Source organism: Eulemur rufifrons, chromosome 21 (assembly GCF_041146395.1).
Source record: "Eulemur rufifrons isolate Redbay chromosome 21, OSU_ERuf_1, whole genome shotgun sequence".
Classification (NCBI taxonomy): domain Eukaryota; kingdom Metazoa; phylum Chordata; class Mammalia; order Primates; family Lemuridae; genus Eulemur; species Eulemur rufifrons.
In genome coordinates, this window is record NC_091003.1 from 4,830,390 (window position 1) to 4,900,511 (window position 70,122).

Here is a 70,122-nt window from a genome sequence, read left to right on the forward strand (position 1 = left end):
GGTGGGCCTCCGTAATCTGTGTTTTAACCAGCCTTCTAGCTGCAGTGAGCTATGATCACCACTGCACTCCAGCTTGGGCCACAGATGGAAACCGTTTCTCAAAAACAAAACAAAACGAAACAACACAACACAACACGACAAGCCCTCTAGGTAATTCTGATGCATGCTCAAGTTTGAAAACAAGTAATCTCTCTTCAAGAGAGTGGATTCTAGAGCCAGACCACAAGTGTTCAAATCTTGGCTCTGCCACTTGCAAGCTGTGTGATATTAGGCAAGCAAATTATCCCCACTCCAGGGCTCAGTTTTCCCAACTGTAAAATGGGGATAAAGATAGAATGCACTTCTGAGGATTGTTGTAAAGTGTTTAAAACGGCATCTGGCACATAGTGAGTACTCAGTAAATGTTGGCTATTGTTATTATAAACTCTTTTTTTTTTTTCCCCCTTGAGACAGAGTCTCACTCTGTTGCCCTGGCTCAAACTCCTGGGCTCAAGCTATCCTCCTGCCTCAGCCTCCCCAGTGACTGGGACTACAAGAACGTCCCACTATGCCCAGCTAGTTTTTTCTATTTTTAGTAGAGACAGGGGACTTGCTCTTGCTCTTGCTCTTGCTCAGGCTGGTCTCGAACTCCTGGCCTCAAGTGGTCTTCCTGCCCCAACCTCCCAGAGCACTAGGATTACAGGTGTGAGCCACCATGCCCGGCCTGTTTTTAATTTTGATAGGGTCCAAAATATGTATTTTTTTGTTTTTGCCTGTGCTTTTGCTATCATATCTAAAAAATATTGCCAAATCCAATGTCATGAAGCTTTTCACAATGTTTTCTTCAAAGAGTTTTATAGTTTTAGGTCTTAAGTTTAGGTCTTCGATTCATTTTGAGTTAATTTTTGTATATGGTATAAAAAGAGGGTCCAACTTCATTCTTTGGTATGTGAATATCTAATTTTCCCAACACCATTTGTTGAAAACCCTGCCCCTTCCCCATTGAATGGCCTTGGCACCCTTATTGAAAACCATTTGACCATATATGCAGGAGTTTGTCTCTGAGCTCTGTATTCTATTTTTTTTTTTCATTCCCTTTCAGGGCTGAATAATATTCTATTGTATGGACATTCCATGTTTTATTTATGGTAATCATAATATTTTACCTCAGTATTTCATCCCTTGATGTTGTCACTTCTGTGATCTGTGGACTATTGAACTGTTGCCCAGGAACTTCGTTTTGACCATTAAACATCGACCCCTCTGAAAATACTAGCTGTTTTGTTTGTTTGCATTGCTTTTTATTTGTTTAATGCTTATAGATTCTCCACTGAGATTCTAGAACCTCAGCAAGGGGAAAATCGGGTCCATTGATCCCAAAGAGAGCTGCCAGTCCCTGGGAAAAACAAGCTTCAGTGCTGCACTTGCTGCCTACAACTGTTAAAACCTCTAATCAAACCTAAAATACCTCAAGTCTCCTAGGCCATACTGCTAATATTCTCAGCAATACCGATCCTGAGTTATGTGAAGAACGCTTTCTGATTTTCAAAGCAGTGATTTTTGTTTCGTTAATTGCTCCTTCTACTCCCACCCATGAAGCAAGGTGTCTGCTAGGCGAGCATTGCCTCCACAATGCTCCTGGAAGAAAAGAATAAAGGATTGCAACTAACATTTATTGGAGTGCTTCTCCAGTGCTTGATCTGTCACACACATTATCTCACCGTCTCATGTATGGCTCGCAGCAAGCCTACCGTGTAGGTCCTATGATTTGCCCCCATTTTACAGAGGAGGAAACTGAGGCTCGGAGGAGTTAAGTAACTCGCCAAGGTTACACCACTGGTTACGCGGAGGAGCCGAGGAACCATCGAAGTGAATAGGGCAGGGATTCCCTATTTTATTGAGGATTAGAGTGAAGTCGGATGTCCCAGGTCCTGGTGACAACCTGCCCGGGAGCCTTGCAGAACCCCGAGCGTCCGGACCCGGCGGGCGCTGCCGACAGCAGCTGTTTTCTGTTTTGCTGCCGCCCGCAGAAAACACTCTCCAATAGAGACCCGGATCTTCCATCACGTGCGATCCAAATTCTATGGCTGGAAATCCTGAGTGTAGTAAGGGGAAAAGTTGTGTCGTTTTCGCCCTGTTTCTCCGACTACTCTGGGGAAACTCCGCCCGCGTCTCCACGGACACGCGGCTTCTCCGCTGCGGTCACCAGGGGCGGAGCGCGGCGCGGCCCCTCCTCCCCGGCTCGCAGCGCCCCCGGCGGGGAGCGTCGCCTCCCCGCTGAACTTCTCTGTTCCTCTTCTCGGCTGCCCTCCCTTTCCGTTGTCCCTTAGCGCCCCGAGCCACATCCTGGAGCCCGCCGCCCCGCGCGGCAGCCAGCGGGGACGGTCGCCCGGCGCTCTCCCCGGAGCCCGCGCCTCGCCCGCGCGCACTGGGCGGGCTGCGTCTCGGCCCCCCGAAAGTTTTCGGTGACGGGAGGAAGTTGACCCTTCGGAGCCTCTCGGAGAAAGCAGCCCCGGAGGCTGCGGGGGGTCTGGGTGGCCATGGAGGAGCCCCCTCTGCGAGAGGAAGAAGAAGAGGAGGAGGAGGAGGAGGAGGAAGAGAACGGCGAGAGGGACGAGGCCGGGCCCGAGGGGGCCCTGGGCAAGAGTCCCTTCCGGCTGACCGCCGAGGACGTGTATGACATCTCCTTCGTGGTGGGCCGCGAGCTGATGGCCCTGGGCAGCGACCCCCGGGTGACACAGCTGCAGTTCAAAATCGTGCGCGTCCTGGAGATGCTGGAGACGCTGGTGAGCGAGGGCAACCTGACGGCCGAGGCGCTGCGCATGGAGAGGGACAGCCTCAGGAAGGAGGTGGAAGGGCTGCGGAGAGAGGGCCCGCCGGCTGGCGGGGAGGTGAGCGCGGGAGGGCGGTGCGGGGAGGCGCCCACGGGCAGGGAGGCCCCTTCCCATTCTTGAACATCGAGCCCCTCGAACAAGTCACCGTGAATATCCCATACTCACGTTAGATGCATTATGCGAGTTCATGTTTATTGAGCAATTACTAGGTGCCAGGTTCTACACTGGTGGCCCCGTCATCCTTGACCCTGTCCTAGGGCAGTGGTTCTTAAGCTCCAGCGTGCACTGGTGTCACCTCGAGTGGTCCTTACAACACACACTGCCAGGCCCCAGCCCAGAGTTTCTGACTCAGCGGGTCTGGAGTGAGACTGAGAATCTGCATTTCTAGCGCGTTCCCAAGGTACTGCTATGGGTCCTGGCACTACGCTTTGAGAACCTTTGACCCAGAGTAAGAAACATTTTAACTAAAGAGAAATGAGTGCATATTTCCACGAAAAGACGTGGACAAGGAGATTCACAGTAGCTTTGGTCACAATTGTGCCAAACTGGAAACAATTCAAATGTACCGGAATAGATTTTTTAAATTGTGGTCTATTCCTACAACAGAATACTACACAGCCATGAAGAAGAACAGAGAACTGATACACACAGCAGTGTGCATGGATCTCACAGGCGTTACATGGAGGGAAGGAAGCCAGCACAAAAGAGAACCTACTGTATATTTATATAAAATTCAAGAACAGGCAAAATAATCTTTACTGATAGAAGGCAGAATGGCAGAGGAGGGTGCAGGAGGGAATTTGATGGAGAGCTAGAAACGTCCCACGCCTTAATCAGGGTGTGGTTCTGCAGGTCTATACACATGTTAAAAATCATCAAGCTAAAACCTCAAGATTAGTGCATTTTACTGTATGTATACCACAATTTTACCAAATTGCATTTCACGTCACTATGCAGTATTGATGAAACAAAAGTTTCAAGAAGCGATTTACCCTCACTTGCCACTACTCTACATGATGCACATAGTTTCTTTCCTTTTCTGTTTTTTTAAGAGTTCAGTTTTTTATGGAGTATGTTAGAAAGGAGGTTTAATCAACAAGACCAAAGGCCGTGTCATCATCAGATTCCTCACATTCTTTCTTGGCTTTCACTTCCTTCTCAGCTGGGGAGCAGCTGTGCAGGGGGCAGGACCTCCTGCGGGTGCAGCACCGGCTGCTGCATGGGGCAGGTCCCCCAGCCCCTACATTGCGGATGAGTCTGCTGATGTTGACATTGGCCAGGACCTTCGCAAAACAGCCAGGCCATAAAGGCTCAACATTTGCACCAGCTGCTTGCTTCAGTGAGGGTATCCTCTCCGTCGTGCAGAATGAGGGCTGAGTAGATAGCTGCCACTCGTGGTGCTGGTCGCAGGATGAAGTGAGAGCCTCACCCCAAGGCGGCCTTAGCTTCCTTGGAAGGACTCAGCACCTTGGTGGCAGGTGAGGAAAGGGACCTGTTCTTTTTTTTTTTTTGAGACAGAGTCTCACTTTGTCACCCTGGGTGGAGTGCAGTGGCATCGGCCTAGCTCACAGCAACCTCAAACTCCTGGGTTCAAGCAATCCTCCTGCCTCAGCCTCCCGAGTGGCTGGGATGACAGGTGCAGACCACCGCACCCAGCTAATTTTTCTATTTTTAGTAGAGACAGGGTGTCAGTGTTGCTCAGAGCTGGTCTCGAACTCTCGAACTCAAGTGATCCTCCCGCCTTGGCCTCCCAGAGTGCTAGGATTACAAGTGTGAGCCCCTGTGCCCAGCTGGGACCTATTCTATTTTTATGGGGTTTAAAATTCTTGTTGCAACTCATTAAATTAATTTTAGGACTCACTAGTAGTTCTCCAGCCAAAGTAAAAAAAAAAAAAAAAAAAAAAAAAACTGGTGTAAGTGGACTATCCCCACACCCATTTTACAGAGGCTAAGGTACAGAACAGTTAAGTAATTTGCCTAAGAACTTACAGCAAGTAAGAGGTGAAGTCAGGTTTGGAACTCAGAGACACTAGTGTTAATTAGGCCATCCTAAAATACAGACATTTGTGCTTATGTGTTGTACTGACATTGGATGAGTCACTGACGTATGCTAGGCTCTGGGGCTATGGAGGTCAATTTAATAAGGTCCTCACAGAGCTCACATCTAGTGGCAGAGGCCAGACACACACACCCAGAACCAGAACACAGGTTTGCAAACCAAAAAGTATGCAATAAAAGAACAACAGGAACAGGGTCGCTGAAATTCACATAGAAGTGTGAAGTTTTCCGGTAGCTCCCCTGGTAACTTTCATGTCACCTATTCCTAAGTCACGGTGGTGACAATTGTATTTTTAGATGGGGGTTCTACTTTAGTATCCATCATGTGAGATGGTTAAGTAGGATGATTAGTAGCCTGACTTTTGAAATTCAAGAAAAGTTAAATGACTTGCCCAAGATTGCTTGGCCACGTTCTGTGCTGGTTTTGCCCTCATCTCCAGGCACAGTGACATGAAGGACTGGGAACCTTGTGGTCTGCACAGGGTCTGGGTGATTTCCCAAATGGGGCAAAGTGGACAAGTTATATCAGGCGACAGATGAGATGGCACAATTTCTTCCCAAACCGCAGCCTTGAGAATGGGGGTAGGGAAAAGTATGAATTAAGAGAACAGTTGTTTTTTGTTTTGTTTTGATACAGAGTTTCACTCTGCTGCCCTGGGTAGAGTGTAGTGGCATCATCATAGCTTACTGCGACCTCAAACTCCTGGGCTCAAGCAATCCTCAGCCTCCCGAGTAGTTGGGACTACAGGTGTGCACCATGACACCCAGCTAATTTTTCTATTTTTAGTAGAGACGGGGTCTTGCTCTTGCTCAGGCTGGTTTCCAACTGCTGAGCTCAAGTGATCCTCTCACCTCGGCCTCCCACAGTGCTAGGATTACAGTCATGAGCCACCACTCCCAGACAAGAGAACAGATTTTTAGTGCCACTAGACAGTTTGTAAAAATATGCCTTGTTCTTATTTTCTTTCTTTTTGATTATTTTAAATTATTTTTTAATTGGTGAAATACAAGTAACAGAAACTTTATCATCTTAGGCATTTTCGAGTGTATAGTTCAGCTGCATTAAGTTCCATCAGCACCATCCAGCTCCAGAACTCTTTTACAGGCTCACCCAGCACTTTGGAGGCCAAGGTGGGAGCATCACTTAGAGGCCAGGAGTTGGAGACCAGCCTGGGCAACATAGACGAGACCTTATTTACAAGAAAAAAAAAAAACTTAGCTGGGTCTGGTGATGCATACCTGTAGTCCCAGCTACTCGGGAGGGTGAGGCAGATCACCTGAGTCCTGGAGTCAAGCTCCAGCCAGGGCAACAGGGTGAGACCTTGTCTCTAAAAAACAAACAAACAAAAAACCGAAAACTTCAAACTCTACCTATTAAACAACAACTCCCCACTTCTCCTACCTGCAGTCCCTGGTAACTACTGTTCTACTTTCTATATCTATGAATTTACCTACTCTAGTGACTAGTGACTTCATCTACGTGGAATCATATTTGTTCTTATGTGACTGGCTTATTTCACTTTGCATAATGTCCTCAAGGTTCATTCACGTGGCATGTGTCAGAATTTCCTTTGTAAGGCTGAATAATATTTCTTGAATGTATATACCATATTTTGTTTATCCATTCATCTGTTGATGGACACTTGGGTTGCTTCCACCCTTGGCTGTTGTAAATAGAGCTGCGATGAACATGAGTGTACAAATATATCTCCTGGAGTCCTGCTTTCAGTGCTTTTGGATATACACCCAGAATTGAAATGGCTGGACCAAATGGTAATTCTATTTTTAATTTTTTAAGGAACTGCCGTACTGTTTTCCATGGTGACTGCACCATTTTACATTGCTATGAACTGTCACAAGGGTCCCAGTTTCTCCACATCCCCTACAACACTTGTTATTTTCTTTTTTTTTCCTGACAGTAGCCATCCTAATGAGTGTAAGGTATTTTTTTTCTTTCTTTTTTTAAAAATGTAAGTTCAAACTTCAAAGGTACAAAATGTTTGCCTTGAAAAATCTCTCTCCTCATCTCTCCCCACCCCAGCCACCCAATTCCTCTCTCTGGAAAAGAAAAATTTTTATTTTATTTTATTTTATTGTTTATTTATTTATTTTATTTTTAATTATTATGGGTATATAATAGCTGTAGATTAGAAAACATTTAAATGACCGATTTCTTGTGTATCCTTCCAGAGATACTGTATGCAAACACGAGCAGATATGACTATAATTTTCCCTTTTTTTACACAAATGGTATTATATATACTGTTCTGCCTCTTGTTTACTTTCAATTAACATATCTTAAAAGTTGTACCAAATAAGAACATAAAGAGCTTCCTTGTTTTTTAATGGCTCTCAAAAAATTGCATTGTATGGTATTACCAGTTGTTCAGTCTGAGGATTCTATACCTGGTGTTCACGGATTCACCAAGGGGACCATGATTCAAATTCAAGAGGTCCATGAACGTGTGTGGGGAAAAAAAACCTTCATTTTTTTTTTTTTTTTTTTTGAGACAGAGTCTCACTCTGTTGCCCGGGCTAGAGTGAGTGCTGTGGCGTCAGCCTAGCTCACAGCAACCTCAAACTCCTGAGCTCAAGGGATCCTCCTGTCTCAGCCTCCCGAGTAGCTGGGACTACAGGCATGTGCCACCATGCCCGGCTAATTTTTTCTATATATATTTTTAGCTGTCCATATAATTTCTTTCTATTTTTAGTAGAGATGGGGTCTCGCTCTTGCTCAGGCTGGTCTCGAACTCCTGAGCTCAAACGATCCGCCCACCTCGGCCTCCCAGAGTGCTAGGATTACAGGCGTGAGCCACCGTGCCCGGCCAAAACCTTCATTTTAATTGTCACTAACCTCCAAAGGAAATTTATCATTTTCTTCAATTTTGAGTGTCAGATAACAAATCTCAGTTGTAGGAGCAGTGCCTGAAGTACCAGCAATAGAAAGCACATCTATTGTCACATGTTGTACTGCACGACAGCATAGCACATAGCTCAAAACTTTGTTCAGTATTTTCTTAAACTTATGGCCAGGTTGTGTTATTTAATAAAGATGCAGCGCTATTCGTCATACATTTGCTTTAAAAATATTTTGATAACTGTGTGTCAGCTTCATTGGTGTCCTTATAATATATTTTGTTTTATACATTTACAACATCACTCCGGGAAGGGATCCACATGGGCTTCGCCAGGCTCCCAGAAGGGCCCATGGCACCAAGAAAGGTTAACAATCTCTGCTTTAAGCAGTTTCCTACCGAGACATTTCTTTCGCAATCATTTCCTCTTGCCGCATGCAACAATGAATCACCCTGACGTATGCTGTTCCGCCCCTGAGAGGTCAATACCTAGAGGAAATAGATCCTCACCGGGTGGAAGGAAAGGTGCGTCTGAAATTTTGATAAGTGCAGTATTGCCACATTACACTGTAAAAGGTTAAGGAGATCTGGTGCCCTTGGTTATCAGCACAAGTGCCTGTTTCCCCAGAGTCTTTACAACACACAGTGAAATCTGCACCAACAGTGTTTTCAAATGTGCAGACCTTTGTCCGTCTGCTGGGTGAAACATGGTCACTCACTATTCACTGTTGCATTTCTTTGTTTGTTTGTCTTTTCAGAGACAGGATCTTGCTATGTTGTCCAGGCTGGACTTGAACTCCTGGGCTCAGGTGATACTCTCACCTCAGCCTCCTGCATGGCTGGGACTCACTAGTGCATTTCTCTTGATAGTGTGCCTCATTCTCTTTATTACCTATAGAATATTCCAGAGTGTGACTGTGCCTTAGTTGATTTAATTAGACTTTTTGTTTATTTCATTTTGTTTGTCTTTTTCTTTTTCTGAGACAGGGTCTCACTCTGTTGCCCTGGCTAGAGTGTAGTGGTGTCATCGTAGCTCACTGCAACCTCAAACTCCTGGGCTCAAGAGATCCTCCTGCCTCAGCCTCCCAGGTAGCTACGACTACAGGCACGAGCCACGACATCCAGCTAATTTTTTCTGTTTTTTAGTCGAGACAGAGTTTCGCTCTTGCTCAGGCTGGTCTCGAACTCCTGATTTCAAATGATCCTCCCGCCTTGGCCTCCAGAATGCTAGGATTACAAGCACGAGCCACCACGCCCAGCCTTCTACTCTTATTGATTGGCATTCTGCTGTCAAGTACAGGGTCTCCCTCTCCCCATTAATTAATTAACTTTTATTGTATTTATTTATTAGGGACTGAGTCTCGTTCTGTTAATTTTTATTTTTGTACTTTAAATATGGACTCTGACTTATTTTATTTAATATATTATTTAATATTGATTCCTGTTATTAATTTTGATACTCCAGTTGTTCTCAGTTCAGCCAGTAGGAGCTCCTTCAAACTGTGTCATTTTTATCTGTGTCCGTTTCTCCCATGGCGACATGTCTTGGGTTCGGTGTGTACTTTCTCTGCTCCAGTCCTGGAATCAGCTGTTCTCCGAGGAGCCTGGTTCTCTTCTCGGAGAAGGGAACTCACGACTTTTGCTTCTTTACCATTGTCCAAGCACTTCCAACGGGCAACGTCTCAGCTCACAGGGTCCCTGGGAGCCACCAAACCACAGAACTTTCCATGCTGGGGCGGGTGGACAGTCCACGTCCCCTTGAGGGAAACAGTATCAGTGGCGTCTTTTCTTACAGGCAAACCTGGGACCAGACAAAATGGTGGTTGACCTGGCAGATCCCAACCGGCCCCGCTTCACGCTGCAGGAGCTGCGGGACGTGCTGCAGGAACGCAACAAACTCAAGTCGCAGCTCCTGGTGGCGCAGGAGGAGCTGCAGTGCTACAAGAGGTGGGCGCCACTGCCTCGAGGGTCCCACGCCACAGAGCCAGTCCCGGCCCGCAGGTCCCTGCTAGGTTATGTAGTGGCTCTTACGTTCATTCATCCAATTTGTTGGAGACCTACTATGTGACGGACACTGTTCCAGGCACTGGGGTACAGCAGAGACCAAAACAGAGGAAGTGAGTCCATGCCAGTCCATCAAGGGAGACAGGCAAGCCCGAAATAAACACACAGGATAATGTGGCAAGTGCTCTAAAGCAGTGGTCCCCAGCTTTGGCACCAGGGACTGGTTTCATGGAAAACAATTTTTCCACACATGGTGGGGGTGGATAAGTAAGAGGGGATTGTGGTGTGATGGTTTCGGATGATTTAAGTGCATTACATTTACTGTGCAGTCAAACCTCTCTGCTAATGATAATCTGTATTTGCAGCCGTTCCCCAGCGCTAGCATCACCGACTCAGCTCCACCTCAGATCATCAGGCATCAGATTCTCGTAAGGAGTTTGCAACCTAGACCCCTCGCATGTGCAGTTAACAGTAGGGTTCGTGCTCCTGTAAGAATCAAAAGCCGCTGCTGATCTGACGGGAGGTGGAGCTTATGCAGTGATGGGAGCGACGGGGAGCGGCTGTCAATACAGATGAAGCTTCTCTCGCTGGCTCTCCACTCACCTCCTGCTGTGCAGCCAGGCTCCTAACAGGCCCGGGACTGGTACTGCCCCACAGCCCGGGAGCAGCTCTAAAGGATGCACAACAAATGCCATAGCGGGCGGAGACGTGGGAGCGGCAGGGGCCTGTTTAGATGGGGTGGTCAGGGAAGACCCCTCTCAGGGGAAAGGCAAGAAGAAGGCAGCCATGTAAAGATCTAGAAAGGCAAAAATGGAGCAGGAAGTGCAGAGGCCCTGAGGTGGGAAGTAGCGTGGTGGCCAATTTAAAGGGGACAAACAGGGTGGAACCGGAACGCAAGGTAGAAGATGATCGGAAAGACACTGGGGATGTATGCCTCGGCCATGGGAAGGAGCTTCAATTTTATTGCAAGTGTAATGGGAAGTCACTGGGAAGTTTTGATCAAGGGAATGACAAGATCTGATTTACTGTTTTAAGAGATCAGGATGGTGATTTTGATAACTGAACTGCTTGGTTATGGAAGAGAATGTCCTTGTTCTTTGCAAATACACTCTGAAGTATTGGGCAGTAAAGGGGTAACATGACTCTTACTCTCTAGTGGTTCAGAAAGAAGATGGATGGACAGATGGACAGGTGGGTAGATGGATGGATAGATGGATGGATTCATGGACAGATGGATAAATAGTTAGGGAATCTGGGTAAAGGGTATATGGTAAGTCCTTGCACTAATCTCATAACTTCTCTGTTAGGTTTGAAATTATATAAAAATTAAAAGTTAAGGAAGACCACAGTGGTCCTGTGTAGAGAATGAATCGTAGGACAAGCACGAGAGGCGGTAAGGAAGCTGGTGTCATATCCAGTTTGGAATTTGCCGTTTCCTTTTGTGCTACCACATGTTTTCCTTTATGTTGGTATTTATTGAAAAGGGGACTCTGTGGGCGAATAATTCTGGGAAACGCTGAGTTAAACAAAGCACGTTTCCTTACAGGCAGGGGAAGGAAGGACCAAGCGAATACAAACGCAGCACCCGCTAGTATTTGCTAATACCCACCGTGTCCCAGGGACTGCGCTAAGTGTATCCCAGGCATCATTTCTGTTAGTGCTCACGGCAAGACTGAGTTGAGGTGTTGTTACCGTCATGGTGAGCTGAGGTCCAGAGAGGCTGGTACCTGCTTAAAGCCATGGTGGCAGTGGTGGGGACGTGACCTCAGACAGACATCAGTCTGTGTTTTTAATTAGCTTGCCACATTTGGACCCTGAAAGTTTGGAATTAAGTACATACCCTGATCAAAAACAAAACAAAAAGCCCAAGTGGTATTCTTCTTCAAATTCCTTCCACGTGGCATCTTTAAGAGAGCAGTAATAAGTAGACAGGTTCTGAGAAGCCAAATCCAAGAAGGCTGATTCTGCCAACAGGAATTTACTGTCTCCCGTCTGCTGAGGTTGGAACCATGTTGATGGAAAGACCTGTCTTCATCTCATTTAGTAAGCAGTTCAGACATAGGTAGTTAAAAAGGAACTGCTAAGCTGCCGGGGCCGGGAGCAGCTTGTTAGCGAACAAAACAACACACTTTGTTTCTAGTTTTGCATTCCCGGAGAACAAGAGATGTGCACTTCCCATCTGGCACCAGTTTCTAGCGTTACGTATTCCGGAGGAACCAGCGTGCCAGCTGAGACGTTCTCATGGCAACTGCATCAATTTGCAGGTCCAAACTCAGACTGAAAATATACGGATAATAATTTGTAATTACAGAGAGCTATGACGGGTTGTTTCCAAAGGCGGCCATGACAATATTCCCCACCCTGGGTGCCTTTTGCAAAGAGACTTTGCCACTCCTCTCATCAAGAGGTGGACCCTTGCAACTGGGAGCACAGGGACTGAAAATTTTTTTAAAAAAAGAAAAAAAAAGAGGTAGAGTCTATTTTCCCTCTCCTTGAATCTGAGCTGGCCCTATGACTTGTTGACCAATGGAACAGGATGTAAGCTTCCTAGAGTAAGGATTTAAGAGGCCTTGCAGCTTCCATTTTTGTGCTCTTGGAATGTGACTTGAGTCCACCATGCTGTGAGGAAGCTCAAGGTAGTCAGTCACATGGAGAAGTTACATGAAGGAAAACAGAGGTGCCTCTGCTGACAGCCCAGCTGTGCCCAGCCCCCATCCAGTCCCCTAACTGAATGCAGCCAAGTGAGAAGCTCAGACCAGTCCACCTGGAGGACCACAAAGCCAACCGTAAGAAGTCAGGTGCAGTGTTGCACACTTGTAGTTCCAGCCACTCAGGAGGCTAAGGCAGGAGGTTCTCTTGAGCCCAGGAGTTTGAGGCTGCTGTGAGCTATGATTGCACCACTATACTCCAGCTTAGGCAACAGAGCAAGACCTTGTCTCATAAAAAAACAAAACAAAACAAAACAAAAAAAACGAAGAAATAGAGTCATCGTGGTGAGAGATCGTAAGTCAATTGGTTTTAAGTCACCAAGTTTTATTTATGTAATAGTAGATAATGGAAAAAGGGAATTTTAGATGTTGTTTCTTGTTAAATATTCATATTATCATAATAAAGATCCACAATAAAATATAAATAATACATTATTTAATAATAAAAATTAACATAAATATTAGTATTATTATCAAATAAGAGCCCACTCTTTGGAAAACCCTTTTGTGAAGAAGGAAGAAGTATGATTTGCCCTCTGACACTCACACTGAAAGAGGTGTCTTAGCATGGCTCACCCCAACAAAACACCACAGACTGCGTGGCTTCCACAACAGAAATTTCTTTCCTCACAGTTCTAGAGGCTGAAAGTCCAAGATCAAGAGCCAGGAGAGAAAGAGAGAGAAAGACAGAGATCCCACCTTGATGGCCTCATTTAAACCTAACTATCTCCCAAAGGTCCCATCACCAAATAGGATCATAGTGGGGGTTAGGGCATCGACATATAAATTTGAAGGAGACACAATTCAGTCCAGACCAAGAGAGAAACACTAGGAGCATAAATTTACCAGTTGGCACCATAACAAAAGACCTAAGTGCATATAATGAGCTGTCCTGTGTCATACATTGAAATGTTTCCTTTTGGTCAGGCTTCTTTTGGTTGCAAGTGACAGAAATCCAATTTAAACTAGCTTAAACACAAAATCACCTGGTTGCGAAGGATCCCGGCATAGCTCTCTCTCAGAAATAAAAATTGCAATAAGGCCTCAGGGCTGGAGTCAGGGACTCAGAGCCTCTTGTTCTCTTTGCTTCTCTTTGTTTCTTGGCCTCCTTATCTCGTATTGCAGACAGGCCTTCTCTGAATCTTAGGAAACAGACTTCTAGCAACCCCAGGGGAGTCAGTGAGAGAAAACAGGCTTCGTCCAACTTCCACACATCAAGTCTGGGCAGATACGCTGACCCTCATTGGGCCAGACCTCAGGGTCACCTGACCTCAGTATCTTATCAATCAATATCAATCTAGCTCTTATCACCATCTGACTTACGATTTATACTTTTATTTTGCTTATTTTTCTTTATTTATTTACTGTTTCTTTTTCCACTGGAATATAAATTGAATGAAAGAAGATGTTTTGTTCAGACTATATCTATAATACTTTGGTACAGAAGGTAGCTTAATAAATATTTGTTGAATGAATGAATAAGTGAGTGTCAGGCACCATGTATTATCTCATTTAACCCCCCAATACTAGGAGGTAGGTGCTATTATTATCCTTATTTTCTAAGAAACCAAGAGTTAATTTAGAGAATATATGGTGCCATATTCCTAGGAAGTAAAGAAGCTTGAAGTACTAGCCAATGCAATTAGACAAGAGGAAGGAAATAGGCATCAAATTGGGAAGGTAGACGGAAGATTCTCTGCCTCCAATGTTTTCAATCATAATATTATTAACATAATAATAATTATTGAGACCCTTTATTTTCAAAGCTGCACAGATAAGAGGTCTGCAGTAAAACAACGCATTTATTTGTCCTCTTTTTCCCAGTGGCCTGTTTCCACCAAGAGAAGGCCCAGGAGGAGGAAGAGAAAAAGATGCTCTGGTTACCAGGGCCAGCAATGCTGACAGGAACAAGGAGGAGAAGACAATCATAAAGAAGCTGTAAGTCACCTTGCTGTCCCTGTTGCCACTAAATAATTGCTAAAGGAAGTAGTAAGGGGCAAGGGGAGCTTCTCAAGGCAGGGAGGCCCTGCCGTCTCCTGGTGGGACTCCTGTAGCTAATTCGAAAAGTCAGTGCTTCTGGGCCTTTAGGCTAAGACCAAGTGAAAACTCAATGCCAGTGTATTACAATTATTATTAATATTTTTTGAGACAAGGTCTTGCTCTGTCACCTGGGCTAGAGTGCAGTGGCATCATCATAGCTCACTGCAACCTTAAACTCCTAGGTTCAAATGATCCTCCTTACCTCAGCCTCCTGAGTAGCTGGGGCTACAGGTGCACACCACTATGCCCAGCTAATTTTTCTATTTTTTGTAGAGATGGGATCTCACTCTTATTCAGGCTGGCCTCAAACTCCTGGCCTCAAGCGATGCTCCTGCCTCAGCCTCCCAAAGTGTTAGGATTATAGGAGTGAGCCACCACACCCAGCTGGTGTATTATAATAATATCTGCCAAACAGTAATCTGAGTACTTGACATATATTAATTCCATTGACTCATCACAACAACCCTAAAAGGTAGGAACTATTATTATCCCCATTTTACAGATGGAGAAATAGATACCAAGAGATGAGGTAATTTGCCCGAGGTCGCACAGATAGTAGAGTGCAATCAGGATTTGAAGCCAAGGAAGTCTGGCTTCTATATTCTACTGACTCCCCATGATATAATAACAATAACCAAAATAGTAATATTATTATACCAAAAAGAAAAATGATAAAAATTATTGTAGCTTAGGGGGGAATGTTTGATCACCTCTCTTACGTCCAATTTTAGAACCAATCAAGAAAGCTAGAGTGTCCAAGAATCAGCTTTGTTACTGGGAAAGCAGGTTTGGAGAACGAAGCCTGGACTTGGCGCTCAAATGGGACTTCCTACTCCTTCCCCTCCAAAGGGAATGACCCAGGCCTTCATTCTCAGGGCCAGGGGCTGGGGGAGGCGGCGGGGGCAGGAGCAGAGGGGAGGACACCTGTGGCCCAGCAGCAGCAGCAGCTCAGGAAGGAGGAGCCAAAGGGAGAGGAGGCTGTGTGTGCAGCTTGTCGGAGAGCAGAGTCACAATTCTTCCCGTGGGGGCAGTGGTTCATGTGGGGTCAGTATGGCAGGCGGGGAAATAGCAGATTTCTTCCCAATATTACCCAGAGGCTGTAGGTTTTGCCTTGATGGGATGAAGTAGGGCTGGGGAAGGGAAAAGATAAATCCCCCTACTGAAGAGTCATCATAATTCCCACTTAATGAGCATCTACTATGTGCTAGACACTGAGCTAGTTTGCAAGGAGATCTGATATGTGCCGCCTCAGTTGCCGGGTGTCACAATAATTAGATGCAGCTTTCTTCCACCCCACGCTGCGGCAAGCAGTCTGGCTGCCTTGGTTGCTTGAGAAAGTCTGTCCTGGTAACAGCTGACCAGCGTCTGGTCTCCTAGATGGAAACTGAGACTCAGCTTAAATCAGGGGTCTCAACCTCCAGTGCCTACAGGGGCCCGGTCCTTCATGCAGATGAGTGATGGGGATGTGGGGTGGGGCGGAGGCCATTTGTCCCCCAGCTCTGTCTAGCCAAGGGATAACATGCTGCCAGAGCTTCTGATTCTTGAGAGAAGCCAAGAAACCAGATTTGTTCATGGAATCTGATTTTCAAGTGCTGGCAAATAATTTAAGTTCAAACATAAATATCACACGATCCAAATGAACCCCCCCTGGAGGCTGCATCGGGGCCCCGGCTGCCTGGCCGCCACCTCCGCTCTCGCCCTGTTCCTCCTGCCTCCGAGGGAGGGCTGCTTGGCAGATGGCTGAGAGCACCTGGGTTTTTTCCATTCATCTGGTCGTGAGTCAGTCAACAAACCCTCACTGAGTGTGGATGGTGTGCCAGGTGTCATGCCGGGCGCCGGGGAAGAGGCAATGACCTGTTTCACAAGGGCTTTGTTGGCTTCCATTTCACAGGGAAATGTTTCTGAGGGATCAGAGATTCTGAGTTACCTTCCAGGGCAGATTTAAGACAGATGCCTTTGTTTCAAGAGAGAAGAGAAAAAAAAATTTTTTTTTGAACCTCAGAAACAGGGTTGAGTTCACGATTCCCAGCTCATGGCACGTGACCTTCATCGTTAGTGCAAAACCTCTTTCTTCTTGGTTGTTATTCATTCCCTTTTATCCCCTGATCCATTCTGCTTCCCAGCTCCCTCCCCCCAGCCATTCTAACATGGCATTTAAAGTGTATCTTTTTAGTTGAATGCATTCTAATAAGTATATGTTATTCTGTGTGGATATGTGTGTTTTTAATACATAACTGATATTTTAACACCTCATTCTGTTTGCTACTGGTTTTTTTTTTAACTACTAAACACTTTTTTTTATTAAGCACCCATATGTGTGTGGTTTTTAATGTTAATAGTGTATTTTATCAACTGAACATATCCAAAATCACTATCATTTCAACATGTGATCACTATAAACGTTATTATGATTATTGCCATTTTTTTTTTTAGAGACAGGGTCTTGCTCTGTTGCCCAGGCTTGACGGCAGTGGCATGATCATAGCTCATTGCAGCCTCCAACTCCTGGGCTCAAGTGATCCTCCTGTCTCAGCCTCCCAAGTAGCTGGGACTACAAGTGCGCACCACGATGCCCAGCCAATTTTTCTATTTTTAGTAGAGACGGGGTTTCAGTCTTGCTCAGGCAGGTCTCGAACTCCTGAGCTCAATGATCCTCCCTCCTCGGCCTCCCAGAGTGCTAGGATTACAGGCGTGAGCCACTGTGCCCGGCCTTACTTGTTCCTTCTAACCCCAGGAAAATACTCCCTCTCCCTGGGGGCTGGGAGGGTCCCGGGTTGTCTTCACGCTCATCCATGTCCTCTTGTGGACCTGCGTGTGACCTTCCTAGAGTTATATACTCAGGGGAGAAACTTCTGGGTCACGGGCTGTATCAGCCAGGAGTGTGGCAAAAACAAATGGCACAGTTAAACGGGGTTGGGGGGGCGCAAAGAGGTTCAAGGAAGGGACATTGTACAGACGTGTGAGCAGGGTTAAGGGGGCCAGCAAGAGATGAGATGCACCCGGGGCTGGCAGCAGAGGGGAGACGTTACTACCCCTTAGGCCTGAAGGGGCAAGGGGCGGGCACCGTGGGGGCAAGAGGGAAGTGAGACAGTGTGGCCTCCAGCAGAGGAACACAGCAGTGCTCCAACAAGGCCAGGCATGGAGGGAGCAATCCGGGGAATAAAAACTCCCAAAATGCTTCGTTTTGCCGGGACTGAGCTCAACCAGCAGCCAGAGCACGAAGGAGCTTGTTGATACAGTCCACGGAGCTGAGGGCAGGGGAGGGACAGACGGGCAAACGGCCCATGGAGTATACACAGGCTTTCTGAAACGGCCACTTAAAAACTGCTTTGTTTTGCTGGGCACAGTGGCTCATGCCTGTAATCCCAGTGCTTTGGGAGGCCAAGGTGGGAGGATCACTGGAGCCCAGGAGTTCGAGGCTGCAGTGACCTATGATCACACCGCTGTACTCCAGCCCTGGCGACGGAGCGAGACCCTGTCTCTAAAAATAAAATGTAAAATGAATTAAAAACCAAAAAAAACTGCTTTGTTAGGCAAGACCACCTGAAACCAGTTTATTCATTCAACAACTATCGTGCCAGGCATTGTTCTAGGAGCTGCGGAATCAGCAGTGAACAAGACTAAGTCCCACATGGGGCTTATGTTCTAGCGCGAGAGTAAGAGAGTGAACAGCTGAAGACATAAATTAGCAGGATAATTTTAGACAGCCCTGAGCACTATGAAGACAGTTAAATAGGGTCCTGAGAGAGAGAAAGATAGGGGAGTAGTTTAGATTAGGGGAGTCCTGGAAGGCTTCTGTGGGGAGATGACATTCGAACAGAGACCTGAAGGACAATAAAAACCTGAAGGAAGAGTGTTCCTGGCAGAGACAGGGGGGTGAAGGCCTGAGGCTGGAGGTGGCTCACAGGACAGATCACGCTTGCAGGGACAGGGAGGAGAGTGGAGGTGAGGGTGGACAGGTAGAAGGGGCCACATCACCCAGGGCCACATGGGTCCCGGTGAGGACTTCAGGTTTTATTCTAAGTGCATCGGGAAGGCATTGGAGGGTTTTAAGCTGACCAGATCTACACATAACTCACTGGCTCCGGCTGCTCTGTGGAGGAGGCCGGAGGAGCAGGGGAAACTTTCTCCCCCAAGGAAGGGTCTGGCAGTGTCGTTTAGGATTCTCACTGGCTGAGTATCTTGTCGTAAATAAGGCTTCCGGAAGGTATAAACCAGTTTCTTTCCGCCTCCTCCTAGGGGAGTTCTTTGGGTCACTTAATAGGAATTTGAGCCTAATATGGCAAAAATAAAATGTTCTGTGCATGTACCGGCCTAAGGGCATGTGTTTAATGAGCGTGAGGCCACACTTCCTTGGTCAGATAAGCTTATTTTGCTAATGGGAATGAATGAATGAGTTTCTGAAGAAGTAGGTCATGCTGAGAAGGATTTTTGTTTTTATCCTGAGGACAGTGGGAGCCGTGGAAGGGTTTAAGAGGAGGAATGACTGTCACTTCTGCACTGTGGCCGGGTCATTCTGGCTGCCGTGTGAACGGCTGGCAGGGGGTGACGGAGAGGTGGCTGTTCTCCCTGTGAAGTGGCTGGGGCTGGGGGTGGCAGTGGAGGAGATGAGAAGTGGTGGGATTAGGAACATATTTGGGGTGCGATGACTAAAACACGGCAGATGGAGGGAGGAGTGGAGAACAACTCCCAGGTTTCTGGCATGAGTGCCTGGGTGGGGGTGATATCATTTCCTGAGACAGGAAACAGGGTGGGGTGGGGTGGGGGGACTGTGTGCAGGTTCAGAGGGACAATGGCTGGGCAGGCCTGTGTCCGCACGCTGGTCAGGGCTTGCCCCAGCCATCCCTGGGACAAGCTGCTGGGGACACCTGGGAGTTTGTTTCTGAGGGGAAGCAAGAGCTCAGGTCCCCGTGAGTGATGTTTCACACCCCCGTGACTGTGGCTCTTTCTCATGACTGGAGATAGTGCTGGACTCTAGGACACTGTGCTTCCTTTTCAAAACTTTGCATATTTTGGTAGTTGATATTTTGCATATCTTGGTCATTTGGTCTTCATGTCTCAGGGAATAGCTTTATGTGTCTTATCAGTTTTATCCAAGAATGCATGTGTTCATCATTCACTGCAAAGATCTGTTTTATAATCGTAGGTAATGTCAAGAAGTTATCTCTTCCTCCACAATAAAACCTCCTAAAATTATTATTATTATTTTTGAGACAGAGTCTTGCCCTGTTGCCCGGGTTAAAGTGAAGTGATGTCATCATTGCTCACTGCAACCTCAAACTCCTGGGCTCAAGCAATCTTCCCATCTCAGCCTCCCAAGTAGCTGGGACTACAGGTGTGCACCATCATGCCCAGCTAAAAACCTCCTAAACTTAAAAAACAAAAGTGCTGGACACCATCTCACAGTACAGCACAGTGGTTAAGAGTGTGGCTCTGGGCCCAACTCCTGGCTCCACAGCTACTGTGTTGACCTTGGGCCTGTTACTTAACCTCCTAGGACCTCAGTTTGCCCATCTATAAAATGGGGATATTAATGGTCCTTCCTGCAGAGTTCTTATGAGTGTGAAATGAGCCAATCGATGCGGAGCACCTTGAACAGCAGCTATCCCATAATAAGCCCGGAACACTTTCTTGAGTCAACGGCCCGCAAGAGCTGGTTGCAGATTTTGCAGGGGTTTCTGCGCCCCTTCCTCATTCCCTCTGCTTATTCTGACCCCTCTCTCTCCACCCAGGTTCTTTTTCCGGTCGGGGAAGCACACCTAGATCAAAGGCCGTGACTAAGGCAGCGCTGCCAGCCTCTGGGAGACAACCTGCCAGACGCCTTGTTAAAGCTGTCCCTGTGCCACACGGACATTGCTCATCTGCTCCCGCCTCACGGCACATGGAGGAGGGAGGAGATGAAGGTCCCTTGGGATCACTTTCTCCCTGGCCGCAGAACTGGACGCCCTCGAAGGTGTGGCCAGGGCTCGAGTGAAGCAGCACAAAGAATCAAGAAAGCACAAGGAATGTGCGCGGGGCCCACCTCCTGCTCCCACTTCAACGCGCCTAGCTGCAGACGTGTGTGTGTGTGTGTGTGTGTGTGTGTGTGTTCTACCGACCTTCCCCCCGGGGGGCGACCCTGGTCTTTCACATGTAGCAGCAAGGAGAAGAGAAAGCAGGAAAACATGACATTGATAGCCCAGTGGTGACTTCACTGACACTGAGTGAATATTTGATTTAGCAACCACAACTTTCTTTAGGTGATTTTTGTATTAAAGTAAAATGACTTTTATACTTTCTGTATGTGTTTGGAGAGGTCTCAGAGTTAAGATGTGTATGTGGGGAGCTGCGTGTGCGTGTATGGTGCATGTACACAGTCCACTGGATCTGAGGGACGCGCCACTTTGTGTCTCTGTAATGCTGCAAATTAGAACTTTAAGATGCTATTGATTGTAAGGCTCACGCTGATTTCAGAGATGTCAAGATGTAAAGAAATGTGCATTTAGGAATCAGTGAGATATGGTAGAGAGGGGGTGGCTGCACCTCGCAAAGAAACTACCGAGGCTGCTGAGCACAGTCCCGGAGGCCGCCTTCTCAGTCAGTCACGCGGGCTCACCCAGCACGTTATGCCTGCTCTGAGGATTTTCCCATTTGTTCCTTGTGACAGCTCAGTGAGATGGGGACTGGTACTGAGCTCCCCCCCGCCCCCAGTTTACAGGTTGGAAACTGAGGCTCTGGAAGGTCTAAGTATCTTACTCGAGATCACGTAGCTAGGAAGCAGCTACCCCGGTGCAAATGCAGGCCTGGTGCCAAGACCGGTCTCCTAGCTGCGAAGCTCCACACGCCCGGTATCCGAAAAGTGCTGATTAGTATCAGTGACCACAACTCCCTGCACGCCTCGCCTGCACCATCTTAAGGACCTTCCCCATGTCCTCTCACCGTACCCCTATGAGATGGGATTTTTATCATTGTTCTCACGGTACACCCAGGGAGGTTAAAGCACAATGGGTGAAAGGACTTGTCCAAGGTCCCCAGCTAGAAAGTAGAAGCAGCAGAACTTGAACCCCGGTAACCACTGGGTAACTGTCACCACTACAGCGCTGTAACCACTCCACCTCCCACAAAGTCAGCGGTGTCTCTTGCCACCCCGACAGGGTCGTGTGGACAGGGTCTCCTGATCCCAGCACCCTGCATGACGCAGCAACTCTGTTGGGTGTCCCCCTCCCCTTAACTGGGGGAGGGAGGAGAACGTTTCTGCATCTTGGAGGTGAGAGCCAACCTAGCAGACAAATCTATGCACCCTGACTCCAAACCACACGCAGAAGCCACACCAACAGCAGTGGGATCACAGCACAGTGTTCTAGAGCGGGGAGGGCTGCAACCTTGGCCGGGCTGCAGAGCAGGGGACGCTCCTGGGTCAGTCTCCACGGCACCAGCCTTACATCCCAGAGCCCCAGCTGTGGCAGCTGACGGCCCTGCTCCTGAGCCAGTCTTGCTTCAGTGTCTCCACCTACAGGGGGCAGGATGCCATAAAGTCTAGAAGCTGAAGGAAGATTACTGTGCATTACTATCTATAAGCCATTTACATGTATCTCCTGGATTTCCAGACTCAGGAGGCACCCTGTATAAATGCTCACATGCCCCCTGTTCCCTCGGGATGGTCACGGTGAGAGCACCTGCTCAGAAACGTCAAGACAAGACAGCCCCCGGTGGCTCTGGTACCCTGGGAGAGACTCAAAAAAGTTACAGCAAGAAATGCTTAGAGTGCAGCTCTTGCTAAAACCAGACGCTGGGGCGTGGGCATCCTGTGAAGTGCGTGCTGGGAGCATTTCTCCTAGAGACGGGCCCGCTTAGCTGTGGTGCCGGGTGGGCTCCGGCCATGGCGGGATTCCAACTACACACCCTGCAGGGGGAGGAACAAGCTTAGAAGCAGGTTCTCAAGCCAGATCTCAGGAGGCATAAGAAGTGGTTGCTGCAGCAATTGTTTTTAAAAAAATGAACAAATAAATACAGCAACTAAGTATCAGAACTTGGCAGCACTTAGGAGCTATCAGTCCTGAGCACTGGTGAAGAGTGAATGGTAGAAACCACCCAAATTTTAATCTAATAGCTAACATCGATCACTGAGGGTTATTATGTGCAAGGCACTAGTGCAAGTGCTTTTGTATTAACTCATTAAGTCCTCACAGTCACTCCCTATTAAGGACTGTTCTTGTCTCCATGTTACAGAGGAAAGTGACGCACAGGAAGGTCAGGTACCTGCCCAAGGTTATGCTGCTACGTGACCGGAAGCAGAGGTTCTGTTCCAAGGCCTGAGCACGTGGCCACCAGGCCACACAGTCCCCTCTGAGGGGACGATATACCTGATGACCGACACCTCTGCGTGGCAAGTGGGCGCAGACCATTCCTACTTGATGGACAAGTTTCAGAGAGGGAAGTGCCCAAGGTCACATGGCTGACAAATGCTTAAAGCTCATGCCGGAACTGGATCTCTCGCCTCTAAACCGAGGCCTCTGCCACGGTCCCAATCTGCCACCGCTGCCCAAGCGCGGTGGAGACACAGATCTGGGCTGGGAGGGGGCTCAAGTCTCCTAAGTTAGAAATGACAATAACGACAATTACAGCAGCTAAAATTTATGACGCCTGCTCCGGGCAAGGCACTGTTCTAAGGCTCAATATGCTGTAACTTTGAACCTCCATGAACACCTACGACCCCCACATCACACAGACGAGGAAACTGAGGAACTCAGGAGTCCAAGGGAACACGCTCAAAATCCTATCGGCAAGACTTTCTGGCTCCTTTGGAGGACATTCACCACAGTTTAGACTCGTGGGACGTGTGACCCTTTTGTAAAATAAAACAGAAAGTCAGACCCTACTTTTTTCTCCCTCTGCCTTGTACAAACAGAAAGACACACACAGGTGGCCTTGCCTGGCAATAAATATTTTAATTTTTCTTGTTTCATTTTTATGATGACAAATAATTTTCAAGTTTATTTCCTTTTTTTGTTTGTTTGCTTAAATACAAAGCTAAACCACAAACAGGTACGATCAAGACATTTTATCTCACATTTACACACTCCCGTCGGATCCTCCTCCGATGAATTGGCTGACCGCTGACCAGGCTGGCGTGGGGCGGGGGGAAGACTTTCTTAGGTAGCACCGTCGTGAGGCCTGGGGTGGGGGTGCATCGAGGACGAGGACAGGCTCTCACACCTGTCTCCGTTCACATTTACCTGGGACCAGGGCGAGCCGGAGACCCCAGACCCCTGAGCTCCTGAGCCCCAGCCCCCGGGACTGAAGGGACAGTGCGTGAGAGTCGGTCCTGCTGAGGGAGGGAGGAGAAAGCCACCCACTCCTCCTGCCGTCACAGTCGAGGGAAAACTTCAGCCTTATCCTTGATCCCTGGGGGCCGCTGGGCCCTGCCCGCTGCCCCGCACACCCGGCGCCTTTCTCTGAGGCGGACAGAGGCGGCTGGGGCGGGGGTCCCGGGCCTGTGGGTTCACACTCCAGTTCACGGCTGCGTCTTCGCAGGAAGGACACGGGTGGTCTGACAAAACAGAAGGCCTTGACAGCAGGCCTGGAACTTTCAACCCAGCAGAATCGGGGGTGTGTTGTAGGGATGGGGTTGGGGGGGTGTCGGGTAAGTAATTTCTGGTCCCACTACAAAAACTTTATTTTTGATTAGAATAGAGTACCATCTCAAATCTCTTCTACAAAAACAAAAACCAAAAAAAAAAAAAAAAAACCCCAAAAATAATGCAGCCACTTCACTCACTTCAAGACCTATATACATGTAAGTTGTTTTCTGTGGTTTTTTTCTTTTTTCTTTTTTTTGATTTTTTTTTTTTTTTGGTTTCTTTTTTTGATTTTTATTATTTTTTTTTAAAATAAATTCAGTGTTCACATTTCTATAAAGAATTAACCCAGTTGCAGGAAACCCTGCCCTGGCGGTAGGTAAGCGATGCTTTCCCTGCCCACGTCTGGTTTCATTACCCGCCCTGATGCTTCAAGGTGCCCGGAAAAGCGGCAGCCTATGGAAGAGTAAATCTGCGCCCGGCCCGTGCTCCCGGGCCACGGGGTCAGTAAGCTTTCGAGAAAGCAGAGGGGAAGACTAGCTTACTGTGAAACCTTTTTAAAAAATATTCATACACTTCAGTGTGCGCCTGTCGAGACGTCAGGAGAACAAGAGCTTGGGAACATCCCGTCCAGGCCGCTGGGAGGCAGCGTCTTCCTCGCACTCCGTCTCGGGACGTCAGGAGTGCGGGGACAAAGTCCTGGCTCTTCCACCGGAGGCAGGAGACTCGCCCGGCTTCCTGCTTCAATCAAACATGACTCTTTCCTCTAAAACCTGTGCTGAGTCTTGGACTGCACGCACGGGAAGCACAAACGTTCGGCTTGTATGCAAAAAAAGTACAAAAACAACTAGAATATAAAAGTTTTGGTAATATAAGGCCATCTGTTCAAGTCCACCTTGGAAACCTGTAACAGATTATTTAAATACTACAGTGAAAAGGCATCTTAATATATTTTTTAAAAACATCTGAAGTCATCCGCTAAGATTAAGTGTGTACAAAAAAAAAAAAATCAATTCCCTTTGAGGGCACTTTGTCCTTTGAAGAAGGGAGGGCGGGGCAGGGAGGGCGACAGCCGGCTAATGCTTCAGCCACGGGTAGGCTTCGATGGAGGCCTTGCTGCGGTCCCCATAGTCATACAAGAGCTCCTCCCCGGCCTCGATGTCTCGGGAGGCGATGAGGATGAGGTGAGGTACGCCGTCGATGTCGTGCAGTTTGGTCTGGCAGTTCCCGCACTTGCTGTGATTGATCAGCCTTCCCAGGCGGTTCGTCTCTCTGGTTGCATCCACGCTGGGGGGGGCAAGAAAGGAGCCTTTTAACCCAGTCAGAGTCACGCCTGCTCTCCACACTGGTGGGATGTCGATTCACAGCCGTGGTTTTGGGAAAGAGATTCAATGCAAAAGCTATTTTCGAGAGCCTGGAGAGGCCCTGGGCGGGGGCCTCGGGTGGAAGTCAGGGGAAGCCAAAGGGCTCTTTATGGAGGCACAGGAGGCGACTGCAGAGTTTTGCAAAATAAATAAATGGATAAAAATCAACGCCACCGGCCATCGCCAGGAAGGAGCAATTAGCGATTTCCAGAGCTGCTCTGGCCAAATGCCCTGAAGAGGGAGAGGCCAGCGAGCTGCTAAACAGGTTTGCATGTGACTAGGCCGCGTCTGCTGCGCGCTGGATGAGACGATATCCAGAACAGCTCCCCTTCCAAATATTAAAAATGGGAAGAGTGCGGGGGTGGGGAGGAAGGAGCTGCAGCACAGCTTTGAAAAAGGCAACAAGAACACGAGAAGCAGGACCAACGAGGCTCGGGAGCTCTCTGCGGCCCCGGCCCCCTGGCCTGTCCTCTCTGCCCAGCTGACGGAAAAGCCACGCAAGGCGACGGCGGACTTACCAGTAGGTCTTGCTCAGATACTGGAAATAGTACATGTAGCAGCCCGTGGAGGGGTCTTGTGCATACAGAGCCTCCCGCTTCTTGGCATCGGTGATCTCAATGAGGTCCCCGTGGTATTCCACCACGAAGTCACCCCGGGAGAACTGCTTGGTGGCTATCACGCCCCTGCCCTTGCCATCGATGAGGTCAATCTGTTGGGAGGTGAGCAGAGTGCTGGTTCACAAGAGCAGTGGATGCTGCCACGCACGGCGGCTTCCTGGGAGCTCGGGGTTTACGCCACTCCTGACCAGCTTTGTTGAAATATGCCACGATTCACTCATTTTACGTGTACGGCTGGATGGGTTTTATTAAACCTATACAAGGCCGGGCGCGGTGGCTCACGCCTGTAATCCTAGCACTCTGGGAGGCCGAGGCGGGTGGATTGCTCAAGGTCAGGAGTTCGAGACCAGCCTGAGCGAGACCCCGTCTCTACTAAAAATAGAAACACATTATATGGACACCTAAAAATCTATATAGAAAAAATTAGCCGGGCATAGTGGCGCATGCCTGTAGTCCCAGCTACTCGGGAGGCTGAGGCAGTAGGATCGCTTGAGCCCAGGAGTTTGAGGTTGCTGTGAGCTAAGCTGACGCCACGGCACTCACTCTAGCCTGGGCAACAAAGTGAGACTCTGTCTCAACAAAAAAAAAAAAAAAAAAAAAAAAACCTATACAGCTGTGCAACTATCAGCACAGTCTAGTTTTAGAACACTTCCACCACCCCACAGATTTGGTTCCTGTGTCCACCTGCAAAGCACGGTCACATCGGATCCTCAGGAGAGATCTGGTAGGTGGGTGTTGCCCCATTTTACAGAGGAGGAAACTGAGGCTTAGACAGGCAGAGCCACGTGTTGAAGGCCACACCGCTTCAGCAGTGGTGTAGCAGGGACTCTTTTCATACAGCTGGCCTCTCTGGGTAGGCACCATGCTCTATGCCTCTCTTGGCAAACAGGACCCAGAATTCTGGGTCTTTCCTCCATTCCATAATTTACCCTCTCGTGTCTCTCCTCATTCTATTGGAGGGGGCTAATCGAGGGGCTCAGGACTTAAGTTTGGATCCCCCTCGGGGGGCAAGAAGCAGCAGCTTTCTGACTCTCGGTCCCAGGACAGACTCATCTGGCCACTACTGTGGCCAAATGACATGAGTTTGAAATACACTAAGAGAAAAGCAACTTTCTTGGGCATTGCCATTCCCAGGAAAACAGCGTTTAGGGAAGTGGACGGAACCAGCCACATGCTGCGATTCCATTTATGTCACCTGTCCAGAAAAGGCAAACCCAGAGACAGAAAGCAGGCAGTGGTTGCCAGGGGCTGCAGAAGGCGGGCAGAACCACTGGTATTGGGCACAGGGTTTCTGTCTGGGAGGATGAAAACGTTCTAGAATTAGACAGGGATGATGGCTGCACAGCGTTAATGCACTAAACTAGATGCCACTGGATTCTATACTTTATAATGGTTAAAATGGTAAATGATACGTTAGGGATATTTTCACACAATTCCTAAAAAAAAGTTTCCCCAGGGTAATGCTTACATACAAGGCCCATTTATGTTTCCTTCATAAGACATTTCCCCAACGAGTTTTAATAACTGGCTCTCTGACAGCCTACGAGAGTCTGACTGGCACAGTGGCCACGGGAGGGCCAGGGCCACATGGCGGCCACTGGCTGCGGGACCAGGGCAGGTGAGCGCCCCAGCCCAGCCCGACGCAGGCAATGCCACCCCTTACCTTCATGCCTTCTTCCTTCCCACTCTCGATCAATTCATCTATTCTTTTCCTTTCTTCCGACTGGGTGGAGAAGCAAGAAAAAAGAGCAGGATCAGCCTTCTCTCCAGGCCGTTCTGGGTCATTCCATGGCCTCGAGCCCTGGCCACCCGGGCCACGCCCACAGGGTCACAGTCGGCCTCCGTGACATCGGTCCCCAATGGTGCCAAGGCTCCCAGGCACCTTTCTCCTTTTCTTATCAGCCCTATGTTGTGGATGATCTGTCACCTGAGGTTCAGTTGGATTGGGAGGGACACAGTGGTGGCCCAAGGGCAGAATGGGGCTTGTAGATATGTTCTGTTTGGCCCATGTAGTGTTTTAAAAAATATCCAAATTGGCCAGGTACAGTGTCTCACACCTGTAATCCCCACACTTCGGGAGGCTGAGGTGGGAGGATCACTTGGGGCCAGGCATTCAAGACCAGCCTGGGCAACACAGTGAGATCCTGTCTCTACAAAAAAGTAACAAATTAGCTGGGCATGGTGGCACACGCCTGTAGTCCCAGCTACTCAGGAACCTGAGGCAAGAGGATTGCTTGAGCCCAGGAGTTCAAGGCTGCAGTGAGCTATGAATTGGGCCACTGCACTCCAGCCTAGGTGACAGAGCAAGACCAAAGTGAGACTGTCTCAGAAGAAAAAAATGTACAATCACTGACATCTAAAAAGCAGGACTCTGACTTCACATAAAATCAGCTATGACAGATTAGAGGCTACACCCTTGGAACAGGACATGTTGCCACGTCCCTCCTATCCGAGGGCCCCTCCAGACGTCTGTTTAGGATCTCTGCGCTCCATCTCTCCAGAAGCCACCGCCAGGGATAAGAAGACGGCCTCCCACCTGGAGGGTCAGCACAGCCCTGTGTCCCTCTCAGTGTCACCTCTTCCATAGGGCCACCCTTCCTGCTCCTACCTCCGTCCCTAACCTGGGTCTCACTGCTCTGTTGGCGCACAGGACACTAGGGAGTAAAAGCGAACTATACAGAGACACACCAGAAGCCCCAGACCAGCGTGGCTCGCCAGCACGGACCACCGCTGAACTGGGTGACGCGTGTGGGGAGATGGCCCCGGCCGCCCAGCTCAGAGCCTCCCCACGCAGAGGCCCAAACCAGCTCGCAGCTTCGCCAGTCACTCGGTCCACATCTGCAGCGTGCCAGGTCCTGTGATGCTGGGGACATTGCTGAACAGTGAACAGTGAGCTCAAAGACAGTCCCTAATCTAGCCACCTCCTCTCTGTGCCTGCTGCTGCCCCCCAGCCAAGGCACGGCCAGCTCGCTGTTCTCCCGGCTTCCACGCCGACCCGGCACGCTCCAGTTCCACGAGACGTGAAGGAGGTCGTGTCATTTCCCTGCTCAAAGCCTTCCGGTGAGTTTACGTAAAGGCGATGCACCAATGTTGGCTCCTTAGTGGGGACAAATTTACCAGGGTACATTAACAGCTAACAGTGGGAGAAGCTGGGTGAGGGGCCCTATGGAAACTCCCTGTACTACCTTTGCAACTTTTCTATAAGTCTAAATTTATTCCAAAATAAAAAATTACTTAAACAAAAGCCTTCCTCCAGCTTCCCACTGCCACTGAGATAAAATTCAAAACTTTTCCGATGGTTTAGAGGTTCTGCAGGCCACAGACCCTGCCTCCCTGGCCTCATCTACCACCCTGGCCCATGCGCCCACCCTCAGCCACAGCTGCTGGCTGGTTCACAAGGCCAAACTTGTTCCTGCCTCAGGGCCTTTGCACTTGCTGGTCCCCCTCCCTGGGGTGCCGTGCCCTGTCCCCTATGTATTTGCCTGGCTTGATCCTCACTTCCTCGGAGAAACTTCCCTGACTACCATGGCTAAAGTAGCCTTAAACTAGCCACCCTACCAAGCCACTCTGTTTCATAAGATTAATAACGAAGTGCTGTCCAAAATTATCTTGTTCTTTATCTCTTCTAATTAATCACCCCACACTTCAATATAAGCTCCATGAGTACACGGGGGCCCTGTAGGGGCCTGATCTAGTTTACTGTGGAATCTCCTGGCCTAGAACAGTGGCAAGAAATAGGCCCTCCAAGCACCACCACCAGCACGCGCGCGCACGCGCGCACACACACACACACACACCCGCCTTGCTGCGTGATCAATTCGCTGCAAGTGTGCAGAGTCATGAGGAATGTGGTGGCCTCTGTAAATGGGAGCAGTCCCGGGAAAACCAGGGCGGCCAACGGGGGATTTTCCTGCTGGGACTGACCACAGCACAGAGGAAACGAGCTGGGGCCAGGCTGGACGCCCAGACGCACAGCCAGGGCGGCAGAGTCTCCCGAAGGCCAGAAGTCGGGGCATGCCAACAGCCAGCTCTGGGCTTCCTAAAGGGAACTCTGGCAGCAGCCCACAGTGGGGCCTAGAGGCAGATGGACTGGGAGGGACACAAGGTCGGAATCAGGGCGGGTGAGGAGGGCCTGTGCACAGGAAGGAGGGGACCTTCCCGAGGTGGAATCAGCAGGTCGCTCTACGTGTCGGGCTCTGGGGCTGAGCTGGGGTTGAAGAAGCCAGGGCATTGCCAACAGGCACGGTTCCTGCCCCAGTGCTGGCTGCCACCCGATCCGAAGCCAGACCAGCCAGCAAAAGGGGCCCCCGCAGTGAAGTGTCAAGGGGTTCAGGGCAGCTCTCCAAGGCTCACCCTGTGTCCAATCCCTGCAGCCCAGATGCTACCCTGTTGCCTTGGACTTGGACTCTGCACCTAGACCCTGCCCTACCCACTGTCTTCAACTCAGCAAGGTTTCTGAGAAGCTGTGAATTTTAGTTTCACTCCTGACTACCTGGCCAATAACAGCTTCTCTCATGCCCCACGCGCCCCGGGCCCAGAAGGGCAGTCAGGTTCGGACTGACCTCGCCCCTTAGATGGGGCCCGGCTGCCCTGCCCTGGGCTCTCTTTGCAGTAGAGAGAACATACTGGGTAGGGGAAGGAGGCAAAAAAAAAAAAAATAATAAAAAATAAATTAAAAAAGGAGACCACAGTGTCCCGGCCAGCACCAGCCACACTGTCCTGCTGTCCTGGCCAGCCACAGCCCCCAAGCCCAGCCAGTCCCAGCCCCATCAGAACTGGCCAACACAGCCCGACTGCCATGGTGCTCACTCAGCAGAGCCAACACAAACAGTGAGGGATGTGGCTCTCGCTTACAAGTGGCCCTTCGTCCGGGAACAGAGCGAGTTTTATTGTGCCTGCAGACTGTGCTTTGGGGACCCAGGGCTGCCCTCCCGCTCCTCGGCTGCCAGACTGGGCAGCCCTGCATGCTGGCCCGCTGCAGCCGCCACTCCCCCCACAGCCGAGCCCGTGCTGCTTCTTAGCGAGGCAGAGGCAGCTGCCCCCACCAGGAATCCCAAGCGGCCCTGGGCGAACTTCAGCACAGGCTGCCTGTGTGGGCGCTGCGGCTCCGAGCCGGCTGGGAGGCGTCCTGGGTTCTGCGGCCTGGCACCGCCTCACCCTCTGCAGTGCTGTCTTTAAGAGTGACCTAGCACAGCCTGCCACTGCCGGCGCGTGTTTTGTAACAGCTCACTCTTGGTGGAAAGACATTGCCTTTTTCAGGAAATGAAGCCAAAGCTGCTCTCGGGGGGGGGGAAATGGACCCCTTTTTTGGTTTGTTTTTTTAAATGAAGTTTCATCAATTAAAACAAGGAGCAAGAATGAATACTGGACCACTGTATATCTGGATATTTAACATAAAAAACGATGAAGGAATTTACTGAGGATTGGAACGCTAAAACTACCAAAGCGGGGGTCCCCAGCCCGAGGGGCAGGGGGCAATCCTGAGCACTGCTCCCAAGCCCAGCGATCGCTGTCAGGGTGTGGGAGAGTGGAGGGGCTGCCCCAGTGTCCCTGAGTGAGAGGGACCTGGCCACGCCCTGGGCTTCCTTAACAGAAAGGCAACAGCCACACCTCACCGCATCAAATATTGACTGACTGCTGCATAGCTCAGCCCTTTGCAAACACGGTGGCGGAGGCCGGCGCTGCCAGCTGCCCTTCCCACCGGTGTTTTTCCCTCTGTTCCGCATGTTCCTAGCGATGACAGCTAGGGGGAGGGGGAGCAGAGGCAGCAACAGCACAGGGAAGCAATGGTGACGACAGTAACAGTTAACTGGCGCTTGCTGTGTGCCAGGCATTGTTGTAAGGGTGCTACATGCGTGAACACATTTATTTACTCCACCCGACAGCCCACCAGGTACTACACGTCATCATGCCATTTTACAGCCAGGAGCACCGAGGCAGAGAGGGTAAGTGAAGGGCCTACAGTTACATAACCAGTAAGTGGCTCCAAGCCATTGCTCCTTACCACCCTGAGCCACAACATGGAAACTTCCAGACAACAGATGAGACAAGCCTCTGAAAGAATGGGCAACCTTCCCCACAATGCCAGGCTCCACATGGCCCTGCCAACAGATCCTGGAAAAGCCACCGTCACAGTAGTGCCTGGCTTCCCATGCCACATACTACAAGGTCCAAGGCTCCTTCACAGAAGTGTCATCACCAAGCCTCACAGTGATCCCATCAAAAAGGCAGAGCAGGCTGAGCACAGTGGCTCAAGCCTGTAATCCCAGCACTCTGGGAGGCTGAGGCGGGAGGATTGCTCGAGGTCAGGAGTTCGAGACCAGCCTGAGCAAGAGTGAGACCCCATCTCTACCAAAAAAGGAAAAAAATTAGCCAGGCATGGTAGCACACGCCTTTAGTCCCAGATACGTGGGAGGCTGAGGCTGGAGGATTGCTTGAGCTCAGGAGTTTGAGGATGCAGTGAGCTGTGATGACACCACTGCATTCTACCCAGGGTGACACAGTGAGACTCTGTCTTGGTGACGGGGTGGGGGACACAAGGCAGAGCAAGCTGTGAAGATGCCAATAGACTGAGGAGAAAACCAAGGCAAGAGAAGGAAGACGATACAAGCGAGGCTCAGGATGTGCAGGCCCGGCACTGCCCACTGGGCACCCCTTCCCCTCCAAGAGCTGGAATCAAAACCACGTGACTCTACCTGCAGCTCAGCTTTGCTCTTCCTGGAGCTCCTTCGGACAGGGTAGAAATCCGTGAGTTTGCGATTCTGTTGCGTTTTTCCTTGAGCTCTGGGTGAGAGGGAAGAAAAAATAAACATTAGGACTGAAAACTACGCTCCCAGCTGGGAGGCACACAACTGCTTAGGAGGCAGCTCCTGCAAACGATGCCACTTAAACACCTCTGTCCACTGGAGCCTGATGGTCACTCAGCTCACCAGCCCATGAGGGCCTCGGAGTGTTTCAAAGCCAGGACGCTTACTCTCGTTGCGGGGGGCAAGGAGGGGAGGCTCTTGCATTCTGGACCCGTGCCAGACTGAGATGCTGACAACTAACAGCATTGCTGACAACGTCTGCAGGAGTCTGAGGCTTTGACAGAGAAAGGCTGAGAGGTGACCACTTAGTTCCAGAGGGACACCTGAGCAGGCTTCCCCAAGGTCAGAAAACCCAAACTGCCCTGCATTAGGAGGGGAACTCACGGGGACACTCACTTTTTCCGAGGCGCCTGTTTGCCCTTGATGGGCTTTTTCAGGGCTTGCTTGGCGACGGCTGCATTGGTAGAATCACAAGACGAGGTTGGAGTTTTTGGAGGTTCTGCTGCTTCAGATTTTTGGTTTGGAAAAGGTGCCAGGGGACCTCTCCTGGCGTCTTTGATCTTCTGTTCCTCGGACTTCGTGGTATTCCGTATTGCATTCCCAGAATTTCTTTTCTCTGCAGGAAGAGAGAGGGAAAAGACCAGGGGTTATTCTATACTCTCTGTCTCCCCAATTTCTAGACCTTACGCTGCATTCTAAGATAGGCTTTGAGAAGAGAGGACCCTGGGTGTGCCAGGCAGGAAGGTCCTCAGCCTACTGAGCCCTGTGTCCACTACCGGCTATCCTGGGAGGAGAGAATAGCTCCAGCTCCATTTATGTATTATTTTAGAGACAGGGTCTTGCTCTGTCACCCAGGCTGCAGTGCAGTGGCCTGATCATAGCTCACTGCAGCCTCCAATTCGTGGGCTCAAGTGACCCTCCTGTCTCCGCCTCCCAAGTACCTGAGACTACAGGCACGTACAACCCCACCCCAATTTTTTCCACTTTCTGTCTTTCTTTTTCATAGACAGGGTTTTGATGTGTCACCCAGGCTGGAGTGCAGTGGTGCCATCATAGCTCACTGCAGCCTCAAACTCCTAACCTCAAGAGATCCTCCCACCTCAGCCTCCTGAATAGCTGAGCTGGTACCACCACACTGGGCTCATTTTTTTATTTTTTTTGTAGAGATGGGGTCTTGCTTTGTTGCCCAGGCCAGTCTTAAACTCGTGGCCTGAAGCCATCCTCCCACCTCAGCCTTCCAAAGTGCTAGGACTACAGCCGCAAGCCACCACACATGCCTCTAGCTCTACTTTTTGCCAGAGATACTGTGCAGAGGTTTTGGGCTTCTGCATCCTGATGCGGCAGAGCCTGCAGGCAGAAACACCACAGCCAGCAACGCTGATAAGAGCGCTCCATAGACAGCTTTCTGGAATTAGGCTGCAGACCCGACATCAAAAGCTCAATTCTTAATTTAAAGAGTGGGCCAAGGCCGGGCACGGTGGCTCACGCCTGTAATCCTAGCACTCTGGGAGGCCGAGGCGGGTGGATCGTTTGAGCTCAGGAGTTCGAGACCAGCCTGAGCAAGAGCAAGGCCCCGTCTCTACTAAAAATAGAAAGAAATTATCTGGCCAACTAAAATATATATATAGAAAAAATTAGCCAGGCATGGTGGCACATGCCTGTAGTCCCAGCTACTCGGGAGGCTGAGGCAGGAGGATCGTTTAAGCCCAGGAGTTTGAGGTTGCTGTGAGCTAGGCTGACGCCACGGCACTCACTCTAGCCTGGGCAACAAAGCGAGACTCTGTCTCAAAAAAAAAAAAAGAAAAGAAAAGAGTGGGCCAGCACTGGGGACCGGACTAAGGCAACAAAGCAGAAACTCTTCCCCAAGAGTTGCCTGGCTTGCTTCATTTCAGACTCAAAAAAAAAAAAGTCTCCCCTTCTAGTGGGGTTGAAGCCCCAGGTTCACAGTGGTTCTCGGCATGGTGCCTGGGCAGACGGGTCCATGCGTTTTGAGGCACACTGCAAATGATTTGTTACTGAAAACACTTGGGGAGTGCCAGTGCTGGTAAATGATTTGCTGGTTTCTTTTTAAATGATCTAGTTTTAAAAAATAATAAGGCTGGGCACAGTGGCTCATGCCTATAATCCCAGCACTTTGGGAGGCTGAGGCAGAAGGATTGCTTGAGGCCAGGAGTTTGAGATCAGCTTGGGCAACACAGCAAGTCCCTGTCTCTACAAAAATAAAAAAATTAGCCAGGCATGGTGGCATGTGCCTGTAGTCCCAGCTACTCAGGAGGCTGAGGCAGGAGGATGTTGTAAGCCCTGGGGTTTGAGGTTGCAGTGAGCTATGATGATGTCACTGCACTCTAGCCCAGGCAACAAAGTGAAACACTGTCCCAAAAAAATAAAAAAGAGAGAAAAGAAAAAGAAAAGAAAAGAAAAAAGTAAATAATACACTATAATAAACTCACTGCTGGTAGATGTAAAATGGTGCAGCCACTTTGGAAAAGTTTGGCAGTTACTTAAAAAGTTAAACATAGAGTTACCATATGACCCACCAATTTTACTCAAGAGAATTAGAAACATATGTCCACACAAAAATCTGCACAGGAATGTAGCAGCTTATTCCTAATAGCCAAAAAGTAGAAACAACCCAAATGTCCATCAACCGATGAATGGGAAAACAAAATTTGGTCTGTCTATACAATGGAATATTATTCAGCCATAAAAAGGAATGAAGTGCTAATATGTACTTCAAGGATGAACCTTGAAAACATGATGCTAAGTGAAAGAAGCCAGAAACAAAAGACTACATATTGTGTAATTACACTTATAGGAAATAAGAATAGGCAAACCCATAGAGACAGAAAGTAGTTTCATGGTTGCCTTGAGCTGGGGGACGGATGGTAACTCCTAATGGGTACAGGAACTTTGGGGTGATGAAAATGTTCTGGAATTAGACAGTGGTAATGGTTGCATAACTCTGCAAATACACTAAAAACCACTGAATCATAAACTTTTAAACGATGAACTTTATGATAGGTGAACTGTACCTCAATAAACCAAAGAGAAAAATAAACAAATACATCAAACCTATTCAGATCATTTTTACTCCTTTGTACGCCTTCTTAGGTGGAATCAGAGGAAATTAAGGCCAGGATGTTACGCATACTCCTGGGAGTATGTGGCGCTGGTGGGTATCATCTGTCCTATCAGTCAGAATCATGGACAGGAGCCTTCAGGGTCTCCGAAGTCCGTCTGATCCAGCTCTAATCATAGTAACACCATGAGCCGAATGAGCTACTTTTGTACCATGTCACCATTTGGGATAATGTACATTCTGCCCCACTCCCAAAGTATGTGAGACTGGCCAGCTACCATTTCTAGAGAGCCCTTTCCCCACCCCTGTGTGGCAGTGCTAACCTAAGGGCTGCACCTGCAGGGATGAGCAAGGATGTGCACCTCACAGTCCAGCAAGGGGAACAGCTGACACATGGAGCACGTGACACAGCCCTTTGGCATTCACGCCCTTCAGAATGGCCCTGTGTGTGAGGTCAGACTCCTCATTCTCACAATTCACAGATGAGAGAACTGGGGCTCAGAAAAGAGGAGCAATCTGCCCAAGGCTCCTTCTTTCTGGTGGCAAAGTTAGGATTAGAACCCTAGTCATCTGAAGACCAAATGAAATAACATCACCCTGTGTGCCAGGGGAAATCAAGCCAAGGGTGGGCTCTTGCCCCCAGTTCAAGGCTTCCCTAGCTCCGATTCTCAGATCTGGCCCCAGAAGTCGGGCCAAATCATCACCTATGACACTTTCTGTTAGCAAACACAAGGCTTCCTTGTATGGAGCTGCTGGCAGCCAGAGGCTCTGCGTCTTTCGGATAAGTTTTTAATTAGAAGGAAGCATGGTGAATTGGGGAAAGCTCACATACCCCACTGCAGCTTTGAAAGGGAATATTTGGATTAGAGCAAGATTTCTAAGAGGTTTCAGTTTGTTTTGCAGGTCCAGGCAAAGTTTTCACTAACTGTGTATTTTCTTGTTCAGTATTTTAACTCTAAATCTCGTTGCAGGGTATGCTGCTTCAGAGAATAGCACTGAATGCTTGAGTGGAAAGAAACTTTAGAAATGGGGTCAAGGCCAGCTCATAAAAGGGAAGGAAGTCGGTTCCCTGCAATTGCCTGGTCTGTACAACCTGAACTCATTATTTCTGCACTTTTAGCACTCATGAGTCTCTCTAATTGCACGTCAGGTGTTATTTTTTTGCAACTTGGCTAGAAAATCAAGCTTGAAGAACATGCTAACTCTTGTGAAAGCAGGAAGAACCTGTCAGACCAACAGGGCACACACCCTGTAATAGGCCACTCTTTAGTAGCAGGATAGAACACGGTCCAAACCTCTCGAACTTGGAATTGAAGAGGCTGTATAATATACACTATATATGCATTCCTACGGAGAAGAGGTTTCTGCAGCCATCAGCTATGATTAGAACGAGGCTTACCTTCTCGTTTCCTGTAGATTCCGGCTAATGGTTTCCCCTGGCATTTGACATCGTGATGTGCAACTGAGTTCTCTTCCTGAAGGGGGGAACGCATTCCAGAGCATTTGTTCGGGCTCATGTAGGAATAGATCTTTGACTGCCCGGTAAATACGTTCTCCTAAAAAGACAAATGCATATTCTGAAAGAGGCTTGAAGAAAAAAAAGATCCTCTAGCATTTAAGGGGACAAGGGGACATGAGAATACAAAAGACAAAAAACAGACGTCGTCATCTCTCAAAACCTGGGCTACTGGGGAATGCCAGCCCCAGTTCTCTCAGGAGACCACTGGCAGGTTTGGAATCCCAGGTCTAAGTCAATGTGTTTCTCGAACACATTGGTCTCTAATTTCGGTCACCAAGGGGACAGGTGGCCAGCTGGAGAACCAGCTGTACACAAAGGTCTGTATAGGAAGGAGACAACCTACCAGCAGTGGGGAGGTCAGAACGACCTGAAGGGCTGGGCCAGGCTTAGGAGTTAACTCCCCTGCCAGGAGCCTTGGTGACTCTAGCTTGGAAACAGGCCTCAGGGACCCTGATTAACCACTGGGTCCTGAGGACAGCTGGGAGGGCTTGTCAGAACTGCCTGAGCCCTCTGCCCAAGCCTGGCCCCTCTCAAATCACAGCAGCCCAGGAGCCTCCCAGGACTGCGGTGCGAAGACTTCTCTCAGGGTGACCGAAGGAAGCTAATGCAAGCTGAGGCTACAGCCAGCGCATTTAGGGCGGTCACTCCACTGCAAAACCGCACCTTGGCGTTAGTAAGAGAGTGGGCAGGCCGGTGGGGCGGCTCAGGTCACTGCTGTCTCTGGGTGTGGGCCTCTCCTCAGAGTAAGCACAGGCAGGAGGAGGGCGGCTTCCCCAGAAACAATGCTAGAGTCTCGCTGCCTTGGTGAACCATTAAACATCAAGTCAGCGAGACCCTTGACCTCTCCAAGGGACCCGGGCAGGCCCCGCACACCCTGGGAAGGCGGCCACCTCCGGGGAAGCTGGGTCTTGGGGTGTGGAAATGCCATAAAGACACCGTCAAACTTTTCCGAGGTCAAATACCGCCAGAGTCATGGCGGAGCCGAGTGTGCACGCCACTCCCAGCCAGGCAGCAGAAAAGGAAGCTGCCCCAGCCGGGCGCCCCTGGGCGGCGCGGCGGGGGCCGGGGGGCGCCCACGTGCTCGCGGCCCCGGCCGGGCGGGCGCGCCGCGTGAGTGCGGGGAGGGTGCCTGCTTACCCCGTCGGTGCGGGGCCTCCCCGGGCCCCTCCGCTCCACCATCTCCGGGCCCGGGGCCGTCGCTGCCACCGCCGCCGCCGCCGCCGCCGCCTCCACCGCGCGGGGCTTGGACATCTTCCTGCCTGGAGAGGGGGACCCGGGGGAAGCGGGGGAGGGGGCGCTCAGGGCGCGGCGGGGCGGGGAGCGGGGCCGCCCGGGCCGGGCGCCGCGGAGGCGCCTCCCGCCGCAGCCATGTTTCGAGGGCCCGGCGGTGGTGGGCCGCCCGCGCCGCCGGGAGGCAGGGGCCGGCCGGCCGGGCCGGGCCGGGGCCCGCGTCACCCTCCCGCCGCCCGGCCCGGCCGGGCCCCGCGCGCCGCCCGCCCCCCGCGCGGCCGGGCCCGACACACCCACCTGCAGCCCGGCCAGGCCCATGGCGACGCGCCCCGCGCCCTCGCCGCCGCGGCCCGGCCACCACCGCTGCCGCTGCCGCTGCTGCTGCTGCTGCCGCCGCCACCAGCGCCGCCGCGGCGCCCCGGGGAAGGGCCGGCGGCGCCCCACGGCGCCCCCTTCCCCCATGGCCTACAGGCAGGGCCCGGCTCCCGCGCGCCGCGGCAGCCCCGGGCCGCCCGGAGCGAGGCTCGCAGGGAGGGAGGCGCTGGCAGCGCGTCCTCCGCGGCCCGCCCGCCCGCCGTCCGGCTCCGGGCCCGGGGAGGGGGCTGGCAGGGGCGGCGCTGCGAGGCTCCGCGGGCGGGAGGGAGGGCGGGCTGCGCGGCTGCGACGAATCCCGACTCGGGCGCGCCCCCTCGCGCGCGTCCTCAGCCACTCGGGGAGGAAGGGGTGGGAAACATGATAATGACAGCCAGGCTCTCGGCCGGCCGGCTCCTTCTCTCGCTGGCTCCAGGGATATTTTGGGAGCCTGGTCGGTGCCAGGCGAAATCAGCAGCGGTGAACGCGACACGCCAGGGCCCTCGGGTGTGCCTGGAGCTATGCTCCCGGAGCGCCTTACAGGCATTTAGCCCTCCCCATAAGCGCATGGGGGCCAGGTCCCGTCTGGATCTCCGTTTAAGACGGTGATACTGTGGCTCAGGAGATATGCAGGGGTTTGCCCAAGGCCACAGATCTAGGAAGTGATGGGGCAAGTGTCAAACCCAGGCGGGCTGTACTTAACCGGTAGGAGACAGGGCCGGTAGGTTATAATGACAAGTTTGCTGGGTGCTTCTCTTGCGTATGTTATCTCATTCAAACCTCACAACAACCCTATGAAGGTAGATACCATTATTATCTCTCTTCTACAGATGGGGAAAGCGAGGCTCTGAGATACGTGGAGTTTGGCCAAGTTCTCAGAAATAGATGGGTTTCCAGCCCAGGCCACCTCACCGCAGAGCCTGCACTCCCAGACACTACCCTTCCTGGTTACAGATGAGGACACTGAGGTTGGGAGGAGCAAATGGTGTTGCAGAAGGGTTTAGCAAGTCATCTTATACTTCTGTCCCCTCCATGAGAAAACGCCCTATAGGTAGACAGGGTTCCAGTCATTCTGGAGGCTGTCTCAGCATAGCTCACTGTCCTGCGCCATTGTGCTGTAGCCATTAGGGCTTGTGGGCCCACGGCCAAAGAGTCACTGTATTTATGCAAAGTCATAGGTGCAAACAAGACATTTCAAGGTATCCAGCTTCTGCTGCCTGGGTGGTGGCCTGGGAGTCAGGGACTGGGTTCCTCTCCCTGCATCTGCCCAGAGGTGCTTTGTGACCATGGTCAAGTCACTTCCCCACTCTGGGACTCAGCATCCTCATAAGTAAAAACCAAGAACCTTGAATTCCATAATCCACCCACGGCACCTTCCAATATCCACAGATAAACAAATGGCTGTTTATAGCTGCTTCTCTACCTCACCTCCCATTAACAGGGATAAAACTGAGCAGGATTAAGTGACAGGTCACTGCTCAGGACAATCCCTCCTCCTGAATCAGCTCATGCATTAGCATCTTTCAAGGCGGGTCCCCACCCCAACCACTAACTGCAGTGGGGTAGGGTACTCAGTCTGCCTGTGCCTTCTGCAGCGACTATGACACCTGAATACCTAAGGGACTACCCACAGGGTGGAAGAGGATTCGAAAGTGACACTCTGATACCCAGGCTGAGCTATTTGAAAGTGTCTTCCACATCTGCAAGGCTGAGAAGTTTTGCAGTGTGTTGCCAAACTACCATGAGAATCATGGTTTTGGAGCAGGAAGCAGCTACACAGATCATCTTGTCTATTTCACATACTATTTTAATACCCTACACCCCCCCCCCCCGCCACCATGGCCATAACTATTTCTGCATCTTAGCCCCCAAATGCAGGAGATACATTGCAAGCTAAGTACCCATTCCTCTCAATGCTGCAGCTCTAGTATAAAAACTCTTAATGTTGCCCAGGATTTCACAGAAATATAACTCAACAGCAATAATACTAATCACTAACACTTATGGAATGTTTACTGCGTGCTAAGACTGTAAAACTGCATTATTTGACTTAATCTTCCCATCAACTTTTGAGAGGATACTATTATTCCTATTTCACAGACGTGGAAATTGAGGCTCAGGGAAGATAAATCATTTGCCTAAGAGTTATATGACTAAGCAGTGATGGACCCAGTTCTGCTATATCAGGGTGCTTTATCGTAAACAATGTATATTGCTTCTCTCGAATTCAAACACTAACATACTCATTCATTGGTTCAACAAACATTTATTGAATACATGCTTTGTTCCAGGCCCTGTGCTAAGGACACAACAGTGAACACAGAGAGAGAGAGCACGGTGAGACGAGAAGGGTCAGTAGGACCCTGTAGGCCACGGTGAGGATTGTGGACTTGATCCTAAGAGCAAATCGGGGTGGGGGAGAGTAGTGAGGGTGACATGATAAAAATCTGTCCTCTTGGGGACCACTCTAGCTGCTAAGAGATAATGAATTGGAGATGGCAAAAGTGAAAGGAGGGAAATGAAATAGGAGGCCATTCGATGGTAGCATACTCGGGATTGTAAATGTTTACATGATTATAAAACTTCAAAACCAGAGAGGAGTTGCCTGGTATCTGAACGGTCTGTTCGTGTGACCTAACAGGGCTCTCAAAGTGAACTAACTGCAAGTTTGGAGCAAAGAGTGATTTTCTAGACAAAAAAGATTGACCATTCATTTGAAGTGCTGTAAATGATTTGGTATTTACAATTCTAAATATCCAGTTTAATAGTTTGCAAGGGTAATGAAGCCTGAGAAACAAGTAACTACTAATTTGGGGGTCAAGTAAGACAATGAGAATCATTAACCAATAATTACAAAGGGGATTTGTAAGCCTGCCATGGTAGAAGCTGGAAAACATTCATCTTCACTTTGGCTAAGTAAGGGAGGAAGGGTAGAACAAAGACACAGAATAGCTAGAGTGTGGACAGGGACTGTGGACTTCAAGCTTCCACCTCAGGAAAATGGGAATAACAATTTGTAAAGATTAACTGAGAGGGACTGGGCGCGGGGGCTCACACCTGTAATCCCAGCACTTTGGGAAGCCAAGGCGGGAGGATCCCTTGAGTTTAGGAGGTCAAGACCAGCCTGAGCAAGAGCAAGACTCTATCTCTACTAAAAATAGGAAAACTAGCTGGTGGCCCATGCCTATAGTTCCAGCTACTTGAGAGGCTGAGGCAGGAGGATCGCTTGAGATGCCCGGCCCTTAATGGTAATTATTATTTATCCATTTTTAAGTATTCCAATGGTAATTTTCCCCCATAGATTAATTAAAGCAAGCTTTTTTTTTTTTAAGGCACTGCTTTTCAAACACGTAGTTTAAATGATTTTGCAGTGATGGGAAAAATAAACCAGAGAAGTATAGTCTTATTAAGATTTGTCAGATAATATTAAATATACCTTTAGATGCTTAACACTTTTCTAAAGAAAAATATTAGTCTTAGTTTTCTCTGTGAATTTGGTGATGAAGCTCTTTAACCTGAAGTTCACTGTGCCTCGTTTCTTCATCAGGACCTGGGTAAGTCTTTTCCCAAAAGACCCTACAGGAATCCTGGGAGAATATATGATGCAACTAAGTGCAGGGCCTGAAAACAAAGGGGCCCAATAAATATTTGCTGAATGAATGAATCATTACGTTATTATTATTGTTATAGGGAGCATACTGCATTAAGGCAGATTCCTACTGACACGTGATTCCTTGGAATTTTGAGAAAAATGTAATGCCTCAACTTATTTTTAAAAAATAATAATTCTACTCAACTGTCACGCTCAAATTTTTGGCCCTTTAGCGTGAAGGAGACACAGTGGCTGGAAATGACCAGCGGTTGGAGATCTCTTTGCCGCATAACGTGGGGTTGCACTGTCCTGACAGCAAACTAAGTATGCAAGGAAGGACTTCAGGCAGGGACATCGCCTCTTGCAGCTGTTCAAGCCCACTCAAGCCATACCCCGTGGGTGGAAGTCCCGACCAGCTTCGGGGCGAAGGGCCGTCCCCGCGAGGTGCCAGGGACCTGTTTCACCCCAAACTGGGCCAGCGGGGCCCGGCCCTCGCCCTGGCGGCGAAGAGCTGACTCAGGGTGTGGGGAGGGAAGAAAGGCGCCCGCCGCGGTGTGCACTCCGACGCGCTCCCCAAGATGTAGGTTACCGATTCGCGCCCTCGCCTCGAGGTCACCTCCTTTCCCAACGAGAGAGCGTCCCGAAGTGGGCGAAGCCCCACTCTCTTTCCCCCCCTCACTTGTATCAATAACCACCATTCCCTGGAGGTGCCCGGCGCTTTAGTTTCCAAAGAGCTTTGACATACGGATCCGCTACTTCTGGAGAGGAAGGACAGCGGGTGCCCAAACCTCAGAGAGGAGAAACCGAGGCACGGCAGTGGGAGGGGCTTCTGGGGGCTTTGGAAGCTGGCGGGAGGGTGCCGGGCGGGGAAGGTTCCGCCGCAACCCCCCCTCCGTTCTTCCCCCTCCCACGCGGGTCCCCGCGCTCCGCCCGAGCCACCCGCAGGAGGGCGCGTCCCCGCCGCCGCTCCCGCCACCCCAGCCTCCCTCCAGGGCGACCCCCAAGCCAGCCGCCCCTATGCTGGCCACTGGGCAAATACCTCTAGCCATGGCCCGGCTCAGCCACCGCCTGGGATCTCCCGGGAAACCGAGCTTTCGAAAAAAGTTGCAACAACTGTAGCCAACTGCTCCGCCGAGCTCCAGCTGCTCTCCCTGATTGGCGCCGCCGCCCGCCTCTCCGCAGGCTGCCAGTCGTGATAGGCGGAGTCGGAAATAGAGCCCGCCCTTCTCTCCGCCTCCTCGTCGGGGGCGGGGCCAGCGGCCTTACTTTCTACAAACGCTTTCAGGACAGGTCCCGGCGGAGGAGGTGGGAGGGGGTTTAAATTTGATCGTCTCCCGCCGTTGATTGGCTGCGGTGAAAGGACACCCCGGCTGCCATTGGGAGGCGCCAAACTCCTCCCCCTCTCCGTGCTGAAGCTCCGCCTCCGGAGCTTTATCCCGGCGACTGGAGGTTCGGTCTTAGAGTAGACCCGATCCGGGACTTCCGGGTTTTTTCGGGCTTGACCGGAACCCGACCTTTGACCCCTCGACCTCCCCTTATGACCTGGGAAGACTGGCTCTCAGAGCAGTTTGGCAACTCTGCCACCTGGACCCCAGCAGCAGTTTGATCCATTCATTCTTAGGTTTGACAGGTTTATTGAAAGAGTCCATTATTCCAGTATTCAAAACCCGCTGGCACAACTCCTACCAACTAACTGGGTCAGTGGGTAAACCTTCCAGAACCTTAAAGAGCCTGACCCAACACACCCACTAATTTTACAGATGGGATAATAGAAGAAACGGGTAACTTACTTGCTGCCCAATGTCACCCAGCAGTTAAATTGCAGGGTCTGGTTCAGTCTCTTGACTGTTCATCCTCTAGATGGCTACCTCAACTCCCGGGGACCAACCTGGCACTGTTCCCCACTGGAGGGGCATCAGTCAGTGTGTTCCCAGAGAAGCAGGTGTCCTGGATATTCTTTGCTTTGGACTCAGAGAAGGTGTCCAGTTACTACTCTTCCCTGGGGGGGGGGCCCTCCTGGGATGTAGGAAGAGATCACTCATCCATTCTCTGTCTTTGGTACCTAAGAAGGTTTTGGAGACCCCACAATTGCCCAAGGACCCTGGTACTGCACTAAGAAGGTAGGAAAGCAAAATAAAATAAGGTATGTGAAAGTACTGGGCACTTTTGTCACAAACTCACTGTATGCCCTTTGGCATAGCATTTCAGCTCTCTGGGGAATATTATAGAGCATAAGTAAAAAGGGTTGCTTCTTTAGATTGATAAAATCAGAGAAATCTCTGAGTTGGTCGTTTTAAGTTGTACCCTAAATCAGGAGGATTCACGGCAAAACGTACTTCTAGGTACAGGGAAAAGCAAGTGCAAATGCCTAGAGAAGGAAATGAGCTTGGCATGCTTGAGAAATTAAAAGAAACCCAGTTGGTTGGAATTGACTGTCTGATGGGAAGACTGGACGGGATTGGGCTGGAAAGGTTGGCAGGGGCTAGATCTCTTGGGTCCTTGAAGGTAGTGCTGGTCTCTGAGCTCAAAATCCACTTTTCTTACCCTGTTCTGTGATATCAGGGCTGCAATCCACAATTCTTTGTCAGCAAGTGTGTGTTAGGTTCTGCTAATAGGTGGGATACAGGAAGACTGGAAGGCAGGAAGAGGAGCAGGGACTTGAGCATGCGGTTTGCTTGCTATTCCTAGCATGGTCCCCTCAGTAATGGCATTTTGCTTTTGGCAACAGCATGTAGTTCAGTCTCCAAGTTCTTTCCACACTCTCAGAAACAGAATCAGTGTGCTCCCTCAGAATTACCGCAGCAAGGCCAGGTGCGGTGGCTCACACCTGTAATCCCAGCACTTTGGGAGGCCAGGAGCTCAGGCTACAGTGAGCTGTGATCACGCCACTGCACTCTAGCCTGGGTAACAAAGTGAGACCATATTTCTAAAACAAATAGATAGAGATATAGATATATACACACACATATATATCTCGTACCAGCAGGTGCGGCCCCTCTTCAGAGTTCTGAGCCCCAGCTTTGCAGGGCTCTGGGGGGACCAGCACCAATCTGGTCATGCCCCTTCTCAGAGGAGTAAGAAGCAGCTCTCCAGAGCTCCTCCTCCGATATTTCTAGCTCTGCTGACCCAACTTGGTTTGCTTGCTCTCCAGCCTTAGAGGTGGTAGCTGTTTCCTGCAGTTGTTATTTATATTACCTCAGTGTTCCTTTTTTGTTTTCTCAGTCCTCCACCCCTCCACCACCTGTTTAACAAATTTCCTTTTTTTTTCCTAAGACAGAGTCTTGCTCTGTTGCCCACGCTAGAGTGCAGTGGCATCATCATAGCTCACTGCAACCTCGAACTCCTGGGCTCAAGTGATCCTCCTGCCTCAGCCTCCCCAGTAGCTTGGACTACAGTGTGTGCTACCACACCCGGCTAATTTTTCTGTTTTTAGTAGAGATGGAATCTCGCTGTTGCTCAGTCTGGCCTCGAACTCCTGACCTCAAGCAATTCTCCTGCCTCAGCCTCCCATAGTCTCTTGAATTCTTATCTCTTTATTTTTTATATTTTTTCCAACAGATTTATTTAAATAAAATTCATATGTAGTTCATCCATTTACTTATATGTACAATTTATTGGTTATTGTTGTATATTACATTTTTAGTTTTTAAAAATTGTGGTAGAATACATATAACATGAAATTTGCTGTTTTACCTTTTTTTTGAGACAGGGTCTTGGTGTGTCACCCAGGCTGGGGTGCAGTGCTGAGATCTTAGCTCACTGCAGCCTCGAACTCCTAGGCCCAAGTCACCCTTCCCACTTGGCCTCCCAGAGTACTGGGATTACACATGTGAGCCACCACGTCTAGCCTATCTAAAAAATAATTTAGATATTTTAAGTGTGGTGGTTTTAGGGGAAAGTTTACAAAAATGAATAGCGAGGCTTCCACTAGAAAAATATTTTTTGAGTTAATACATACATAGGGTAAAAATTTCAAATACAAACTGTCTTTCCAGCACTAATCTCAATCCCCCAACTCCAGAATTAGTCCACGCATGTGCTAGAAAAATATTTTAGAGGCGGTAGAGTTAAGGTGATGATCAAAAGAGTTAATGACTATAAATGCTCTTTATCGGTGAAGAAGAGTTATCAGAACGCTCTGGACATCCATATTAAGAAACAAGTGACAGGCCAGGGGTGCGGTGGCCCACACCTATAATCCCAACACTTCGGGAGGCCGAGGTGGGAGGATTCCTTGAGCCCAGGAATTTTCTGCTAATAGGGAGCTCTGATAACACCCCTGCACTCCAGCCTGGGCAACAGATCGAAGCCCCATCTCTAAAACAATATAAATAAAAAGAAGCAAGTGATGATTTTTGGATACCTGACAGGTTTAAATACAAGAAATTCAACCCTGGTTACTTGTGTGACTGTGGGGCTGGCTTCTAAGTTTCTGCCTTTATTTTTCTTTTCATTCTCCTCCTACTTTTTTGTTTCTGATATTCTCTATATGGATTAAAAATTTTCCTCCTTTCTTGGGATAGTTTGAGTTTATATCAGTTGACACTCAAAAAAGTTAGATAATCAGGTCAGTAAAAAAGTCTTTACAATTTAATTTTTCCTTTGCTTTTATAGCTTATATGTATTAACTGTCAATCTCACTTGTGTTTGATAAAATTTAATTGTAATATATATTGGAACTTTTCAACATTGCATTTCAGTTGGTATGTGTATTGTTCAGAATTGTTTTGGATTGCAAATGAGGGAAACCCAACTCAATCTGGTTGAAGGAAATAAGGGAGTTTATTGACTCTTAGAAAAGTTCAGGGGTGGGAATAGCTTCAGGTTTTACAGGGTCCAGGGGCTCAATGGGGGTCATTAGTCTCTTCACCCCATCCACCTGTTCACCCTCCTGTTCCCCAGGTTGGCCTCACTATCGGCCTGGCCACCTGTTCCACACGACTCCTGCCCCCACTTCCCAACACTATCTTAGGACCACCTATGGCAAAGCAGTATTTTTTCTTAATATTTTCAATACAAAGTCTTGGAATAAAGACTCATTGGCGGCCGGGCGAGGTGGCTCACGCCTGTAATCCTAGCACTTGGGAGGCCGAGGTGGGCGGATCCTTTGAGCTCAGGAGTTCGAGACCAGCCTGAGCAAGAGCGAGACCCCGTCTCTACTAAAAATAGAAAGAAATTATATGGACAGCTAAAAATATATATGGAAAAAATTAGCCGGGCATGGTGGTGCATGCCTGTAGTCCCAGCTACTCGGGAGGCTGAGGCAGGAGGATCCCTTGAGCTCAGGAGTTTGAGGTTGCTGTGATCTAGGCTGACGCCACGGCACTCACTCTAGCCTGGGCAACACAAGGAGACTCTGTCTCAAAAAAAAAAAAAAAAAAAAAAAGAAAGAAATCAGTTTCTCTCAGCTCCAAAAATAAATAAAAAAAGGAAGGAAATTAGCCAAACAACTAAAAATAGAAAAAATTAGCCGGGCATGGTGGCACATGCCTGTAGTCCCAGCTACTCGGGAGCCTGAGGCAGGAGGATCCCTTGAGCCCAGGAGTTTGAGGTTGCTGTGAGCTAGGCTGATGCCACAGCACTCTAGCCCAGGCAAGAGAGTGAGACTCTGTCTCAAAAAAATAAAAAAGACTCATTGGCCTGACACTAAATCAATCATGGTGGCCAGAGTGGATCCAGAATTCTAATTGGCCAGCCCGGGCTTACACACTTGATTCTGGAGCGATGTGTCCAGGAGATGGGTAGTCTCTCCAAACCACATGGACTTTGAGGAGGGAAAATAAAATTAAGATGCTGCTATCTGAAGAAAGAGTGATAGAATCTGGGCAGTAAAAAAACAATTGCTATGTACCACAACGTCTGCCACCTTGAAAACTCCAGTAGCTACTTCAGCCACAGTCTGGTGCTCCCTGCTGCATTAGGGATTGCTGACTGCTCATTCCTTGAAACTCTACTCTCTTGGCATCCATGATATGATCTCTCCCTGATTCTACTTTGACCTCCCAGATTGGCCTTTCTCAGGCTCATTGGATGCTCACCTCCTAGACACAGAATCTCAAGGTTGTATTCCTGTCTCTTCTCTTTGCATTCTATCCTGGAACAGTTTTATCCTGTCTCACGTTATTCCCTGCTTGGATCCCCAAGTTGTAGATTCCAACTGCTTGCTAGACATCTCCACTTGGATGTCCCATAGGTTCCTCAGAGTTCCTTATGATACACTGTTACTTTGGTGGTCCCCAGTGAACAACGCCTTCCACTAGTCATACTCTTGTGTTGCCTCTCCTTGAGTCTAACTTGGCCTTGGTAATCAATAGAATATGTCAGAAATGTCACTGTGTCAGTTGTAAGCCTAAGATTTAAGAAAGCCTGGCAGCTTCTGCTTTCACGTTTTGGGGTGCCCTGAGCTGCCATGTCTGAACCATGGAGAGAGAGACACCCTGCTGTCCCAGCCCACAGCTGCCCCATCAAGTAATTATTAGTAAGACCAGCAGGACAACTACTCAGGAGAACCCAGCCTACCTGGGAGAATCATGAGAAATAATAAAATGCCTATTGTGTTAAGCTGTTTCATTTCAGGGTAGTCCGTTATATAGCAATAAACAAAACATCCCCCATACCTAAAGGCCAAACTCATTACCTTCCTCTTCAGACCTGTTTCTCTTCTTGGGATCATTGGTTCAACTAATGGCTCCATTATGTACCCAGGGCCCAAGCCAGAAACTGAGGTGTCATCCTAGATTCCTCCCTCCCCACCATCCCTATCCAAGCAGCCACCATGCCTTATCGGCTTTACTTTCTAAATATTTCTTGAACCTGACCCTCGTTTATTGCTCAATAATTTTGTTCCAGTTCAGGTTCTTATCTTCTCTAGACTTACATGGTCTTCATATCTGCAGCTCAGTTCTTAAATCAATCTGCCACACTGCTTCCAGAATGATTCTTCTAGAATGCATATCCAACCATGCCAGTTCTCTGCATAACAAGTTTCTGAGTTCCCTGTAGCCTACAGAATAAAGTCCAAACTCAAAAGGCTCTTTGAGAATAAAAGGCTCTTTGGAAATAGCCTTCACCTACCTTTGCAACCTTATTCCCTACTGGTAACTCCTTTTTTTTCCTGCTGTATCAATCACGGTTCGGGTAGGAGACAGAAACCACACCAGTTATTTAATGGAGATAATTTATTTTTTTAAGCTAGTCAAGTGAAGCAGTGTGAGTGGAGAAGGAACAAGGGAATCTGTAACTGGTTGTGATCAATTAGTTGTAAACACTACTGCACTTGGACCAGCCGAGATAATTTAATATAAAGCACTGTTAACTATTAATAGATAAAAACTGGCTAATCAGGTAACTGAAAGTGTACGGGGAGAACTTTAAGGCATCATAGATTTAGCAACCATAGAACACAGCCGTCACCATTAAGGCTGAGGGGACACAGGCAAAGGGTTGGTGTAATTTAAGTTTAGGAATAGCCAGATGCAGTAGCATACGCCTCAAGTCCCAGCTACTTGGGAGACTGAGGCAGAATGATTGCTTGAACCTAGGAGTTTGAGGTTGCAGGGAGCTATGATTGTATCACTGCCTTCCAACTTGGGTGACAGAGTGAGACCTCATCTCTATAAAAAAGAAAACAAAAACTCCCCAAAACCAAAAACTTAGGAACATAGAAAAGGGTCCCGCAGTTGCTGAAACACAGACTTCAAGGAGAGGCCTCTGCTAACCTTGTGCTAGTGTCTTTTTTTTTTTTTTTTTTTTTTTTTGAGACAGAGTCTCACTCTGTTCCTCGGGCTAGAGTGCTGTGGCGTCAGCCTTGCTCACAGCAACCTCAAACTCCTGGGCTCAAGCAATCCTCCTGCCTCAGCCTCCTGAGTAGCTGGGACTACAGGCATGCACCACCATGCCCGGCTAATATTTTCTATATATATTTTTAGTTGTCCATATAATTTCTTTCTATTTTTAGTAGAGACAGGGTCTCGCTCTCGCTCAGGCTGGTCATGAACTCCTTGAGCTCAAATGATCCACCCTCCTCGGCCTCCTAGAGTGCTAGGATTACAGGCGTGAGCCACCTCACCCAGCCTTTTTTTAAATTTTGAGACAGAGTCTCACTCTCTTGCCTGGGCTAGAGTGCCATGGTGTCAGCCTAGCTCACAGCAACCTCAAACTCCTGGGCTCAAGCAATCCTACCGCCTTGGCCTCCCGAGTAGCTGGGACTACAGGCATGTGCCACTATGCCTGGCTAATTTTTATATGTATGTATTTTTCGTTATCCAGCTAATTTCATTTCATTTCTTTTCTTTTTTTTTTTTTTAGTAGAGACGGGGTCTCGCTCTTGCTCAGGCTGGTCTTGAACTGCTGAGCTCAAATGATCCACCCGCCTGAGCCTCCCAGAGTGCTAGGATTACAGGCGTGAGCCACCATGCCCAGCCATTGTGCTAGTGTCTCTGAGCTTAGAGGGTGACCCTGTGGGAGCTCTGATTGGTCCTGGTGTCTTAGTGAAGGATTTGGTGTGAGGAGGCTAGTTCTGTAAGTGTAGAAAAAACTGCAAACTGGGTATAGCTACTGCTATTGGAAGGAAGTATAGATGCCAGGGTGCAGAAGTGTTGCTGGGATGATGGTCACTTCCCTGTTGCAGAGTCTAACACAGAAACAGCTGGCAGAGCAGAAATGTAGTCACAAAGCAGAGTGCAGCAGCTTGGGTTTGGAGCTTTGCTCCCACCTGTCTCAGGACATTTGCATGTGCTATTTCCTCTTCCTGAAATGCATTCCCCTCTTCTCTTTACTTAGTTAATACCTACTTTGCAATTCTTAGCTCAGTCATCCTTTTTTTAATTTTTATTTTTTTAAAGATTTTATTTAAAAAAGTGTTGGTGTAATTTAACTCAGGAATGACAAGGTACAGTGGAAGTTTTTTTCTAAATTTTATTTTTTTTAGAGATGGGGCCTCACTGTGTTGCCCAGACTAGAGTGCAGTGGCTATTCACAGACTGATCATGGCACACTGCAGCCTCAAATTCCTGGGCTCAAGCGATCCTCCCACATCAGCCTCCCGAGTAGCTGGGACTACAGGTGCACATCCACATGCCTAAGGAAGCCTTGTTTGACTTCCCAGATGAGGTCAAATTCCTCTATAACAATCTCTGTTAGCTACTTTGTAGGATCACAGTTACAATTTTATATTTTGTGTAATTTTGGGATTAGTGTCCACTGGACTATAAGGCCATTTAATTTTAAGGGCAGGGACCATTCCCTCACCCATTTGTTTTCTTAAACTTGTATCCCTAACCCCTAACATAGTGTCTAGTATATAATACGTGCACTTGTAAATATTTGTTGAAGTGCTGCATAAATAGCCACAGAGAGGTCGATACCATGTGGAATAGGGATTTTTCTGAATCATCTGCTTCCAGTAGCACCTCTGTTCTGGGTGCACTCAGTAAGTCTTCCTCCCACCTCTGACCCTCAGTATCTCAGTTCTGATATCTTGATGCAACTGCTGTTAATTGTATCATCTTTCAGAGATGGTTTATGTTCATGCAAATAAATCATATACAGCTGGCCCTCCATATGTGTGGATTCAACCAACCTCAGACTGAAAATGTTTAAAAAGATAAAAAATAATGATAAAACAATAAAAATAATACAAACCAAAATACAGTATAACTGCTATTTACATTGTATGAAGTATTGTAAGTAATCTAGAGATGATTTAAAGTATATAGGAGGCTGCTGGGTGCAATGGTATGTGCCTATAATCACAGCTACTCAAGAGGCTGAGGAGGATCGCTTGAGCCCAGAAGTTTGAGACCAGCCTGAGTGACATAGACCTCATCTCAATACAAATTTAAAAAATGTATACAGGAGAATGTGCATAGTTATATACAAATACTAATACTATGACCTATGACCTTTTTTTTTTTTTTTTGGAAACAGAGTCTTGCTCTGTTGCCCCCAGCTGGAGTGCAATGGTGTGGTCATAGCTTACTGTAACTTCAAACTCCTAGGTTCAACCAATTTTCCCCCCTCAGCCTCCCAAGTAGCTGGGACTACACCCAGATAATTTTTAAAAAGTTTTTGTAGAGATGGGGTCTTGCTGGGTTGTCCAGGCTGGTCTTGAACACCTGGCCGCAAGAGATCCTCCTGCCATAGCCTTTCAAAGTGCTGAGATTATAGGCTGAGCCACTGCATCTGGCCTACTATGACATTTTATATAAGGGACCTAAGCATCCTTGCATTTTGGTATCCATGGGTGGTCCTGGAACAGTCCCCTCATGGATACGGAGGGACTACTGTACACATGTGTGTACACATACATACATACATACACTTACTGAGGTGCCACATCCTTTCATTCTTTTGAACAACTGTTGCATTGCAGGGAAGTACCTTAATTTAGTTAACAAGTCCTTCCTCAAAGACATTTAGGGTGTTTCCAATCTCGTTTCTACAATGCTGCAATGAATAGTCTTGTACATAACATTTGTGTGCATATATATAGTTGTAAATATCCCCCCGAAATACCATCTTTCACTTTGGTTCAAGATAAGGAGATGATGCACAGATAGCTGCGAGGATGTACCCTGGATGTTCAGAAAGTACCTCAAAATCAGGAGTATCTACATCGTGTCTGACTTGCAGAATCTAGCAGTCATGTAGTACTAGCGTGCAACTAGAGTTGGGGTCACTTGGAAACAGAATTGTGCTAACCAAGCTCCAAGGACACTGCTGTATTTATTAGAACGCCTTAGCTCTCTTTACTGCATTCTTCTCTATTTCTTTCTCCTTTCATAACATACAGACATTTAATTGCTTATGTCCTGTCATCTGCACTGGACCATAAGCTAGAGAATAGCAGTGAGCAAGACGGACGAGGTCCTTGTTTTTATGGAAATATTTTTATTACTTTTGTCTTTATAGGTTTTTTTTTTTTTGGTGTGTGTGAGGAGTAAATGAAATAATGGAAGTAAAATGATTAGCAAAGTGATTAGTCGGCACTTTTTTTTTTTTTTTTTGAGACAGAGTCTCACTCTGTTGCCCAGGCTAGAGTGAGTGCCGTGGCGTTAGCCTAGCTCACAGCAACCTCAAACTCCTGAGCTCAAGCGATCCTCCTGTCTCAGCCTCTCGAGTAGCTGGGACTACAGGCATGCACCACCATGCCCGGCTAATTTTTTTTCTATATATATTTTTAGCTGTCCATATAATTTCTTTCTATTTTTAGTAGAGATGGGGTCTCGCTCTTGCTCAGGCTGGTCTCGAACTTCTGAGCTCAAACGATACGCCCACCTCGGCCTCCCAGAGTGCTAGGATTACAGGCGTGAGCCACCGCGCCCGGCCAAAGTCGGCACTTTTAAATATTTATTTATATATGCGTACACACATATGATACATATTTATGTATGGAAACGCTTAGTTGGAAGATTCATAATTATTCTTGCTATGCCCACTTTTCTCCCCTTTCCCCCCTACATACTCTAGTTTCTCTGGAAGAGTTCACACTTTAACCTCCAACTGTTCCAACTACTCAGTGCGCTTGCAGCAGGCGGCGAGCGGGACGCGCAGCCAGTAGGGGGCAAGAGTCACCCGGGCGCGCCTATTACCTAAGCAACGGAGTCCGGCAGCGTTTTCAGAATGACTTTACAAAAGGGTTCGCAATAAGTTAGTATGTTTATTGTGCTAGGTCACTTATTAATGATTTAATGGCGAAAGTAAGGAAGTGGGAAGTGGTGGGACAGATCCATTCCGCAGCGTTCATTAATGGAAGCGACAGCGTGCCGGGGTGAGCGGCTGTGTGAGAAGCGATGACGGTGCTCACGCTCCCCGGTCACGGTCATGGCAGTGGACGCGCCGAGGGGCTCCGAGCTACTTGCGCTTCACATTCTATAATAAAGTGCTCTGGGCGAGCCTAACAACAAATGAATACGTGAAATTTTTTTCTAGGGTCGACTAGGAAATGAAGAGCTCTCCACAGTGACAGAAATGCCACTAGGCAACTTCCTGGACCCTAGCTACCCACCGAAAACGTTCTGAAAATAGCTTGGGCCCCTCCTAGCTCGACTTTGAAAGCCGGTGCGGGACGCATGCGCGCGGCCCACCGACTGACCTCCCCGTGGCACCCCAGGACGCAGACCTTCTTCCCGACAACCCCTAGGGCAAAAAGGGCGGGGCAACGGAATTCTCGCGAGGCTTTTGTGAACGCCGGCGGAAACATTAGACACGTGACTCTCCTAGGCGGCCTTCGCTTTCCCCCTCCCCCTTCGCGGAAACCCGGCCCCCTCACCCCTCGCCCACCCCAGAGCCGCGGTAATGGACCGTTTGGGTTCCGGAATTTCCTTGGATCCAACCATTGGTACCGGGCCGGCGGGAGCCAGGGGAGTCCGTTTTCGGCGGCGAAGGCAGGAGGCGATCAAAATGGGGGGTGGGAATCGTCTTCCTTCATCTAGGAGGGAGGCGGGGCGGAGAGGGGCACAGGGGAGCTGGGTGGGGGGGGAGGGAGGAAGTCACGTGGGGGCGCGCGGCGCGCGCTGCGTGCGCGCGGCGCCTCAGCCGTCGCTCCTCCTCCCGCCCCTCCCGGTGGGGCGGGGGGCTGGGGGAGGGGCGTCAAGATGGCGGCGGGGAGCTAGGCAGAGCCAGACGCCGCTGCTGCCGCCGCTACCGCCGCCGCCGCCTCCGCTCCAGTCGCCTCTGGTCCTTCAAGCTCTCACCGCCCGGGAGAAGCTGTGCTAGCGTCGGGTCCTGCAGGGAAAGTAAGTGCTTCTCGTAGCCCTTTTTTCCTTCTACACTCCCCCTCTCGGACAGCCTCCCACTACCACCCTCCTCGGGGGGCCGTGTGGGGCCGGGCTGGGGGGGCAGCCTCCTCACCCCGGCTTGGGGCCTCCCTCCCCTCTCGTCGCCCCCCGCAGCCGCGCATTCCGGTCCCCTCAGGGGTATGGTCCGGGCGGCGGCCCCGCTGCACTCGCTTCCTCCGCCCGTCAGCGCCGGGCCCTGCGGTCGCCGCGCGTGGGGTTCTAGGGGCCCCAGAGCCCCGCTGTCCCGGGCCGGAGACACCCCTCCTTGGACCGGGGAGGTGGGGTCTGCTCTCGCCGGCTCCGCTTGGGTCGCCCCGTTTGCTTCCCACGTACGACCCGGGGGCTGCGAGGTCCCGGACCCGCAGGGAAAGTAAGGTCCAGATCCTTCCCAAGTCTTTCGTTTTGCCCCAGCATTGCTCTCGGTTTAGGGCGGAGGGGGGCCGGAGGAGGCGACGGGGCTGTCTTTCCTAAATCTGTAGCCCACACTGGCGGTCTTCTGAGTACCTCGCTCTTAGGGCCGTGGAGGAAGGTGCGTGGGACACGTGGGGGCTACCCGCATGTCTCTGCCGGTGGTTAGCTTAGTTTTGCCTCAAATGAGCTAGCTCACCTCGTAGACCCTAAGAATCCATATATGAAGGGGAATGGCCGTTGGGGATTTGCTTACTTTCAGGGTTTTTGGCATAACGAGTATCTAAAGTTCCCCAAAGCAGTGTAGGCTGGTGGTTTCCCAAAAGTGGTTTTGGTGTCGGTTTAACCGCTGTGGAGATTTGGATGTTCCTGAACCCTTGTGATTGTTTCTTTCCTGATCCTGGCATCCAGCTCCTCCCCCTTTCCAACCCGGCTTTGTGCGGGTGTTTGGTTAATGTTTGCGGACCACTAACTTGATCCTTGCACAGAGAAGCTCTTTTTATGTGCGTGCTCCGTTTACTGTGGGAGGCTTTTGTTTTGGGGAGTCGGTGGTTGAGAAACGTGGGAAAAGAACGGGCAAGAAAATGAGAGTCAAATAAAGCAACGTTTTTATCCATTGAATTGCGCAGCCAATTGTAGCTGCACCCGGAAGTTTGTACTGAACACGTGTTGAGGGAAGGTTAAAAACTGGTCCCCTTTGACCTTTGAAAGTTGATTATTAGCAATTTATGTTGAGTTAAATGTTTGAAATTCTCCAGAACACCAGAATTAGAGATGAAATAGGGCTTCTGAAGAGTCAGCTAGGAGGGTCCAGAGAGCTGTCAAACCGTCGTGCCCTAGCATGAATCAACTTACCAGGCGGTGATACCAGCTAACAGTGCAGAGGGTTCTGTTTTCCACTGTATTTTCCAGCAATCAGAATTGATTTTCATAAGCAGTGGGGGAAGCCATCATTGCTGCACAAAAGGTAGTTTATACAGAATTAGTGGGATGAATTGCAGAATTTGCTATTGGTGACTTCAATGGGACATTAATTTTGCAAGCAAGGGAACGTTTTATTTTTTGTCTTTTAAAGATGTTTAAAAATTTTTCTGATCAGAGAAGACATCTTTTTTTTCCCCCTCTGGCTTTTGCTTTTTGTCTCCTAATCTAACTTTATTCCATAAAGTTAGTTTCAGAATTCTGAGTAAAATTTTATTTTAGCTTCTGGATAAATGTTAAAAAGGAGAGACGAATTGGCTTACTGTTCATTCATTCATTGAATGCTGTTATGTGTCAGGCAATTTTGTGTTTTAGGGGCTTTCCTGAAATTATTTAAAAATGGCCAGCATGGAGATTCTTTTCATGCTTTTGAAAGTAATTTGCCTCAAAGACTTTGGCTACAGAATTGTTTTAGTGTTTTTATCTAAATTGAGCTTTGATTTTAGACTTGCTGCCTGTGGAGGTAGAGAACACGCAGATCAGGTCTGAACAGGTAACCTAACTTTCCCCTACACTCTGTGGGTTCCTGTGCTTTGCCTGCCTAAAGTTGCCATGAAGATGCTTTTTGTGAGAAATTGCTTTCACATTAAATATGGCCAATTAATAACTACAATGATGTAGTAATATTAAGTTTTTGTAATTGTCTTTGTTTTTTTTGTTGTTGTTGTTTGTGTTTTTTTTTTTGGAGACAGAGTCTTGCTCTTTTGCCTGGGCTAGAGTGCCATGACGTCAAGGTCACAGCAACCTCAAACTCCTGGGATCAAGCGATCCTCCTGCCTCAGCCTCCCGAGTAGCTGGGACTACAGGCATGCGCCACCATGCCCAGCTAATTTTTTCTATATATTTTTAGTTGTCCAGATAATTTGTTTCTATTTTTTTAGTAGAAATGGGGTCTCCCTCTTGCTCAGGCTGGTCTTAAACTCCTGACCTCGAGCGATCCTCCTGCCTGGGCCTCCCAGAGTGCTGGGATTATAGGTGTGAGCTATGTCTTTGTTTTTATATGCTAATTGACAACATATTTTGATGTGACTTGAACTCAGCAAGTATTAAGGACAACCTTGGGATGCCACTGAAATTTTCTGTAAATGGAATGGATAGGCTTTTGAAGAGCTGAAGCTATTTTATGAGTAAGATATGATACAAAACCCATCAAATTAACGTATTTATTTCTTTGGTGGCAATATGTAGATTGGAGCAATGATTTTCAAACAATTTTATTGCATCCCACAGTAAGAAGTATTTTACATTGCAACCTAGTACATGTATACCCGTATAACAAAAAAATTTCACAAAATAATGTTTACTCTTTGTGTTCATTAGTTGTTTCTTCTATACTGAAATACTAAAAAATGCTTGTCATCATACACTAAATTGATTTGATAATCTAATACCACTAGTATGAAAAATACTGGTATAGAGTTGAGAGTACAGGACCTTGGAGGAGTATGATGTCAGATCTCCTGAGTTTGTAATTCTGCTCCAAGTTTACTTTGTTTTACATTGTTGTATTTCCTGTTTCTAAGCCTTAGTTTCTTGTCTGTGACAAGGGGATAACAGCTTGGATTCACTGAAGGATTATCGTGAGAGTCAAACGAGAAAAAACCCACCAATATACAAGTTGAACATCCTTAATCTGAAAATTTGAAATGCTCCAAAATCTGAAACTGATTGCTGACATGACGCCACAAGTAGGAAATTCCTCACCTGACCTTATGATGGGCATAGTCAAAATCCAGTCAAAACTTTGATGCAGGCCGGGCATGGTGGCTCAGGCCTGTAATCCTAGCACTCTGGGAGGCCTAGGTGGGCGTATCGTTTGAGCTCAGGAGTTCGAGACCAGCCTGAGCAAGAGCGAGATCCTGTCTCTACCAAAAAAATAGAAAGAAACTAGCTGGACAACTAAAAATATATATATATTAAAAAATTAGCCAGGCATGGTGGCTCATGCCTGTAGTCCTAGCTACTCGGGAGACTGAGGCAGGAGGATTGTTTGAGGTTGCTGTGAGCTAGGCTGACGCCACAGCACTCTAGCCCAGGCAACAGAATGAGACTCTGTCTCAAAAAAAACAAAAACTTTCATTCACAAAATTACTAAAAATATTATATAAAATTACCTTTAGAGTCGGGCATGGTGGCTCATGCCTGTAGTCCTAGCAGTTTGGTATGCTGAAGTAGAAGGATCTCTTGAGGCTAGGCGTTCGAGACTAGCATGAGCAATGTAGTGAGACCCCATCTCCACAAAAAATAAAAAAATCAGCCAGGTGTGGTAGCATGGGCCTGTAGTGTCAGCTACTAAGGAGGCTGAGGCAGAAGGATCACTTGAGCCCAGGAGTTTGAGGTTGCAGTGAGCTATGATGATGTCACTGTTCTCTAGCCCAGCCAACAGAGTAATACCTTATCAGTCCCCCCATCCCAGGTTACCTTTAGGCTATGTGTATAACGTGTATATGAGACATAAATGAGTTTCGTGTTTAGACTTGGGTCCTCTTTCCAAGATAACTCGTTATATAAATGCAGCTTTTCCATGATGGAAAAAAATCTGAAGCACTTCTGGTCCCAAGCATTTCCGATTAGGGATATTAAATCTATGGTAAGTACCAAGAAACTAATGATCTGAATTTGAGGTGGTGATAATCAAGAAAGTTGTTTTCATTCTCTCCCGTTCTTTCCTGTGCTTTTATAAAGCATTTTTGAAACGTTGTATATAATTTACACATTCCTTTGTGAATATATTCTTGCCGTGGATTTTGCAATGGATGGCCACTTTACTGAGCAGTGGTGCCATGGGGGTAGGTGTTGAAAAATACAGATTGTATCCTTTTCGGTAAAGGAAATCCTTTTTAATTAACTTCTTTGTAACTGCCTTCTCTTCTTCCTGATGTTCTTAAGAAACCTGCATGCAGTAGGCACTTGTTGATGGACTATATGTCAGCTAAATTCTAAGTGGATCATTATCGTTCAGATTCTGCTCAGCACTTTGGGAGGCTGAGGCAGAAGGATCGCTTGAGGCCAGGAGTTCCAGACCAGCCTGAGCAAGAGTGAGACCCTGTCTCTACAAAAAATGGAAAAATTAGCTGGGTGTGGTGATGGTGTATGCCTGTAGTCCCAGCTACTCAGGAGGCTGAGGCAGGAGGATCTCTTGAGCCCAGGAGTCTCAGGTTGCAGTGAGCTATGATGATGCCACTGCACTGTAGCCCAGGCAACAGAGTGAGACTCTGTCTCAAAAAAAAAAAGCCTGCCAGTTTCCTCTACATAAGTGATTAACTGGACAAATTGGATGTGTAACACTTCGATAAAAAGGGAACCAGTATTTTATAGAATTAATATGGAAGTTTGTTACTGAGTGGTTGTTAACAAAAGTTTGTATTCGGGGAAATAAAGTGCTAGTGATATGGAAGAAAGCATCTTTTTTTTGGTGAAATACTAATATTTATCAAAATGATAGTTATTAGCTAGTAGTGAATATTTACTCAACAGCAATCCTATGAGGCAAGTTCTATTTTTATACCCATTTTAAGATGAGAAAACTAAGAGAGGCTATTACCTGACCATATTACACTATTAGTAGGTGATGTAGTAGTATTTGAACCCAGGTCTTGTCTGACTTCATAGTCTCCTGAACTACTGTGGTATGCTACTGCTGTTGCAGATATCCCTTGTATGTGCTCAGAGCTGTAAAGATACTCTTTAGGTCTCAGCAAGAGGAACCTTGTCCTTGTTGATAAGTTTCAGTGTTGGTATTATCAATAGGAACTGTATCCTTTCGTTCCTCTGGTTGGCTATTGTTTCTCAGTATTCTCTTCCTGCTGAGAATGGCTCTTAGTTTCTCTCTACTACTGTGTCTTTGTTTCTTATTCACCAGAAGTTTTCATAGGTGTACTATTTTGAAATAGGTGATATTTTCAAATGTGTTTATGATAAAAATTGAACTTTTTGTTGTCCATTGTTTGAGATAGAGGCTTCTGTGGTTAGTAACTTTTGGATTTGTTAGATTGCTACATGGTAAATGTCACTTCAGGTCTGTGAACTCCTTTGTAGACACTAACACAGTTCTCTTATACCTAATAGTATTTGGCATTTATATTGTACTTTGTGGATTCACAGTGAAAACGTTGTTTTTCCTCCCAAGAATAAGTCTTACTTATTTGTAAAATGAGGAGAAGGAGATTGGCTAATGTAACTTTATAAAGGCTCTTTCAGCTTGAGCCCTGAAATTCTGTGCGTCTGTAATAGTTTCAGAATAGAAATATGATTAAATATTAAGAATTTTGCCTCTAAAAAAAAAGTTTTGCCTAGTAGAGTTAGAGAATGGGATAGATATTCTCTCTCTATTCCCTTCCCTCCTTCGCCCTGCAAAAAAGATCAAGTAGAGAATTTGTATCCAATTGGCCGAGAGAGAAAAGATCCCTAGTATTCCATTTCTGTATAAGATGTATAAAGGATTAAAAGCTCTCTAATTAATAGCTTATGAAAGACAGTGTCTTTTACAGACATTATTACTAGGTCATTACTCAGATCAGAGGGCCTCAGATTGTTATTTATTTTAATTAACAAGTAAAAATTGTCTGTTTATGGTGCACAGCACATTTGGATATATGTATACATTGTGAAATGGCTAAATCAAATTGTGATTCCTATGAGTGAATTCTGAGCTGGTCACTGATAGTGTTACTTACAATTGTTGCCAGTTTTTCTTATATAAACATCAAAAGTTTCTCCCTAAAATTTCTCCCCTCCATAATGATATTTTTGTACTTTTAATGCTCATTGTTAAGAAAATATACTTCAGGAAGCTCTTGTGAATTCAGTAACACTTTTCAATGAATTTGCATTTTATTAATTAATGGCCTTTGTGTACTTTTGAGTGTAATTAGACAGGACTTGGTGTATATCTGATGGATTAATGAATCTCTTGGCTTGTGAGAGCTCTGTCGTCTTTAGAAATGACTGGTTTAAAACAATACACCTTTGTTGTACATAAATCATTTCTAATATTTACCTTTAAAGGATGACATTTTGATAGTCTCCAGAATTCTATTAATCTGGGTCAAGATTAACCATAGTGGGTGGGCCAAGATCCCATATTCCCCATAGATCATGGGTCCTAATGAAGTATTTTATGGATTGAAAATGTTTTTAAAGCATTGGTTTAGGGCTCTAGGTACTTATTTCTCCTATGTACTGGAATAATTTGTGAAGTATGGTCAAATATGTCTATGTTAGAAAAATTGGTCAACTTTATCATGAATCTATATTGGGACATTTTTCCTATTTGTCGCCTGTGTTGTCCAGTTCCTGCACATTATTTTGCTAAGACTTTATCCTTCCAATTTTAATCTCAGTCTGGCATTTATTCTGAAATAAAGTAGTGAAACTTTGTAGGTTACCAACATCACCCTTACTTATTAGAAAGAGAACCCATAGACTTTGGGAGTTTAAACTATCTAGTTGAGGGGCAGGGAACCTGTGGCCTTCTAGATCCTTTTATTAAAAGGATTTGCTCTGTAAAATTTGGATTCAGTCAGAAGGCGCATTTAAGGATCTAGAAGGCCAAAGGCAGCAGGTTCCCTACCCCAATCTAGTTTCTGTCTTAGCTTCTACCACTCCTTGTCTGGGTGGGCTTGGACAGGTGATTTAAGCTTTCTGAGCCTCATTTTCAGCTCTAAAACTGTATTGCCTCTTTCACACAGGGTTGTTGTGGGCTTAAATATGGTAATATTTATGAAGAGCCTAACACTGTGTCAGGCTTGTTTCCTTCCCTTCCTCCCTGCTCAAAATTTTTTCTTCCTTAGGCTTCTTCTCTTTTCTCTGAAAAATATTTGGAGAAATCTCCTTTGAGTTATCTCTCGTTCCTCTTATCCTTTTAAACAGTGTTAGACTGAGTGTAGCCCTCAGTTTCATTCTGTATATCTGTGGTTTCCACCCTAAACTCATTCATGTTTCCATCAGAACTTCTGTCTAAATGATGCACAAACATACGTGACATGGACATAGAGAATTTCTCTGTTAAATGTCTTCCATCTAAAGCAGTTCTTACATGTTGGAAGTCATGGTCATGGTCATGGTGCTCCTGGGTAACACTGTTTTGGTAGGACATCATGAAACACCTTTAATTTTATCACACAGTCTGAGAACCAAAGAACAAGTGGAAAACTATTAATAGTATATTATTTATATAATGTAAAATTAGTTAACTGAGATAAATAAGTACAGTCAGATTTCTCATAAGTATGTATATATAAATTATTTCAGAGAAATTAATGGGAGAAGTTAAAATTGAGAAAGCTCTGTTAATTTTTTTTTTCTCCCTACAAAACAGTGATAAAAATCCATTTTGGTGGTAGAATACTTTGGTCTGGCTCCTGAGATTATAGTTGGGAAAACCTGAACCTAAAATGTATTTGCTTGCTCTTAGGTTATCTAGAGGCCTTCCTCAGCCCCATGTAACTCATCCTTCAGGTCTCCTGGGGTAAACTTTTGTTTTTCATTTTCTCTTGGCTTAACTGTAATCATCCATCACCTCATGCTTTTTCTCTGGTGTGCTTTATATTCTCCCTTTATAGTCTAAGTTTTTATTTAAACTAAGGCCAGTGGATTCTCCTTCCTAAAGATTTTGCATTCCACCCCGCCCCCTTCTTTCTCTCCACTCCCTGCAATTGTAACACATCATCTCTCCTGGTCTGCTGTAGCAGTTTCCTGAGATGTCTTCCTGCTTCTGGTCTTATTCTGCCCCCTCTCAGATTGCTTCCACACTGCTGTTTGAGGAAACCTTCCTAAGTCACAAATCTATGTCAAGCAGTCCTTTATCTGAAAACTCTTTCGTGACCCCTGTTACACACAGAATTAAGTGAACGCTCTAGTATGGTGTACAAGGCTGTGGGCAGTATCTTCCTCATCTCTTGCCACCTCCCAGTCAAGCTGCACACTTCTGTTCGCAGCTTCCATGCTCATGTTGAGTTACCCTAACCGTTCTTGAGGAGTGTCAGATTTGCCTCCGTGAGCTTGAATGCACTGTCCAGAAGATCTTTGTCCACTGGGTGATTTCTTCCTAGAGGCTCAGTGCATTGTCATCTTTTTAACCTCTATACCTAGGCAAAGTTCAGTATTTTGTTCTCTGTTCCCATAGCCTTTTGTAGACATACATTCTTTCTGTGACTTATGCATGTCTCTGTGCTTTCCATTTAAGTGTCTGCTTCCTGGGATCAGAGATTATTTCTCTTTTATCCTTTTTGCCTGATTTATAGCAGATTATTCATAAATATTGAATGAATGGGTCTGGTAGAAAATGTTGGATTGTTCATAATATGTTTATAGAAGTTAATATTTTCACTTTAAGTTTTTTATGTTAATATTTAATATCTCACTCTAAAGATGGTGGAACCAGGGCAAGATTTACTGCTTGCTGCTTTGAGTGAGAGTGGAATTAGTCCGAATGACCTCTTTGATATCGATGGTGGCGACACAGGGCTTGCAACTCCAACACCTACCCCTCCAGTTCAGCAGGTAAGAGTTTTCTAAAGCCTCTGTTTCTTAATTTGTAAGTTCAACTTATAGAAATATATATTATTAAGTCTTAATTTTAAATATATATGTGAGTGTTAATTTTATATTGAGTATTTTCATTTATGAAGTGGTAAATATTTGCAATGAAAACTTTCTGCTTTGGTATTATGTATGTGTACAGTAAATGTAAGAGATAAATTATTTAGTGTGTGTGGAAGCGTCTTTACTTTCTTTGATAGTTGTCTTATTTATTTAGGGACATTCTTCTGTAGTTTGACTATACACATTCTCTGAAAGCAAAAATAAGATTTTAATGTTAGCTTAGTTTTGTGGAGACTTTATGTTTGCAAAGATTGTTACGTTATATCTGGTTTTAGTGATTTCACATTCAGTTTGAATGTAAGGCTTGACCTTTTTTTGTTTTAATAAACGTAACTCTGTTCTCAAAACGGAATTCGTTGATGTTGTTTTCTCTCAAGTCAGTGCCACTTAGTGCATTAGAACTAGGTTTGGAGACCGAAGCAACAGTTCCTGTTAAACAAGAACCAGAGACGGTACCTACTCCAGCACTATTAAATGTGAGGGTAAGAATTTTTAGATTTGGCATTACTTCCAAAATAGTTGAGGATTGTAGTAAGAAAATAACCTATTAATGTGACATAGATTTGTCTCGCGAGTTCTGCTTTTTGCCACTTTCTCAATATCCTGTCGTTACCTCCTACCTTATAAAACATTTCTTTCATTCCTTTGGTACTTACGTTGATCACAAGATAATTAGAACAAACAGAACTTTTTTTAGTTTATTTATTGCAAATGATACAAAATTTATAAAGTAAAGATGAAATGCACATTATTCCACGACTCTTTCCTTTCTTGCTTATTTATTTCAGCTTTTGTCCATTGGTATTTGTCATTTTTATGGGATTATAATTGCTTTGAATATAAAGTTCCTCTGAGCTTACTTTAAACGTAGAGCAATTATTAGCTGAAGCCTAATGGGATAAAATTATTGGACACACTGGCTAAAATTTTGATAATTTGTCATAAATTATTGAGAATTTTGTTTAAAAGTGATAAATAATAATCCAGAAGACTCTTGTTAAAGGAGTCATGGAGAAATAAATAATCTGAGAAGGAAAGAAAGTAGAAATAGACTTAAATTTATAAAAATGTCTCAGTGTTACTTGTAGTCGCAGATATATTATCTTCAAGTTGACATCATTTTTTTTTTTTTTTTTTGAGACAGAGTCTCACTTTGTTGCCCAGGCTAGAGTGAGTGCCGTGGCGTCAGCCTAGCTCACAGCAACCTCAAACTCCTGGGCTCAAGCGATCCTCCTGCCTCAGCCTCCCGAGTAGCTGGGACTACAGGCATGCGCCACTATGCCCGGCTAATTTTTTTCTATATATATATTTTTAGTTGTCCATATAATTTTTTTCTATTTTTAGTAGAGATGGGGTCTCGCTCTTGCTCAGGCTGGTCTCGAACTCCTGACCTTGAGCGATCCACCCGCCTTGGCCTCCCAGAGTGCTAGGATTACAGGCTTGAGCCACCGCGCCACGCCCATTTTTTTTTTTTTTTTTGTCTAGTTTTCCCCACCTCATCCCCCACTGAAAAATAAAATGTTCTGAAACTTTGTTGTAGGTTCAAAGATAGCACCCACACTATTACCAGTAATTGTATTATACCTGACTGGGTTTGTTCATGCAACATAAGATTTTAAAACTCTGCTTGGTTGTTTTTGTCTTTTTATGTTCTAAACTTTAGTGTGGTCTGTATGACAGCAAACAAAACATTGAACAAAAATCACAGAATGTTAGAAACAGGAAATGTGTCTCAGAGAACCCAGGCCTCCAGGGGCTTAAGATCATCTACATGGTTGGGGCAGTTGTGGCATTAGAAATTCTTTCAGTTACCAGTCCTTTTATTATATAGGGTTACCATACATCACAGTTGTGTACTATATATCACAGTTTGCTTGAGATAGTTCCATTTTATGCTTGCTGTCCCCAGTGGTTATATAAAATGCTACACTACTACTGCACCTTCTTTTCCTCAAAGTGGTGCCTTTTAACTTGGTAGTTTGTAGCTAATCAAATTAAATTAGAAATGAAGTGCCAATAGGCAAGAGTAAAAGTCAATTTTAGATTTCTAAATGGCCCACTGTGTTTATGGATGTAGGCCTTAGAGAATAAAGCATTTTTCAGTGGTGTAATGTCTTTTGTTTTCTAGCAGCAGCCTCCGTCTACTACAACATTTGTGCTGAATCAAATAAACCAGCTTCCAACCTTGGGATCTACAATTGTGATGACTAAAACACCACCTGTAACAACCAACAGGCAAACTATCACTTTAACTAAGTTTATCCAGACTACTGCGAACACACGCCCTTCGGTCTCAGCACCAGCAGTACGAAATGCCATGACCTCTGCACCTTCAAAAGACCAGGTTCAACTGAAGGATTTGCTCAAAAATAACAGTCTTAATGAACTCATGAAACTGAAGCCACCTGCCAATATTGCTCAGCCAGTTGCCACAGCAGCTAGTAAGTCTGTTTTCAGTAGTATCAACTTTTTCTACCTTTGGTAAGCTATGTCAAAGTGGTTTTCTTAAAGGATTTTCTTGAGGTTTAAAAGAACTGGGCATGAAAGAGGTATTACCTGCATTATCCTGTGTACTTACAGCATTTGCACAGTTGAAGGGAAGTGGAAATTTATTTAGGTGCTTGGATAGAGTATTTACCTTTGAAATGAAGTTTGTCAGATTATCAGGTAGCTTCATTAATACCATTAGATCATCTGAGTTTTACATATTATGAAAAGCCAGTTAACATTTTTCTAAATCCTTTAAAACATCAGTGCTTATGGCCAGGAGTGGGGACTCACGCCTGTAATCTTAGCACTCTGGGAGGCCAAGGTGGGTGGATCATTTCAGCTCAGGAGTTCGAGACCAGCCTGAGCAAGAGCAAGACCCCGTCTCTACTAAAAATATAGAAAGAAATTATCTGGACAACTAAGAATATATATAGAAAAAATTAGCTGGGCATGGTGGCGCATGCTTGTAGGCCCAGCTACTCGGGAGGCTAAGGCGGTAGGATCGCTTGAGCCCAGGAGTTTGAGGTTGCTGTGAACTAGGCTGACGCCACGGCACTCTAACCCGGGCAACAGAGTGAGACCATCTAAAAAAAAAAAAAAAAAAAATCAATGCTTATACTTTATGTGCCTATGAATCTTGTTCAAAAATAGAATCTGATTCAGGGTAGGGCCCAGGATTCTGCATTTCTAGCAAGCTCTCCAGACACGCTCTTTCTTGCCTGGACCATGCTTTAGGTGGCAACAGGCTTTCTGTAAATGGATACTTGCCTACTTTATGACTTTCACAGTTTTAGGATTTGGACTGTCATTGGCTTCCTTGCTTATGTATAGTCATCTTTTTAGTAAGTTCTCTCTTAAAATACATATGCTTTTTTTTTTTTTTTTTTTTTTTTGGAGACGTAGTCTCACTCTGTTGCCCAGGCTGGAGTGCAGTGGCCTAATCATAGCTCACTGCATCCTCAAACTCTTGGGCTCAAGTGATTCTCCTGCCTCAGCCTCCTGAATAGCTGGGACTAGAGGTGTGTACTACCATGTCCGGCTAATTTTTTTGTAGAGACAAGATCTTGCTCTGTTGCCCAGTCTGCTCTTGAACTCCTAGCCTCAAGCAATCCCACCTCAGTCCTATGCTTATAAAATTATTTGCTGTGTTTTCTTTGAAGAGTGAGTACCCATAATACATTTTTCGCAGTGTTATTGAGATATAATTGACATACCATAACATTAATTCTTTCAAAGTATACAGTTCAGGCTGGGTGCGGTGGCTCATGCCTGTAATCCCAGCACTTTGGGAGGCTGAGACTGGAGCATTATTCAAGGCCAGAAGATTGAGACCAGCCTGGGCAACATGGTGAGACCCCCATCTCTTAAAAAACAACAAAAAAATGTACAATTCAGTGGATTTTAGTATATTTGCAGTTATTCAACCAATAACACTGTCTAATCCATGATACTTTAAGGGTAGGTTTAGATTTTTTTGTTGTTGTTGTTTTTGAGACAAGAGTCTCACTCTGTCCCCCAGGCTAGAGTGCTGTGGTGTCACCCTAGCTCACAGCAACCTCAAACTCCTGGGCTCAAGAGATCCTCCTGCCTCAGCCTCCCTAATAGCTGGGACTACAGGTATGCACCACCATGCCCAGCTAATTTTTTCCATATATATTTTTAGTTGTCCAGTTAATTTCTTTCTATTTTTAGTAGAGACGGGGTCTTGCTCTTGCTCAGGCTGGTCTCGAACTCCTGAGCTCAAACAATGCATCCGCCTCAGCCTCCCAGAGTGCTAGAATTACAGGTGTGAGCCACTGCACCCGGCCGGTAGGTTTAGATTTAAAGGGAAAAACTCAGTGATTTGATCACACCCTTTTAGGAGTTCATTACTGCATAAAGAGGGTAGATTTTACAGTTTTCTTTTCTGGAGTGACTTTTTAAAGCTCATTCATTCAACAAATATTTAGTGAGCACCTATTATGATGCCAAGCACTCTTGGAATTTTGAGGCTGGAAAGAAAACTGTTAAAATCCCAGTCCTTGTGAAGCTTGCATTCTAGTGGAGAGAGACAGATAATAAAATAAGTAGATTTGGCCGAGCATGGTATCTCACGCCTGTAATCTTAGCACTCTGGGAGGCTGAGGCAGGAGAATTGTTGAGCTCCGGAATTCGAGACCAGCCTGAGCAAGAGCAAGACCCCATCTGTACAAAATATAGAAAAATTAGCTGGGCATGGTGGCATGCATCTGTAGTCCCAGCTACTGGGAAGGCTGAGGCAGAAGGATCCCTTGAGCCCAGGAATTTGAGATTGCTGTGAGCTAAGATGTTGCCACAGCACTCTACTCAGGGCTTGAAAAGAAACAAAAAGTAGATTTTATGTCAGATAGGATGAGTGCTTTGGAGAGAAATGAAAGGTAGGGTGTGGGGCAGTAAGAGGTGACAGTTTTAAATGGAGTGGTCAGAGGAAGCTTCTTATTCAGTGTGGTAGTAAGGGAATTTTTTTTTTTTTTTTTTTTTTTGACACAGAGTCTCACTCTGTTCTGGGCTAGAGTGCCGGGGCATCAGCCTAGCTCACGGCAACCTCAAATTCCTGGGCTCAAGCGATCCTACTGCCTCAGCCTCCCGAGTAGCTGGGACTACAGGCATGTGCCACCATGCCCAGCTAATTTTTTCTATATATTTTTAGTTGTCCAGATAATTTCTTTGTATTTTTTTGGTACAGACGGGGTCTCGATCTTGCTCAGGCTGGTCTGGAACTCCTGAGCTCAAACGATCCGCCCGCCTCAGCCTCCCAGAGTGCTAGGATTACAGGCATGAGCTACCATGCCCGACCTAATAAGCGAATTTTTAAGGGTAAAATAGAATTAATCTGTCCGTTTTTATTTTCACTTTGGCTATTTGAAACTTGAGTAGTGTAGTTTCAGTTTTAGAGACTGAAAAATGTGGACTTTTAAGAGGAAGATTCTTTTCTTCCCTTCTCTGTTGAGTTACAGAGTATTTGAGTCCCTGTTATATAACAAACAAGACCATGGTGGACACTGTTGGAGATACTGACTCTGACTTGAAATACTCTGAGCTGACCAGTATTTTATAGTTTTAGCACAGGAATGGATATGTTTTTGTTTGGTTTTGGGTCAGTATCATTGGGATTGTTGTGTTTTGGGATCAAGAGGCTAGAATGAAGGGGAAGAGCTATAAGGCATGTTCCTGATGATTTATACTAGTGCATACATAGCATCCTGTCAGGCTCTTGGGATGAGGTGATGGATATTGAATAGACAGTT

The 70,122-nt window shown here is 47.2% G+C and overlaps 3 protein-coding genes across 7 annotated transcripts in view; 2 read left to right on the forward strand and 1 right to left on the reverse strand.

Moving 5' to 3' along the window:
• Positions 1–2,239: 2,239 nt before the first annotated feature.
• Positions 2,240–20,846, forward strand: RILPL2 (Rab interacting lysosomal protein like 2). 2 transcript variants are annotated; one of them, XM_069497085.1, is made up of 5 exons: positions 2,240–2,870; positions 8,714–8,815; positions 9,522–9,673; positions 14,263–14,376; positions 20,211–20,846. In XM_069497085.1, exons 1-5 carry the CDS (start codon positions 2,520–2,522, stop codon positions 20,239–20,241), a joined length of 750 nt encoding a protein of 249 aa, XP_069353186.1. In that variant the 5' UTR covers positions 2,240–2,519; the 3' UTR covers positions 20,242–20,846. The 2 variants fall into 2 exon arrangements, with proteins under 2 accessions (XP_069353186.1, XP_069353187.1); XM_069497086.1 differs by lacking the exon at positions 8,714–8,815 and having other exon boundaries at positions 20,211–20,844.
• A 3,513-nt stretch (positions 20,847–24,359) lies between these two features.
• KMT5A (lysine methyltransferase 5A) lies at positions 24,360–43,642 on the reverse strand. 4 transcript variants are annotated; one of them, XM_069496979.1, is made up of 9 exons: positions 43,633–43,642; positions 38,664–38,679; positions 38,558–38,573; positions 37,301–37,457; positions 33,219–33,438; positions 32,712–32,799; positions 27,680–27,739; positions 25,918–26,108; positions 24,360–25,322 (listed from the first exon to the last, which is right to left on the reverse strand). In XM_069496979.1, exons 1-9 carry the CDS (start codon positions 43,640–43,642, stop codon positions 25,112–25,114), a joined length of 969 nt encoding a protein of 322 aa, XP_069353080.1. In that variant the 3' UTR covers positions 24,360–25,111. The 4 variants fall into 4 exon arrangements, with proteins under 4 accessions (XP_069353080.1, XP_069353078.1, XP_069353081.1 ...); XM_069496977.1 differs by having other exon boundaries at positions 38,558–38,679; XM_069496980.1 differs by lacking the exon at positions 43,633–43,642 and adding an exon at positions 38,948–39,076 and having other exon boundaries at positions 38,558–38,679.
• Positions 43,643–55,201: 11,559 nt separating this feature from the next.
• Positions 55,202–70,122, forward strand: part of SBNO1 (strawberry notch homolog 1) — a 49,679-nt gene continuing 34,758 nt past the window's right edge. Inside the window, exons 1-4 of the mRNA XM_069497443.1 lie at positions 55,202–55,330; positions 64,133–64,264; positions 64,744–64,848; positions 66,495–66,807. Coding sequence (XP_069353544.1) covers positions 64,133–64,264; positions 64,744–64,848; positions 66,495–66,807 — 550 coding nt within the window. The 5' untranslated portion in view covers positions 55,202–55,330. The remainder of the gene's footprint in view (positions 55,331–64,132; positions 64,265–64,743; positions 64,849–66,494; positions 66,808–70,122) is intronic.

What these genes read in the sequence shown, in the direction of transcription:
- KMT5A (XM_069496977.1), bottom strand. An exon ending in AAACAGGCGCCTCGGAAAAA is followed by an intron (nt 32,800 to 33,218) that starts GTGAGTGTCCCC and finishes CCTCTCACCCAG; the next exon opens with AGCTCAAGGAAAAACGCAAC. An exon ending in GGAAGGAAGAAGGCATGAAG is followed by an intron (nt 26,109 to 27,679) that starts GTAAGGGGTGGC and finishes ACCTCCCAACAG; the next exon opens with ATTGACCTCATCGATGGCAA.
- RILPL2 (XM_069497085.1), top strand. Translation starts at nt 2,520, where the DNA reads ATGGAGGAGCCCCCTCTGCGAGAGGAAGAAGAAGAGGAGGAGGAGGAG. An exon ending in GCCCGCCGGCTGGCGGGGAG is followed by an intron (nt 2,871 to 8,713) that starts GTGAGCGCGGGA and finishes TTTCTGAGACAG; the next exon opens with GGTCTCACTCTGTTGCCCTG. An exon ending in AAGACAATCATAAAGAAGCT is followed by an intron (nt 14,377 to 20,210) that starts GTAAGTCACCTT and finishes CTCTCCACCCAG; the next exon opens with GTTCTTTTTCCGGTCGGGGA.